The 72,089-nt window shown below is 35.1% G+C and overlaps 3 protein-coding genes across 4 annotated transcripts; 1 reads left to right on the top strand and 2 right to left on the bottom strand.

Annotated features, from left to right (window-relative positions):
- Nucleotides 1-10,830: 10,830 nt before the first annotated feature.
- On the bottom strand, nt 10,831-15,383 carry LOC145043739 (ALG6, ALG8 glycosyltransferase family). 2 transcript variants are annotated; one of them, XM_078992481.1, is made up of 7 exons: nt 15,237-15,383; nt 14,063-14,554; nt 13,455-13,635; nt 12,982-13,089; nt 12,665-12,826; nt 11,464-11,716; nt 10,831-11,361 (listed from the first exon to the last, which is right to left on the bottom strand). In XM_078992481.1, the coding sequence occupies exons 2-7, from the start codon at nt 14,458-14,460 to the stop codon at nt 10,916-10,918; spliced, it is 1,548 nt and encodes a 515-aa protein (XP_078848607.1). In that variant the 5' UTR covers nt 14,461-14,554; nt 15,237-15,383; the 3' UTR covers nt 10,831-10,915. The 2 variants fall into 2 exon arrangements, with proteins under 2 accessions (XP_078848607.1, XP_078848606.1); XM_078992480.1 differs by having other exon boundaries at nt 14,063-14,500; nt 15,237-15,382.
- A 10,133-nt stretch (nt 15,384-25,516) lies between these two features.
- LOC145040735 (uncharacterized) lies at nt 25,517-33,921 on the top strand. The gene is made up of 5 exons (XM_078988639.1): nt 25,517-25,817; nt 25,983-27,056; nt 32,765-32,941; nt 33,025-33,426; nt 33,545-33,921. Exons 1-5 carry the CDS (start codon nt 25,517-25,519, stop codon nt 33,919-33,921), a joined length of 2,331 nt encoding a protein of 776 aa, XP_078844765.1.
- Nucleotides 33,922-35,044: 1,123 nt separating this feature from the next.
- On the bottom strand, nt 35,045-55,899 carry SWEETIE (HEAT repeat-containing protein). The gene is made up of 48 exons (XM_078992479.1): nt 55,619-55,899; nt 54,504-54,711; nt 53,826-53,932; nt 53,481-53,717; nt 53,049-53,138; nt 52,860-52,941; nt 52,710-52,774; nt 52,496-52,600; nt 52,301-52,390; nt 52,119-52,199; nt 51,975-52,043; nt 51,105-51,230; nt 50,901-51,004; nt 50,681-50,813; nt 50,494-50,600; nt 47,770-47,880; nt 47,498-47,662; nt 47,331-47,417; nt 46,531-46,624; nt 46,382-46,450; nt 46,157-46,282; nt 46,007-46,075; nt 45,815-45,919; nt 45,609-45,694; nt 45,339-45,495; nt 45,063-45,212; nt 44,921-44,970; nt 44,746-44,845; nt 44,614-44,670; nt 44,385-44,452; nt 43,489-43,582; nt 42,484-42,674; nt 42,081-42,225; nt 41,901-41,969; nt 41,713-41,769; nt 41,463-41,549; nt 41,237-41,365; nt 40,182-40,382; nt 39,375-39,839; nt 38,679-38,744; nt 38,454-38,551; nt 38,259-38,355; nt 37,790-37,925; nt 36,821-37,134; nt 36,570-36,704; nt 36,311-36,475; nt 36,103-36,228; nt 35,045-36,028 (listed from the first exon to the last, which is right to left on the bottom strand). The coding sequence occupies exons 1-48, from the start codon at nt 55,781-55,783 to the stop codon at nt 35,219-35,221; spliced, it is 6,648 nt and encodes a 2,215-aa protein (XP_078848605.1). The 5' UTR covers nt 55,784-55,899; the 3' UTR covers nt 35,045-35,218.
- Between the last annotated feature and the right edge of the window lie 16,190 nt (nt 55,900-72,089).

Genomic DNA, 72,089 nt, shown 5'->3' with positions numbered 1-72,089 from the left:
TCATAACTATCTAAGCTCAAAATCTAATCTTCAAGTCCATGCGATAGAGATCCATCTCTTGTGATTAGATTCATCTTGCTCTCTTATCAAACTTCCTTTCTTTTCACCGATCCTGCAAAACATTCAAATGCAATCTTATCACATCATGTATTAAGAATCAATGAATAGGAATTTAACGGAGTTAGATAGTGGATTTTACCCGAAGCATAGTCATACTTTTGACTCTCCCATCTCTTAGATCTCTTAAGTAAATAGGGCAACTTCGTCTCCAATGCTCCTTCTCTTGGAAATAAAAGCAAATTGACTCTTTAGGAACAACACATGGAACTACTTCAGACATCGCCTCTCTCTTATGATCAAACTTTTCGATCATTTCATGTCTTTCATTGCCATTGTCTATATCCATAGAGGTCTTGAAGGCAGATTCACCAATCAACTTTGTTTTTCTATTGCGCCAAACCATTGCTGATTCAGTAGCAATAAGCATATAGGTGAGATCAATAAGGGTCACGTCGTGGTTCATCATATAGTACTCTCTTACGAACTCACTATACGAGTTAGGAAGTGACTGAAGAACCCAATCAATAGCCATCTCTCCACCGATAACGGATCCCATCATTCTTAACCTATCAATATGTGACTTCATCCCTAAGACGTGTGCACACACCGACTTTCCTTTATGTTTACTTGCCAAAAGGGCTTGAGTGATATTGAACCTTTCAATTTTACAATCTTGTGGGTTAGGGAGAATAATTAGAGGGGGAGGAAGTGAAGCATGATTTCTTGTTCCTCGATCGAATCGTGGAATATCATCTTCATGTGGAATGCTTGTTCCACGGGATTTGGGAAGACCATAGTTGTCGAACTTTGACATCTACAAAACGGGAGAAACAAATTCAAGTTAGTTGATTGATTGATTGAGTCCTTAGTAAATCACCCAAATGAGATACTAAGGCTAGGACCCAACACAATACGCTACAACCTAGAAAAGGGATGTCGTAATCTAGTTGCAGAATATTTGAAGGTAAGTGAATGACGATTCACTAATTTCCACCATGATAAATGGAAAAATAAATTTAAGTTTTAAATCTATGAAAACTCCTAGATCCTTTGAGATTCATTGAACATTTCAATGGCATGTTTAAATCTCGATACGCCCCTCTTGTTTGTGACTGGGATGCCGAGGATCACAAAGCGGGTGTGAATAACCATGCAAAGTTACATGGTGCCCTCACATGTTACAGTCACCTATTCGATGTGCCGGTAAACCACACACGCTCCACCGAACTATGACAAACATTGAGTCACCCTTTTCTACCTTTGCTTAGAACCATTTAGTGTGCCGGTAAACCACGCACGCTCCACTAACATCTTCGCAAGGGTATAAAGTGTAATTTCATGGAATTGCATCAATTCACTTTGCCTAAGTAACTAAGATTGGGAATTTGTAAAAACATTTAGTTACTTTTGTATTTGATTATACTTATAATGGAAGGTTTCGTCCTATCCTACCCGTTCGGCTAACGACCCTCCACTAGTCAAAAGTGCGGTGGGTAAGAGTGGATACCCATTCAATCGCCATTTTATAGGGAATTTCCTTAAACACCCCTTATAGACCAGCTTCGTGAATGAGGCCTACTAACGGTAAGACTGACTTTTACTCATACATATATATATAATGTTAGACTTTTAATGTTATATATAGTATAGGGTGCATTTTTACACTTTTAAAATATTAGGTGGTTAACTTTAACAATTACACTTTTAATTCAATTAAATGGTTAACCTTGACTTTTATGGATTTATTAAGTCTCTTTTAATTATACTCCTTAATTAATTAATAAAACCATAAGGGTCTATTTGAACTTTTCAAAACATTACTAGGGTTTTAGAATTTAACATTCCTAATTAACTTTTAATCAACTTTTAAATTCCAAAACTTGAGGACAAGTTTTGAAACATTTCAAAAACATTAGGGTTTCAATTATTTAAATTTCAAAACAACAAAACTTTGGGTTCAAATTTAAACTATAAAACCTAAAGGGCAAAATATGAAACTTTTCATAACAACAAGGATCAAATAACAAATAATTTTAAATTAACATTTAATCACATAATTATCCATATTTGATTTATTTAATGATTTCTTGCAAAACAATTTATCAATTTACTCAAAATAATTAATCAATTATCTTATAAGGAAACAATTATCTTATTAATTCATAAATATCTTCAATTAGATCAAAAATAGTCAAATATATCATATAATCGGATTAATATTGATCTAACATGATAAGGTAACTATCCATATCCAAAAACGGCAAGAAATCCCGAGATAAGCACTATCTGACGAGTTGACTCGTCGAGTTAAGCCTGGACTCGGCGAGTTCAATTATGGACTCGGCGAGTCCAGCCTCTAGAACACCAAAAAAATGAATTTTTTAGATATACAATGCATCAATACAATTGAAACCAAGCTAGACTCTGATACCACTGATGGGTTTTGGTCATAAGACATCCTATGGGCTCATACAAACCCTAATGCTTGGATCTAGGTTTCTCTATTGTACATGCTTTGAATCCAAGACTATAAACCCTAATTCTAGCATATGGAAATCGATATTAACATATAATTAGGTTTAAGATGTTACCTTGATTGTTATGTAGCAATAACAATCCCAATTCCTCCTTGAATTGACTTTGGAATGCTTAGAGTCACAAGTGTCACTCCTCTAATGGCTTACAAGCACCAAGAGCAAATGGAGAAGGTGTAAAGAGAGAGGAGAGAGGGTTTTAGGGGGTTTATATAGGTGTAAAGATTACGGTTTTAGTCCTTATCCTTATCTAGTTGCTTGCCCACCAAGTAACCATAAGATAAGTCTTAGAAACCCTTATCCTAGTCGAATTCTAAGGCATTATCTCCTTAAATTCGTTCACCCTATATTTAAGATAATCCTTACCTTATTTTGTAACTATCACATAATTACAAATCAGCCCCTCTAGTTTAATTAATTACACTTGATCACAAAATTAATTCCTAATTAATTATTGACCAATATTAATTAAACAAATATGATTTCTCCTTTAATATATTATTCTTATAACATATTAATAAATCATAATAACCTCTCTCTCTTTATTTATTTCTCCAATCAAGTTGCTTTGGTGAACCCAAAAGGACCATGCACCATCGGGTCAAGTACATACCAAAATATTTATGGACTTAGACACTAATCCAACATAAACCATGCAAGGAAAGAGCTCAAAATTGTGCATGAGTCTAAATACTCTAAGGAATCCTAGATTTCGATCACATGTCACCAAAATAACCTCAAGGATCCATAAAGTTTCCAACTTTATGGAATTTATCCATTCCAACTTCCTTAACATGAAGAATAAGGGACAAAAGCCAAGATCTATAAGAATGCAACCTAAAGTTTTGATCTTGAACACTTACAAATTTCCATAAGATATATTGTAGCACCTGGTTTCCGGTATGTAAATTTTATTTGAGCATTGCCCTATTTTAGCCTTGGACTCGGCGAGTCATAAGGTCCGACTAGCCGAGTAGGGACGAGACTCAGGACACGTTTAAGTGGGCGACTCGGCGAGTCACCGCTGCTAGATGAAACCCTAAGTTTCAAGGGTTTGCACCCTATTTAAACCCTCATTCCGCCCCAACTCATCCCCATTCACCCCCCCCCCCCCCCCAGAACTCCCCAACATCGTTTTTCCCTTATTTCCTTGAGAGATTGAAGTGCTCTTGGTGTGTTCTTGAAGGTTTTGAGGAGAAAGAGGTGTAGATCAAGAAGAGGAGAAGGAGATCAGGCATCTTTGTGTCATTTCAACATATTCCTTGAGGTATAGCTCGTTTCCCCTCTGTTTTCAAGCTTGTAATCCCTTTTTGCTTCATTGGAGTCCTTCTTGGGCTCTTCCCCAAGCTTGTTTGTGCTTTGTGGGTGATAATAAGTTGTTAGCCTTTAGATCTAGGCATGATTTAGTCCCTGGAGCTTGGATCTATTGCCTTTATGGGGTCGTATTGCATGAAAGCCCTAGATCTACCTCTTTTGGTGCACTTTGAGCCTTAAAATCCATATTGGTGAATATCTACACGTAAAGTTGGAAACTTTACGTGTGAATTGTGTCCTAGAAGCCCAGATCTGTGAATGGCATGGACTGGAATCGAGCAAATCGGTGTATTTGATGGATGCATGGCTGCGACTCGGCGAGTCATATATGTGACTCGACGAGTCTGGTCGCGAGTCACTGAACTGGTCCCTTTAAGATGTATCGAGTTGAGCCGTGAGTCACAGGGGGTGACTCGGTGAGTTGGAAGCTGAACTCACTCATGATAGGACTCGGCGAGTCAATGCCCTGACTCGGCGAGTCCAAGGCAATCTTCATAGATCAATAACAAACTCGGCGAGTTGTTCATACAACTCGGTGAGTCTTAGCATATGTGTTCTTCGGATGAAGATGAACTCGACGAGTTGTTCATACAACTCGGCGAGTAGGATGAAGGAGTTGAATGACAGTTTAGAAGATGAACTCGTCGAGTCATAGCCCAACTCGACGAGTATAATCAGGGACCCAGGACAATAGTTTGCTAGGGACTCGGCGAGTGGAGATCCACTCGGCGAGTTGGGTCAACTAAAAGTTGACTTCGATTTGACTTAGGGCTAGACCAGGGGTAAAATGGTCTTTTTACCCAAAGGATAGTTAGCAGTGTATGATTAAGTATATTGTGGGAATTACAGCCGGGGAGTTTCCGGAGCAGCAGCAGCAGTAGTAGGTGATCAATTCCCACACAGACCAGCAACTATTTCGAGGTGAGTTTCCTTCCAGTAGTAACGGGTCTAAGGCACCAAGGCCGGCCCGTATAGATGAGACGTTAGTATTATAGTGTGGGCCGAGCCCGTATCTATTAGTTGAGTTGATTGTGTTATATACCAGCATGATAGAACTGTTTACACTTGTTGTCTGTGCGATACTTGTATGATATGAGCTGGCGGTTGAGTGTGGGCGGGGCCCGTATCTCTCCGAGAATGGAGTGTGGGCTAGGCCCGTATCTCCCAGGTAGCGAAGTGTGGGCGGGGCCCGTATCTTCACGAGTGTGGGCGGGGCCCGTATCTCTCAGAAAGTGAGGTGTGGGCGGGGCCCGTATCTTCACGAGTGTGGGCGAGGCCCGTATCTCCTAATTGCATGTTATATGTTAAATGCTTGTATGGTATGGGGTATTATGGGGGAGCTCACTAAGCTTTGTGCTTACGGTTTCAGTTTTGGTTTCAGGTACCTCCTCAGCTAGGGGAAAGGAGCCGGCGCGGTAGCAGCATGTCACACACACACACACACTCTTCGGTTTCCGCATTTACGAGTTTCACTGGGATTGTACTTTGATATTTGATGGGATGTATGGGTTGACTTTTAAAACATGGTTTGCGATGTGTTATGGTGTGATCAAACAATGTTTTTATTTATTAAGGTTTTCTAAAGTAATATTTTAAAATGAAATTTTTGGACATGAAAATTGGGTCGTTACATATATTACAAGATAATGGTGATTCTTACAAGGAGAAACAACACACCAAAAGATTTTCCTTCCCATTCAAGAGGTCAAAACACCACATGTTTCTTCAAAAAAAAAATAAGACCAACGAGGCTAGATCTTATTAGGGTTTGAAAATAGATTGTTGGAGACTCAGAATGAGAAAATTCTATCTCATTTATTCCTTAAATAAAGCTTAAGACCCGGAAATCAGGGTTTTGTCTTTAGACGGTGGCCACGTTGTGGCAACCTAAATGAACCTTCGGACATTCTTTACCATGCTACGTTGTGGGGGCACCTCTCCTACGTCGTGGCCACTAAATTCCTTAGATACCTTATCTAAAAAATTTAAGATATTACAACTCTACCCGACTTGAATTAAATTTCATCCTCGAAATCTGTCCTTACCACTTACTCTTATGACACCCTCCAAATTCCTTCAAAAGTCAAGGCACCTAAAAAGAGAACTTTAGAGACCACTAGAAACCCCACCAAGTTCAGTGAATAACCAATCACTAAAAGTGCGTGCTTGCAACAACTACATCACTCTCCCCAATTGAAGACCCAAATTATAACGAAGACCACTCAACTAGGAAAGCTCTTGCAACTATAACTACAAACCAGTCCAAACAAAAAACTTCATGAGACCGAAATATCATTAGTTTAGATTCCACATACTACACCCTAAGAATGATGTAACATGTTATTTTTAGAAGTTTCCTATTTAGGGATTTTGGACCATAATTCGATCATGTGAAGGCCTTGGACTTCAAGGGAATAGAGTTTAGACTCTATTGGATTTGGATGATGTGGGATTAGTGATTTAAATCCTAAATTATTCTTTGGAAGCTAAAGGGGTCAAATGGGAAAAGTAATATTCTGGGCTTCTTAGATAAATTAAGGATTTTAGTTCGATATGTTTTTAGTCGAAGTAACTATATAGAGTTGTGGGGCTCATCAATACCTTTCATTGGATATAAAGATCGTCGAAAATGGAGTTTAAACGAAGACATCATGGTCATAGAAAAGCTACGCGGGAGTAGGGGCTAAATTCTGAACTTATAATTAATGATCTATGCATGGTGTAGCTTATGTTACGTGGTGCATAATCGCTGCAGACCAAATTCATAAATCTAAGGTTTTGAGCCCTACTTAAGGACTCTAACTCCTTGATACCATCCCTATACTCCTCCTCCACCCGCCTTAAACGTTCCCTCAAAACCCTAGCCTTAATTTCCCCTCTCCTCCTTTTTTTTGCTTCTTGTGGGTGACATTTTAGGAGTGTACATGGAAGTTCACCATGGTTGGAGCTTGTGTGAGTGTTTCTAGAAGAGATCCAGCTTCTTGTCCATCTTGTGGACTTGTGTAAGTCATCAAGCTCCCAACTTTGTGATTCAAGCTTGCTAGATCTTGCATATTATGGTCTTTAAGACCCTTTTTTGGTTTTGGTTGGAATTCAAGGAATAACTCGAGATAAAGCTTGTGACTTTATCATTACTAAATGTCTTTGGAGTATTCTTTCTTATGGATTTGGACTTGGGAGTTAGAAAGTTGTGCTTTGTTGTTTGTTCTTTAAGCCATGCAAGTTGTGTTAGCATTTTTTGTCATTTTAATGTAGATCTGAATATGGAGACTTGGACTTAACTATGACAACTGAGAAAAAATTCGTCACATACCACCAATAGGAAAGAGTAGGAAAAGATAAATGTAATAGCTTAGATTTGTAATATTTGATTTTTATAAATTAATGTAATCAAATATGTTGTTACATTTAGAGTTAAAATTAACTGATAGACTCAAAAATTAACGTTCAAAAAGTCGTGTCGTCTTTTAAAACGATTGACATGGTTATAAAGTGCTCGTCGATGTGATGTTAAGGATATAAAATTCATAAAAATCCAACTCCGATTGAAGGAGTTGTGAATTTTACAAAAAGTAACAATCAAGCGCCTAGTTAAAGTTAATTACGTCAAAACTAGATTGAAAGATTGGTTGAGTTTTAGTTGGTGTTCACAAGAGGAGATATGTAGTACTCTTTGAGTTATAAACTTTACAAAAAAATGTTGAAAATGGGATCTGAATGAGAAAGATATGATTTTAGTAAAATCATTTATTTTTTACCCCGTTAGACATAAAACTAGAAATCAAAATTAACTAAACCAGCCTAAAGGGAAGTTATACTCTTTGAGATCGTCACAGAGATCTATAGAGGGCTTAAATCGGAGCTCGCATGAAAGATATAAGATTTTTACAAAATCATTTCGTGTGTGCCTACAGCCGTCACACAACTAACACCGGATTCAAGTAGATTGTGAGTAACATGGGCAAGAGGGGATGTGACATGTGGAGACTTCTGTATGGAGTCACAATGATCATTCACGACTAGCACAAATCCTCCACCGCGAGCACCCCAAAACATTGCCTATAAATAGTAGGGACTCCAACCCATTCTCCATCCCTGAAATCATCATTATCTCTCTCACACAATCTCAAAGTATCTTCCACCCTAGGCATTTCCCAGAGTCATAAGCCCGATTTAACCATATATTAGCGATTTCACGCATCAATGGTGAGTTCATGGCCCCATTTTATTGTTTTAAGGGGGAGGGGTGGAATACTATTCAATCGGCCATTATATTACGTGTTTTTTATGTAGATTAATGATTTTAAATTTTGTTTTTAATGTATATTAGTTTAATTTGTCTAACCATATAATATAATATAATATACGGGTTTAAACCTAATAATATATATTTATTAGTATTTTAATTATTGAACTTTGTACAACACGATCATACATCGCCACATTTTATAAACAAAATAAACATAAATGAGCTTGTATTATAAAAAAATGTATCTAAATCTTGCTCAAATTTAAATAAATAAAAAGGAAAGGTGGGGTTTATAAGAAAACTTAAAATAAAAATTTATCTTTTTAAATGTTACGAACATGTTATGTATATACAAAGAGTCCGGCTCATTTTATGCATTAGATCCTAAACCCAAACACCATTTACAAATGATCCATCATCAAACAATCTCAATCTCAAAAACATAAAGTCTATGAAATTCATTCCTAAGTCGACTTTCTCCTGTCCACACATCCTTCCATAGTCTAGTAGAAGATCCATTGTCCACTTTTTCATAAATAAAGAATGCAACATGATATTTTTTTTTTCGTGAAGTTATTTAATCAGTCTGATAATTTTAGAACGAACACCATGTGTTTTGTACCCGTTTTCAATTCCGCAAAAACCTCCACCGTCACCATGAATAGTTGACACAATATTAACCCACAATGAAGATCAAATACTAAGAAACTTTCACCGCCATTATTTGCAAAAATATCTGATTAAGTGCATGTTTGGAATTCTTGTCAAACTTTTTATTGAATTTTTGGAAAAGCCATGAATTCCTGGTTTTTGGAAATATTATTTATTTTTTTTTTGCCTAAAAAGATAGTGTTTGCCAAACATTTTTTAAATTTATTGTCTTTTTGTAAACCAATAAGTTAATAAGTCATTTTAAAAAATACTCCCAAACACCCACTAAAAACAAACAAGCTTCCAAGACAAATATAACATTTATCTTTAGTAGCTAATACTTTTTCCCATCTTTTCCATAACTTTTTACATCTTCATCTCCCTAAAAGAATTTACACCAAGTTTTCCATCATACTAAGAAGTTCAAGATGGACTTTGAAAATAATCATATAAAAAAACCCTAGGCTTCCCGGAAAATAATCATATAAAAAAACCCTAGACTTTGAAAATAATCATATAAAAAAACCCTAGGCTTCCCGGAACCTACTTCAAGAGGGTGGTATTACCAAAGGGTTTTAACCTTCTATTGACTTCAAGAGAGTAGTATGATCAAAGGGTTTTAATCTTCTATTTATAAATTTTACTTTTGAATATGTCAGTTATATCATTCTAACTTTCCACGCGAGGTATTTTAGATCTGACTGGCAGCCCAAAATAAATAAAAGGAAGCTTCATTGGGAAACAACTTGTAATGATAGCCAAACGTTCGACTTCAACCTATTTAACCCCCAACCGTATACAAATTCCAGTCGTTCACTGTCGATCAATCTGTCGACCAAATTTAAAAGTACAAAACCGTATTATTCACTTGAACCAGATTCATAATTCGTTCACTGTTGACCAAGAGACCTCGAATAAACAACTAACAACATTTTTTATTAATCATCTCGGTATAAACTTTGAATTTTCCACCACTTCTATATCACATTGTATTCTTTTTTTTTTTTTTTTTTTTGGGGGGGGGGGGGGGGGGGTATGCCAAATCTCACGCTTCCAAGTGTTCCATATACGCTAAAGGTTTGGTAAAACAATATAATCATTAATCTCCTCTTCTATTAGCAATAGACGTGTGAATTTTACTAGTGATTTCACTAATCGATGTCACCTTTCAAATCTTGTTTTTTACTTCTCAAATCTGAATTCCAAACTTTAATGTTGGATTTAAGGATGGAAATGGGACGGGGATGGGCAGGGGTTGACCATCCATGTCCCGATCCCCATCACCAATGGATGTGAAGAATGTGAAGAATTGAATGCCTACTATTTAGATTTTGGGTTTTTCCTTAGCTAATCCCCAATCTATCAACGTAATAAACTTAATTTGCACAAAAAAAAATACATATATTTTAAGCTTAATAAGCAATCAAACCCAAAAGCCATAATCAGATTGTTTTTATATCAATCATAATGTTTAACAAACAACAAAATGAAAAGTGACGATTTTATATACAGACCGTTGAACGAAGTAACAATTAATGAACTCTTGGAATTGGGAACATAATTTGATATACCTAATACTTGATTTTATAGGGAATACTCATCCCTGATTGGGGTGAGTCGAACAGATTCCCCACCGAATCAGATGAAATTTTCATGTCTAGTTGGATTTTAAAGCTTTAATTTTATCTTTGAAGACATTTATTTTGTTTTCCAACTTCTCTATTTTCAATTGGAGAATCAATAACAATCTCTTCAAAACTCTTTCATCCTATTCCAAGAATGTTACATCTTAATTAAAAGGAATAAGCTCGTAATCCACCATCTTAATTTTTATGTTCAGCCACTTTCTATTTTGGAGATGATTATAGCCCTTCATGTCAAAATGATAACATGGTGACAGATGACACCTCTACAATTGATTTAATTAATCCTCCAACACTTCCTCCTACTAGATCATTACAATTTACAAACTCATACTCGTTTCTCTTATCTTAAAAACAAAACGATCATTGTACCATGGTGTGAATTCAAACAAGAAAATCATAATCATATGTGAATCATTACAATAAATAAATGTGGTGTTAGTAAAAGTTTAAGAGAGTATATATCAAATCCTCTTCTTTTCGACTTCAACTAGCAACTCTCTTGACAAAATCCATTGCTTTCGAATGGAATAAACAGCAATGAAAACAAACTGTGAGAAGCAAAGAAGCATGATGATGGCTTCAAAGAGAAAAGGGTATTTCTTGGGTGGGTTTACTTTCAAATAAATTACATGAAGAACAAGCGACAACAGAAGAAAACAAACAATCACAAATGATACAAAAAAATCAGGTTTTTGTGTGTTGGGTTTGGGTTTGGGTTTGGGTTTTCCATAGTGAATGAAGATGAAGATGGCATAAAGGGCAATATATGGGAGAAGTAATTTATCACGAAGTAAAAGAGGAAAGATGGAGAATAAGGCGAATTGTGTAAGCCATTGAAAAAGGAAAGGTTCTTCTACTGCTAAGAGACTTGCTGGCAAGAGTGGCAAAAGAATAGACTTCTCGTGAACTGAAATAAAAAAAAAAATATTATCCTCCGTATTTGATAAATGTAAATATGCAATTTGTATTTGGCTTAAAAAAACAAGATATGGAATGATGAGATGGATACCTTGAAATGAGAAGAAATAGAAGGAGAAAGCAGAATTAAGAAGTCCATAGAGGAAGCCTCGTTTACTTGGTGTCTTTATTTGAAGAAACATGGAAGGAAGACATGAGGAAAGAGTGATTGTAAGACTTAATAGCTTCAGTGATTGTGTTGTGAATAATTTTTTCCACTTAATGAGGACTGAAGTTGTGCACCAAAAATTCGCCACGTAGTCCTCGTATATTCCCCTCTCAAAAGGCGCCAAACGTGACACAACCTATATATAAATATAAAATATATATATTTCAATGTCACAATTTTAAAAATTCATCAATCTATGCAAAATATTAGGTTAAATGTTCAGACTTTTAGAGTTGATATAAATGAGAAATTCCCATATAATCTATATAAGGTATTGTGTTTTTGTATTAACAGATTTCATTTTGGTCAATATATAGTGTTGTTTCTTTTTGACTTAATAGAGAAAAACTCCCTTCAATTAGTTTTTTTTTTCTATGTTTAGAAGTGTGTTGCCATTTTCTTTGATATTTTTCAAAGGGTTAATTTACATGAAAGACCCTATGTATTGGGTTTTCTTCCAGATTAAACCTCGAGTTTATTTTATTTTTTTATTTTTTTCTAAAATAGCCCTTACATTTTTCCAATTTCATCTTTTTAGCAGATTTTCCGGTTTTGCACAAAGATGAAAGGGCTTTTTTAGAAGAAAAAATAATATATATATATATATATATATATATATATATATATATATATATATAGTTGAGATTTAATCCGAAAAAACAGAAAAACGTAAGGGCCAGATCGGAAAAAATGGAAAAATGCAAGGGCCAAATAAAAAAAAATGGAAAATTTAGGAAATAAAAAAGTTGATTTTTAAGTCGGAAAAAAAAAACAACATATAGGGTCTTTTATGTAATTAATCATTTTTAAACATTACTAGTTATTTGGACAACATTTGATGAGAAAAAATGTAGCAATGTAGTTGCATTTATTTATGTATTAAAGCATCCTACTTTCATTTCTTTTTAACACATCATCGTACTTTAAACTTTTTTCTTATTAAAGTGAATTATAGCACACTTAAGTACAATTTTTGTAATAAAATGCTTACATCAAATAAATCAATGGAAGCACATTAACATTAACATTACTATTTCTTGCATTTAACTCAACAAAGAAAAAAGAAAAAAGAAAATAGATGTACCTCAAAAATTGCAACTTTGGAGTGAATATATGGCCACCAAATAAGAGCAAATGTTCCTATAACAATCATCCCCAATTTCACAACCTCCAAAACTGGATTTTTACACCTTAAACTTTTTCCCAATAAATAGCTGAAAAATGCAGGAGCAAAATAAGCACTCATCTGCACAAACATCCAAAACATAAGTCAGTATATGTAATAAACCTAAATAGGAAAAGGTTGGGGCAAAAATCTAATAAAAGAAACTAGATGGGCTGTTTTGTAAATTGGGAAAAGTTGGGTGTTAGAAGAAGAAGAAGAAGAAGAAGAAGAAGAACCTGTTTGTGGTTGAGAGCAAGAGTGAAGAAGAATGAAGCAACAAGATCTTTGTCACAAAGTAAAGCTGCAACAGCTCCAATTGTAAGTCCTAAGCTTATGCAGTTATACTGAAATCAGAAAAAAATATATATATATATATTTTACAAGTTTTAGAATGTAAATAGAAAGTTTTAGGGTTAAATGCAAGAATTATTACAACATCCTACTTCCATTCTTTTCCAATTACAGCATTGTTTTGAAAATTGAAATAATCTATCTACCCAATTATAGCAATGTCATCAAAATACAAAAAGATTTTTCACATCTATAATAAGAAAAATCAAAACCCAAAGTACAACGCCAAAATCAGGTAGATTTTTCAAAGTGCAATAATGCATCCTTAATAAGGAAAAAAAATTTGGAAGTTCAATGTTGTAATAGAAAGAAATATATGTTGATATTTATAGCATTTAGACCAATATGTAATACATGCCTGAAAATGACCATGATCAATAAGGATGAGGCATGGGTTAAGCAGAATCATTGCAACATGCCATGGTAAGTTACTTTTATACCCTTTTGATTGGCTTGCATAGACTATAATAAACCATAGAACTGCAGGAAAGAATATGAGGACATCAGAGGTTAAAACTGTCCACCTCATTAGCAGTTTTCTGCAGAAAGAACATACAAAAGAAAAGAAGTTGGAAATTTGTTGGTAATGTTTTTTTTTTTCAGTTAGGGTGTGTTTGGTTCGTAGATACCAATGGAATCCAACGGAATTGGAATCAGAGATTCCATTCCATTCCATAGCTTGTTTTGTTGCCACATGAATGGAATTCAATTCCATCTAAATCCTTTAAATCCCCTTGTTTGATGGATTTCATCATTCCAAAAGAAGGGTTGAAGAAATTTAAAAGACCAAAAAGCCCTTGTTACATACATACGATGGAATATGATTCCAATTCCTGTGACAGATTCCATTCCTTCAATCCTTCCAAAAACATTCCACAAACCAAACAACCCCTAATATGTATACTTGAAATATTGGTAAACTCAAACAGTGTAAAAGAACAACACAAAAGATGAAAAACAACTAACCCAATATAAGATTCATGGCCTCGTGAAGTGTAAAGTGAAACAGAATCTGGATGGAAGAATCTTAGAAAAATCCCATGAACATAACTTTGATAAGCAGTAAGTGGAGGATAATCAAGTCCCCAATAAGCAAGATCATTTGAAGTGCTGTTGTGATACCATTGATTAACAGGTAAATTGGTTGTGATCTCCATCCAATGTCTTTGAGCTTCAAAATCTCCATATTTTGGTGAATCACCAGCTCCAGAATATGGATGCATAGATACAGAAACTCGAACAAGAATTGAAAATAGACTAATGCAAATGAATGGACCAGATATACCCTTGTCCATTAACCACCTCCAATCACTATTGTTGTCAGCCTCTTCTTTTATTCCCTTTTTTACCCTTGACTTTTCCATTTCTTTGAGTATTACACAATAGCAAACTTCTTAGAATAGCCTGTTTGTTTCAAGAACAAATCCCATTAGATATAGTGCTTTACACATGAATGACCTGAAAAAAAAATATATGAAAGAAGACTTGTTGTAGTATTAAGTTCACACCTTGGCAATTGTAGCACCTTTTAAAGCTGTAACTTTGTTTAAAAATGGTAAATAAACGTTGCATAAACTAAAAAAGTTGTGTTCAATTTGACTCATTTTTGAACTAAGTCAACAAGGTTTATATCAATATTCAAAGGTTTTTGATGCTATTAGAATTACTTGTCTTGTTGGATTTACATTTTTGAGGTGATATATCTAAAGAGTAAGGGTTACTTATTTAGAATTACTTGTCTTGTTGAAAGTTATGGTTTTATTTAAGGCACATCTACGTCTCTTTTGGCATCTCTATCTCTTTCGTATCTATTTTGTGTTAAACTCTGTTTATATAAATATAGCATCCGAACAGCAGAATAATTCTGAGAAATCACGGATGGGAGAATAAGAGTGAATGAAACAAAGGGAAAAGGTTCGTCAACGGATTTAAAACAATAGTAATCACAAAGTCATACACATGTAACCTTGTCAACTGATTTCAGATTTAAAAAAAAAAAAAAAATCGAATTTCATTCACATGGTCTGATTTCATAATCACGAATTCGGATTTCATACACAATCATTTGATTTCATACATAGCACCTACAAATCCGTCTCAAGCGTCAACTGATTTCAGAGAAAAAAAGAAGAAAGCGTACCTGCGCAGCTGTGGAGGTCGCCGCCGGCAGTTGCAGATGAGGTGTCACCGGTCGAAGGAAGCGCAGGTGCAGTAAATTGTAGAAGAAAAGAAACTACTATTTTTCCTCCCGACTTCTTTTCGATTTGAAAGGATTCGGAGAGAATAATAAAATGTTTAATTTTTCTTTTTTATTTCTTTTTAATTTTGAGAACACAAAATACAAATTTTTTTTTTTTGTCTCATTGCTTTCTTTTTTCTTTGCTTTTCTCATCTACAACTTGAAAACTAGATGTAAGGGTAATAGGGTATATTGTTAAATTCGTAAAGATAGATAGTGAAATAAGCAACTTTTTAGTTGTAACCAACTTATGAAAAATGTTACCTATAAGCTATTTTTTAAAAATTTATCATTGAAACACTACTTTTGTTGGTTTATACCACTAAGTCAAAAACCTCCTTAAATAAGTTTAGCTAAACATTCAATTAGTATATAGAGAAAATTACGAAAATTATCTATATGGTATGCTATAATAGACAACTATAATCTAACTTCAATAAAATGAACAAACCCGGTCCTTATGCTATTTCAAAATCACATAAACGGTACCATTCCCTTAAACCTCTGTGCTTACATTAAGATAATTGGTTTTTAATGCTTCATTTTTACATGAATGTGCAACAACTATTAATATCTTCAAGAAATCTTGAGTTTTTAGTCTAAAGGTTGTTTGTCACTTTAATCTTCACCCTTTGATTCATGTTTTATCTAATTCCTTTTCAGTTGTACTTCAAATATAGACCATTAACTGCTATTTCATTTATGTTTCATCTTACATTAATTAACCTTTTAGATGTTATCATTGATAATGCTTAAAGCAAACAAGTTCATGTGTCTATTGCTTAATGTGTTGTACTTATGGATCGAAGGCCCCGAGGCTGACCCATTGGATTGATATCCTGGTTTACCATATGTTGTTATGTTGTAGTGATATGTTAGATCTGTATCCTGGTATATAGGATGTTGTTGTGTTGTAGTGATCTGTTAGATTTTTATCTTTGTATACAGGATATTGATATGTTGTAATGGTCTGTTAGATTTGTATGACTACATGTATATGCTAGCTATTGACTATTATGGTGTATGCTGATATGTTATGGTTTGTTGGGTTGAGGCGATCTTGTTTTGTGTTGAAGGCCAAGATAACTAGGGCGGTTTGGATAGGCTGTAGGCCTTGCGAGGCGGTGCAGTCAGGCCAAAGGCCTGGAGAGCGATTCAGATAGGTTGTAGACCCTGCGAGGCAGTCCATTCATGTTGAAGTCTCGAAGAGCGGTCCAGATAGGTTATAGGCCCTACGATACCGTCCAGTCAGGTTGTAAGCTCATGTTGCATGTTGTTGTTTGTTATGTTTATGTGGTTGTACTTTGGGGGAACTCACTAAGCGTTGGCTAACAATTTTAGTTTTGTTTCAAGTACTTCGGAGGATTGTGGCAAGACGAAGGCGTTATCATACACATCTTGGGTTTTTTTATGTTGTTAATCTTGGGAGACTCTGTTTTTTAATAATGTTTTGAAAACAATGGTTATGTAAACACTTTTTTTTGTAAATGGGTTGTTTTGAAAAGTTAAGATTTGTTGTGATTTTTGAGATGTTACATGGTGTTTCCGAGAGTATTGACATTTTGTTGATGTGTTGCTAAGTAGGGATGTGTCACTATTGATCATGATGTGCCATTTGTGCATCATGATGCGCCATTAGGTGGCTTGATGTGTCTCACATGTTCCTGGTGTGCCATATATGTTCTTGATGAGCCATGATATCCCTTTATGATCCATTTATGTGATGATGTTCTCTATGATGCTCAAGATTATCCAAGGATGCTCAGAAGTTACAGATGCTCACGAATCATTTTATGATGTGCCACCATGATGGTTGATGAGCCATGGTGGTCTTGATGTGCCACTCTTGCATCATGATGAGCCACTATGGATCATGATGATCTAACAAGTTTATGGTTGATGCTCATGAAATACATATCAAGGATGAATGTTCTAAAAGTTGCTCCATGGTGGAATGTGATTGGTTAACACCTTTCATGGGCCTATGGATTAATGGGCTTGACCCATTAGGGTTTTAGGTCTGATTCCTTCACAATAAATAGGGGATGTTTGCTAGTTATTTGAAAGTGTCTTTTGTATCCTTAATGAATAGGTCAAATCTATGATGGTTGTACTTTTAACCTTTGTTTGAGAACTCATAAATAAGTAATACTCCCATCCTGCCTGTGAACATAGGTGACCTCACTAAGATCTTTCCTAGACATCACTCTCGTAATGTAACGCCCGCGTTTTCAGGCTAGGCATTTTCATTGATGTAATAGTCTAGGTTAACCCTCGTAACTCTTTTTGAAGTATTAATGATGAAATATTTTAGTATTATGTGAATTATGTGAATTATGTGTTTATTTTATTAATTATTATAATTTAATGAATTAAGAATAAAATAAGCGTCAAAATTAAAGTATGAGATAAGCCCGATATCTTTGCATAAAGAGGTAGTGGTTGAAACAAGGATTCCGAAGATATAAAGAATGTCGAAATCCGAGTTATAACGAAGAAGTTATGACCTGTCAAAGTTTCGCGACAGAACCGGCAACGTTGAATGACGTAAAAAGTGAAATTTACGTTAGAGCGATATTTAGCCTTAGTGATCTAAATGAAAGTCGTAGAGTTCGTTAAACCGAGAGCGTACATAAAAAGAACGCCAAAATCTGACTTTGTATGAGGAAGTTATGATTTTCTGAAGTTTCGACTTAAGCGGTATGCAGCCTGAATACTCGATTTGAGATCGAGCGGTTTTTAGCCGAAGCAATCTAAAAGATAATCGAAGATCTCGTCGTTAGTAACGAAACGATGAAAAGTTAGGCGAGAATGGACGTCGGACAAAGAAATTATGAATTTATAACGGAGTTTTCCTGTCCGGGCCTACTAAAAATAAATAATAAAAAAGAAAGTCAAAATTAGCCGACGGAGTCTAAACGAAAGTTGTAGATCGTAGTCTCACCTACGCGTGGATATAAAGAACGTCGAAAACGGAGCTCGTATGTGAAAGTTACGCAATTTAGAAGTTTGACAAGTCAAATTACGCCGAGCGTAATTTGAGTACGCCCAGCGTACTCAGAAGGGTGCAAGTTGCCTGACCAATACTCGAGTACCACCAATTGATGCATGCAGTGACGTCAAAGTACGCCCAGCGTAACCAAGTTATGCCCAACGTAAATTGAGATTACGCCCAGCGTAATCCCAGACCCCCAGCCTATAAATAGAAACCGAGATCAGCCATTTTCTCTTGTTCAAGCTCTTTCTTCTCTCTAGGTATTGCCTTGATTTGCATGCCAATCATATCCCGAAGTCCCGGTATCATTCCTAAGCCCCGAAGCAAGATCCGAAGTCCCGAGGATCCCAAAGAGCGTTATTCCCGAGCCGAAGCCCTACTTACGAGGAGCCCGGTTTTTGTGAAAATCTTCAAGATCTACGGAGAAACACTACTTCTGCAAGCCGTAGTGCTGTCCGATCATCTTTTGATTAGGTGAGTGTGTGGTTACTTTCTTCCAACACAATATTATGAAGTATTTTATATAAAATACGTGTTATGTGTATATATTTTGTTGTTATATGTGTGAATGTATATTCACTCTCTTCTATCTCATAGATCTGATTTATTCTCTGTGAAATACGTGTTATGTGTGTGTGTCTCATCTGTTATGCGGAATATGTATTGATTAAAGCATGTTATGCAGGTTTTTAAACTATGTATAAAAATGTATATTTTTATCTACTAATATGTTGGGTAGAACATGGGTAGATAGTCTGTGTGTAATAAACAGATGAAAACAGATGAGAGGCCTCGTTGTTGTTTCGATTTAGTCATCTAGCGGAGTTTAGATGACGACCACAGACTTTTCTAGACAGTCTCGTGGAACACTAGCAGGCTCACCACCTGTAGGTGTGATGGACTTGGGTGTTCATTCGTTGTACTTCATCCCCCCCCCCCCCATGGCTGCCTTATTTGACATATATTGCTGGGAAACCCCCGAAAGCATGTGTTGTCGCCCCGATGAAATATTCTTAGACTAGGTCCCTTGTGTTAGTTATTTTAGGGACATAAAGTGAGAATAACGGGAATGGGTAATTGGGTTATTGTTGGTTGATGAATATTAATTTAATTATTTATTGTGGGTTAAAAACCCTATATGCTCACTAGGCTCCCAAGCTTGACCCACTCAGTTTCTTTGTATTACAGGTAGTGGCGCGAGGGCATAAGATGGATAATCATCAAGTTGTTTTGTTTACAAGTCTGTATATGTATATATTTGTTGAATGACTTGTAATGTTATCGTTTATGCTTTATGGTCTGTATCGGAACATGACATCCCGAGTTTTGATTATATAATGAAAATTACATTTCTTTATGAAATGCTTTGGTAAATATTATTTTATCATGTTTTTTTTTTGGGAACAAATTCCGCATCTCTTTTAAAATCAAAAGGATTTACTCTGAAAATGTTTAAAAAGCATAAATGAAACCGGTCTTTTCTGGCCGAGATTTTGGGGATGTCACACGTAAGTAGATCAATCAGTATAACAACTAGAATTACTGATAAATCTTATTTATAGGTTCATAATAACACTATGAACTTAAATATATGTTACACTTAAAGAATAGTAAGTGCAACTCAACTTACAGGTTTTCTATCGGAAACTCATAAACTTTACGATCAGAATTTCGACGCCAAATTATTTTTGTTGGGCATTCTGACGTCGTAGTGCCTCGCTAAAATGATCAAGACTAGGAATGTTGGGTCCCGAGGGTTTGGGAAGAGGTTCTAGAGAGATTTTGATTGAAAAAGTGCAACAAATGAAGAAGTTTCCGGCCCCTATTTATATCCATTTTGGACAGGCGTGCCGCACTGTGGAAAAGAGCGCATCGTGTTGTGGTTCTTTCCCAACGGTGACACCTATCGCTTTTTCATTGGTTCCATATGCCGCTTTCTCGTTAATCCTAAGATATTAAGATAGTTAATTATCTCAGTAGAACTTCTCTCTCTCTCTCTCTCTTTATATATATATATATATATATATATATATATATATATATATATATATATATATATATATAGGTTTAAACATGTAGAAACCAAGTTGTTTGATAATGTAAAAATATATATTTTTTAAAAATAGAAACATATTATTTGTCCAGTGAAATAGATTTCATCACTTTCGAAAAAATCATGAATAGTGAAAATGTGTTTTTTTCTAATTTGATTAACGTTTTCATTTGTAAGTATTTAATGAGTACGAACAAAAACAACTTATATTTAACTGTTAAAGTTCTTGTAATTTTGTTTTCCACTTATGGATATGTAGAAAACACAGATTGATAAGGAAAAACAGTATTAATAGTTTGAAATATTAATGACTAATCATGTATTTCGAAAAAAAATATTAATTTGCAAATATAATAATGTTGTTAGTAAGTTGATAAATTTGGTTTAAAATAAATATATAAACTGTTATTAAAATACATTTTAAGTTTTGTAAGTTTAGCTATCGGATAAAATCATGAATTTGTATGATGCTATATAAATTTGAGTATACTGGAAAATAACACAAAAAATCATGAAAATGACATCGATATATGACAAGTTAAATATGATGGCATTGTAATAAACCTACATATAGGCAGCATAATAAATTATAAATTAATATGATGAATGAAGTTTGATTTACTAAAAATAAATAATAGATGTTATAAAAAAATTAAAACTTGTTTCTAAATTTCTAAAACTTCTTTATAAACAACATTTGAAGTTTTATTTGTGAGTTTATCATTCTTATCTAAAATTAACGATTTTATATCTTCTCTACTTTGAACTCTACATAACACAACATACAATTGGCATGCGGAAAAATAGGATCTTTGAGGAAAAAAAAAACCAACCTTGGATAATGACTTTTGTTAATAGTCATTGCAAAACATACGACCAATGGAAGTTGTCTACTTTGGAATTTGAATGGAGTTTTTTGTTGAAGAACTTAAATACATTCTTGGAATAAAATCTCGATTTCCAATATTACCTGTAGATATGATAACTCCCTCAATAACACGTTTTCTCAATCACATCACCTACAGCCTTATGTCATTACACAAGCCATAGTTTTCTGACCAATGTTTTTCGACGACATAAGTTGAACTCTAATTTTTAAAACCAACTTATGATTTGGCAATCTAATGACTATCATGTCATTTAAAACATCAGGTGAGTATATATTTGGATCAAATTAATCATGAACAAACTCGAATTGGCAAAGACTATTTGAACTTAAATATTCAACTTTTTCTCTCGAAAACAATGATAGCAAACAATCATTTATTTCCTGAACAACTTCATTTTTTGGAGCAAGTATTGCTCTTCTCTTGAAAATAAAATGTAACGTTGTACTTTTCCAAAATCGAAGGATATACAAACTCTATTAATGAACTTGTATGATCATGTGATTCATTAATGAGAATATCCTTCGAAACATCAATAATCGTTTTGTCATCATTCGGACCACCAAGTTTACCTTCTACTATGTCCAATAGCCGATTTGCAAAATCACTTATTTTCTCAATAACATATGGATCCCTTCCAACAGTGAGCCTCATGTTTTTTTTGTTAATTTATGGATTTTGAATTGTTGTCATAAATATGAAAAACTCAAAGAATTAACAATCTTTTGTCTACTGCCACCCGGAGCAACCAGTAGAGTATGCCTAAAATCTCCTCAAAAAACAATCACTTTCCCTTCAAATGGAATGTTTGAGTTGCTACAATTCTCACACCTTAATATATCTTTCAAACTTTGATCTACAACTTCAAATACATGGTTGTGGATCATAGATGCTTCATCCCAAATGCTCAATCAGGTTTTTCTTAATAAGCTTGCAAGTTTACTATCTGGATTTATTTTACAAACATGATCCTCATTAAGATTCAACGGTATTATAAACCAAGAGTGTTATCCTGCCTCTGGAAAATAATAATGAAGCAATCTCAGTTGAAGCAACATTTAAAACAATCTGACATTCACATCTAATTGTTGTAGATATTGTCTTCCATATAAATATTTTACCCGTTCCACCATAACCACAAAACTTTAATTTTGGACAAAACCTTGTAGAGAGGCATTGAGTTCGGAGCAACACCAGAAGATAAGATTTAGACAAAACTACAAAATTAGTCCTTGTGGTATTCAAAAAACTTTGGATAGGATCCAAAAAGTTTTTCGTTTGCATAGACGGTCCAAAATCAAAGTTTTTCTATGTTTTTGGTCCAAAAAAACTTGAAATGACGGTTATACCCTTTTACATTCATTTTCATATATATTTTTTTAATTTTTCAAATACTGTTTTAATTTAAAAATAAAAAGAAAAGAAAATAATTACTCTCTCTCTCTCTCTCTCTCATTCTTTGCTTTCACCCTTTTAAATCACGAGATCCCCATCTCTTTCATCCCTTTTCCATCCTCTTCTTCTTCTTCTATGTTATTTTCCGACGGATTTCGCCGATGGTTGTATTTTAATCTCAACAATAACAGCAACCATTGCCGACGACATTAGTTTTTGTCTTTGGAGCTAAACCCTGAAGATTTATTTATATATCTCCTGTTAATTTTATTGCCAGAGAATAAAATATTAGGTCTGGAATAGCATATTCTGGTAAGCCCATTTTGAGTTTGGGATTTGATACACTGTCCGATCGCCTCCGAAAGTCACTGACCTGCGACACTCATGATCCCGCCGATAATACCAATAAACCTGACTTCAGAGAACTCGATTTGGGTTCTCCGATTTCGCCTTTGAGGGCTGGACCTGGACCCCTCTCTCTCTCTCTCTCTCTCTCTCTCTCTCTTTCTCTTTCTCTTTGTGTGTGTATGTGTGTGAAGATGCAGATCTGATGAGGAGAATAAAGGAGAAGTACACACATATCAGGGTTAAGGATATTTAAAACAGGAGACGTTGTCATAGATCTATTTCTTAAACATCTTAACAAAAAAATCGACCCCATCGAATGTGGATGGAACGTGGCAGAGGGCCGTCGATCTAATATTTAGAGCAACGCCGACTATGGCGATGTTGGTTTCACTGGACGGTAAAGGCGGCAACGTCGGTTTGGAGGAAAGAGAGGATTGGTGGAGTAGAAGGTCTGGATCGTTTTTCAGCATCAACAGGGGAGCACGTAAACACAACTCATTAAAAATCAGTGATGATGGATGATGAAGATCGATCATAAGTGTAGTACCGTAAATACACGAGTATTGAATTCCAGTAAAGACGAAGGTGTGGTGGTAATTTTGCTTGAATGAGATGATGAAAGGGGAAAGATAATGGTGATTATTTTGTTAAGAAGATGGTGGGTGATTATGAATATACACCCATAAATCAATTTGCAGAAACAAAACGTACACACAAATCGATTTTAGGAACCATCATCAAGAAAAAAAAATGGAGTATGTATGTATATGTTATTGACTTTGTTTTGGGTGGAGAGAGAGAGAGAGAGAGAGAGAGAGAGAGAGAGAGAGAGAGAGAGAGAGAGAGAGATTTATATATTTTTTAATTATTTAAATACCAAAATAAATAAAGAAAATAGAAAAAATAAATGAAAAAGGGTAAAATCGACTTTTCAAATTTTTTGGACCAAAAACAATGAAAAACTTTGATTTTGGACCTTTAGTGCAAGCTGAAAACTTTTTGGACCCCATCCAAAGGTTTTTACAAACCACAAGGACCAAATTTGCAGTTTTATCTAAGATTTAAATTGTCTACATCAGGTCAAACCCATATCAAGGGTAAATCATTATGTGCAAATATATCTCCCAACATAAGGGGTATAATGGTCCAAAATGATCGAATGAAGTAATTTGTTAGTTGATTTTAAGGTTTTACTATATTGAACTAACATTTCATTGAATTTCTTGAATCAAGCTTATAGAAATAACGCTCATATTTTTATATCTTATTAACAAACCATCCAAATTACATAAATGTTGCGTAGACTTTTTTTTCTTTTTCTTTTTTTGACAACCATGCTACATCCATTTCCTTTAAATTTTTGGTGTTTTGTGCCCTATTTATATACAAGATAATAATCTTGTATCGGTTACATATTTATATATGAGATGATTTATTCTACGTCAAGTTTTAGGGTGTAACAACTATTGCTAGTAGGTTTTTTAACCTAAAAAAAAAAAAAAAAAAAAAAAAAAAAAAAAAAAAACTTGATGGGCTATCGGTAAAGTGTGTATTTCTTTAAGTTGAATATTAGGGGTTTGAAACTCACTCACTCCAAATTTGCATCTTTTTTTTATTTGGTGTTACACCACCCGCTCAAAGCCTACCTCATCTATATTTGAACAGATTTTTGGTTTTTTTACAACTTTACCGAAATATGATTTTTTTTTTTTTTCTATTTTTTATCGATAGACTCACTTTTCTTTTTACAATTTTTACCCAAATTAATAAATAAATAAATAAATAAAACTTCTATGATATTTTTCCAATATTTTAACCAAAAAAATCTCAAGCATGCCCTAGATCCAAATCCGAAAAAACTTTTGGTTTTTATATAGCTTTACCAATATATAATATATTTCTGTTTTTTTATCTAATCACTTGCCTATTTTATTTTATAATTTTTAAAAACTAATACGCTTTTTTCCAAAAATTTTAAAAAAAAAATTAAAACTTATTTTTTCAAAATATATTTATAGCTCATCGTTTTACAGCCAAAGTCTCCCCGGTCGGACCAAATTTTTGTTTCTTAATTTTTTACACAATTTTCAACAAAATATGATGTTGTCCTTGTTTTTGTCCAAACACTCACTGTTTTTGCAATTTTAATCCACATTTAAAAAAATATACGGTTTTGGTCCAAGCTTTTATTAGAGGGTTAGAAATGTAATAGTGATTACTAGAAGGTTTAATATGTAATTATATGTAAAAGTTAGTTAGTCGTTATGTTCTTCTTCTGTATATATAATCAGATAGATGACTGAATGAGTGTTTAAGAAGTTTTCTTCCTCATTTCTGTTGTCTAATATGGTATCAGAGCAGATAGCTCGTTTTCGCTTAATTCTTGATTAATCTTGATCTATTCTTCATTTTTTTTTATCTCTGTTTTCTACTATTGATTCATCATGTCTAGGTCTCAACCTGAAAGTTCACAAAATCAGAACATTGCACCAATGATGATAGAATGTCGCCTTATTACATTCATCATTCAAATAATCCTGGCTTCGTTCTTGTTTCTCAACCACTTACTGGTGAGAATTATCAGTCATGGAGTAGATCAATGATGATCGCTCTTTCTGTCAAAAATAAGGTCGGATTCATCGATGGATCCTTACCTGAACCTCCAATTTCTCAAGTTGTTAATCATAATTCTTGGATGCGAAATAATCAACTTGTTATCTTATGGATTCTGAATTCTATTTCTAAGGAAATATCAACGAGCATCATGTTTAATGATTCTGCTAAGAAAATTTGGGAGGATCTCAAGGATTGATATCAACAGAGCAATGGGCCTCGGGTCTTTCAAATTCACAGAGAAATTGTGAATCTCAATCAAAATCAAGATTCAGTAGGCGTTTATTTCACGAAATTGAAGTCACTATCTGAAGAACTTGAGAATTTTAGGCCAAAATGTTCCTGTGGAAAGTGAGAGTGCGATGGTGTGAACAAAATTGAAAAAAAATTTCAATCTGAACAAATCATGAATTTCTTGATGGGTTTAAATGAATCGTTTTCTGCAACTCGTGGTCAAATCCTTCTTATGGATCCATTACCTGCTATCAATCGTGTTTTTTCTCTGGTTGCTCGTGAAAAGAAACAAAAAGCTATATCGATTGATCAACATACATCATCAGTTGCATTTGCAACCAAATCTACAAACAACAGACCTATTAACAACAATAACAGTCAAAATAAGAAGTTCAATAACAGAGACATGCATTTCTGCACACATTGCAATTTTCAGGGACATACTATTAAGAAGTGTTATAAGATCCATGGATATCCACCAGGATACAAATCTAAGTCCATAAATAATCAAATCAATGCAGTTACAAATGACAATATCACTATTGATCCTTCCATGAATGATGATTTGAGTAACATGTTCAGAGGATTCTCTCAAGCACAATGTCAACAAGTAATGTTTGCATTGTCAAATCATATGATTTATGTGAATACAAGTGAGACTACTTCAACAGGTAAATGTTATTCTCTCACTATTAAAAATGGATTACAATCTTGCATGTGGATTATTGATTCCGATGCATCTCAACATGTATTTCATGATATTAACATGTTTGTCAACACAAGAAAAGTTCATCATCACACAGTTACTCTTCCAAATAAGGTTGTCTTACCTGTTCATCTAATTTGGGACATTAAAATTGATTATCTCTTTACTTTGAGAAATATCCTTTATGTCCCTGATTTTGATCTCAACCTCATATATGTTAATGCACTCACTAAAAATCAGAAGTTTATGGTTACATTTACATGTCATCATGCTTACATCCTGGATGTCCTTCAAAAGAGAATGATTGGCAAAGCTAACAACATTCAAGATCTTTATGTGCTAAATAATCACAAGGAAGAGATTGTTGTTGTTGACAATAGAGTGAATTTGGTTTCTATGGAGTTATGGCATAAGAGATTAGGGCACCCTTCCAACAATGTTCTTCTTCCAATAAAGAATATTTTAGGTGTTTCTATTTCTCAAAATAATTGTATTAATCATTGTTTTGTATGCCCTTAGGCAAAACAGAAACAGTTGCCATTTGAAACTTTGAACAATATGTGTGCTGATATTTTTTTCTTTGGTTCATTGTGTCACACCCCAAAACCGGAACGGCGGAAACGTTCTGGGGTGGATGACGTCATGTCAAGTATCACAACACATGCATTATAGTAATCAAAGTACAACAACCATTGCATTAATAGTAATAGTTTTACATGGTTTACATTACAATACATCAAAATAATACAAGTAATAATATAGGTGCAGCTTGGTACTAAACTGTCTTCGTTAAAAGCTCCGGCGATGTACCTGTCTAATGCTGACCTGAGAATACAAGTTATTTGAAAAGCAAGTATCAGCATTTTTACAAATGCTGGTGAGTTCATAAGTATTTATTGTCATTTTATACAAAAAAAACTTTATATAAGTAGTAGTTTTCAAGTATACATTGAAATAGAGTCCTTTCCAGAAAATCCTATATTTTCTGATTAAAAAGCAGTCTTCTACCAAGACTGGTCAGAGTTATGTGGTAAAAAGTAGTTTTCCTTTAAACACTTTCATTATCAAAATACGGGATTTGCTTTTTAAGAAAGTCTGAGAATATCAGGGAAAATAACATATGCCTCAGCAGTGAGGACTGCTGACTAAGGCAAAAGAATCATAAACTCCAGGAGGGTATCGAATGAACGGTATTCCTGGCTCAGTCTAACAAAAGGAGACACAAACCCCAGACAGTATCAAATGAAAGATACAACTAGTAAGGTCTAAAATAGAGACAGACCCTAGACAGTATCAAATGAAAGATACAGCTAGTGAGGTCCAGTACACTGAACACAGTGTATACAGTGAAATACTATGTATAAAACCCGTTACCTTAAATCCATGAATTATAAGGTAACCCCGAGATACTTGTAACCATACTGATCGACACTAAAGAATCTTGACGCCCTGCAAGCGTCGGTATAATTATGACATTTGTCACCCGTTGGCTTGGTAGGCCGTGGACTGCAGCTAGCAGTCAGGGTGTGGGGGTGTCAATCCTGTATAGATTTATACACACAATGTTTGCTCTCCCTACAAGAGACTCTGGTTACCAACTCGACAACGGAGAAGGCCGTGTACTGAGGATGTATCTCGTATAGTGAGATTTAGTGTAAAATACTGGACAAGCGATAGAGACTCTCAACTGGACTGACTAGTGTAAACCTATATGTCTATGACTGTATACATAATATATAACTAATGATCAAACGACCTCCGGACGGACATCCGATCCCACCAGACCACATCCCAACGAAGAAAAGGAAATAGGGCGGACAAGCCTTCCTAAGTCCTTCAAACATTATTTATATGCATCTATACAAGCATGGGCATACATCTAACTCTGTGGAAGTGTCATCAGGTATAAGTGTATCACAGAGTGGAAGCGTTCTTAAGTATAAGTGTATCACGAAGTAGAGTGTCTTACAAGGTATAAGCGTATCACGAAGTAGAGTGTATCACAAGGTATAAGCGTATCACGAAGTAGAGTGTCTTACAAGGTATAAGCGTATCACGAAGTAGAGTGTCTTACAAGGTATAAGCGTATCACGAAGTAGAGTGTCTTACAAGTGAAATAGGAGCGTCAAACAAGTGTAAGCGTATCACGATATAGAAGCGACAACAAGTGGAGTAAGAGCGTCTAACAGGTATAAGCGACTACATGTATGAGCGAAATAGAGGTGATAACAAGTATAAACGCATCACGAAGTGAAATCGTTATCAAGTAGGAGTTTAAACTAAGTAGAAGAGAAACAGTGGTATCTAACAAGTAAGAGTATACAACATGAAAGAAAACCTTGATGAAAACTTGGAAAAAAAACGTTTATACTTAAGAAAATCGCAACTTGGTATTCTTTGGTAAAATAAGTTTGAAAACCTTTAGAAATCCTTTGGGAAACCTTTATAATCAAGTTTTAATGAAACTTTGATAAAAAAATATAAGTAAGAGATTTGAACAAGTGAAAACATTTTAGAAAACCATTTATAGTCTCATACTTGGTAAAACAGTTTACAGTGTAGTAAATCCTTGTGCATGCGGGTTATCAATCACATGTGATTGATATGATAACTGGCATGTTTAACATGTATTCCCCCCCTATAAAACATATAAAAACATTTAAAAGGTCCATTCAGGGGTATGAACTCACCTGATGTAAGTGGATCCGACGAAGGCGTCGGTTGGGTGCTCGGTGTCAAGTAAAGACTTGAACACACTTAGTGACCTATTTAACATATGATAACATATGTTCACATACAATTAGTACATTTAATACTAATTAAACAAGTATACACACTCTAAGGAGCGGAAAACACTTTGGTTAAGTGTTTGGGGTGTCCCGGGTAACATTTAAGGGTGTGAATGGCTTAGAAATGGAGTTTACTCTCCAAGAGTAAACTCTATACACATAGTTCACGGCCCTGGGACAACTCCCCATGAGTTTACGGCCGTAAACTCATGGTGAGGGTGTTCTAGGATGCCTAAATGCCTTATATCAATCGTGGAATTTTGCTAGGTCCAAATATAAAATGTATGAATGGATTTAAGGCACTTAAATGGACCAAATGGGAGTTTACGGCCCCAACCAAGGGGGTTTACGGCTGTAAGCTCCCATGGACCTATACCTTGGGTGTTTTAAGGGCTTAAGTGATAGAGAATAAATCCTATGCATTTTTCTAAGTCAAATGAAGGAGTTTGGGCACCATTTGGGCACTTATTGGGAGTTTACCGCCCATCAACCACCTCTATGGGAGTTCACGGCTATGAAATCCTATCCCTTTGGCTTTATTGAAGTTTAAGGCCCTTATAACAATGGTATTGCCTTCAAGCTATTTTTCCAAGGCCATAGGGGGTGTTTAGGGCATTTCTAACACATGGAATTAAGTTTACTCCCCATGAAGGGGAGTTTACAGCCCAAGCAAGTTCTTGGGCAGTAAACTCAAGTTTACTCTCCAAAAACTCGTTTCATGGTGTCCTAAGTCTGATTCCATAAGCCTACAAGCCATATCTAAGCCTTAGGGACAATTTGGAGGGGTTTTGGGGCTTAAAAACCCCATTACATGGTGTTTACGGTCCAAGAGTGTTCTTGGGCTGTAAACACATCATTTTGTCCCTATTTTATGTTTTAAACTCGAATTTGCAGGCTAGATAAGCTATTTAACAAGTTAGGATAGGTGGCTTACTCGTTTGGGGCTCGAAACGGATGATTTTTGGCTCGAAATTAAGTTGTAGAGAGAGAGAGAGAGAGAGAGTGGGGAGAGTGTAAAAAGTCTCTAATGGACTCCACTCACCCTTATATAGGGGTTGGAGTTGGGGCTCAGTGGAAATCTACCCGATACTGCTATTAAACGGGACTTTTTGGTCGCACCCGATTTAGTGGTTGTATTTTGACTTGGTTGAAACTAAAATTTTTCAAAGGAAAATTTTGGGGTTTTCTAACTTGTTTCAACCCGTACCAAGTCATTATAATAGTCCCCATATAATTAACCTCTTCCAAAAGGTTAACGGACAGTTAAATAAAACGAAGTTTTTTAACGGAAAAAGGTTAAAACTGACGGAATAGATTTCGGGTTGTCACACATTATGATATTTGGGGACCATATCAAGAATCAACTCATGCAGGACCAGGGGCGGAACACAAACACAATAATTGAGGGGGCCGATATCAAAATTTCAAAACATAATAGTAAGACAAGAAAAATTTGTTCAAAATTATACACTCTAAAAATTAAAACTTATAAAAATATCATTGTATTGTTGATTAAAGTGGAACTCGTCTATTTTACGTCTTTTAAAGTTATTTTTAAACTAATCTTTTCGATAGATTGTATTTCAAATAACAAAACCAAAAATATAAAAAAAAACCAATGAAACACTCTATCTTAAATTTTATTCTTTAAAAACCAATGAAACACTCTATCTTAAATTTTATTCTTTAACTTTGTTTAAATTATAAGACTCACACTTTAAATAAATAACATATACATAACCCATGCTACATGGATATATATATTTTGTTGTTTGTGAACTTTTTATTTCATTTTTACAATACCAAACAATATATGTAATTTATCAGTAAACAATAAATAATTAATAAATAATTTTAATTTATAAATAATAGTTGTCCTTAGGTCAAAGCCTACTACCTACTACCTACAACACATTTTACAAAACCTGCAATGTAAGGTCAAGATATTTCATATCACACTTTATAGATAATAACTTTGGTGGGAGAATAGAAAGAGAAAAGAGAGTACCCTTTTTAGTCTTCATATGGAGAGAAGAATGGAGAAGGAAACGGAAAGCACAACACGATGGAAATCAGATGTTTTTAATCTCAGGTTTTTGTTAAACGCCGGCAGAGAGCACTAATCAATGGAAATCGGATGAAGAGCGGTAATCGGCGGGGATTAGTAAAATTTAAGGTTTGGTTATACTCAAAGTTTTGAGTTTCGATTATATGGTTTTAGTTTCTTAATTTTTTTCCCTAATGAAAGAAGATATCTCTTAAATTTAGCAGTGATTTTCGGATCTCTTTGGTTGTATCATGGTTATTTTGTTTACATTTTTTGTTATTTCTTTAGTTGAAAAACATGAGCAAAATTAGTAAATTTTTTGATTGTTGGGATAACTTTATGAATATATTATACATATTTGGTTGTGGGGGGGGGGGGGGGGGGGGGGCATGGCCTCCCCCAGCCCCTCTTACGGTCCGCCACTGTGCAGGACATAGATTTTTTGCTATAATTGTTGATGACAAAAGTAGATATACATGGATTCATTTGTTGAAACACAAGTCTGATATTCAAGATATTATTCCCAAGTTTTACATATATATTCAAAATCAGTTCAACAAGTCCATTAAAGCTTTTCGAATTGATAATGCAAAGGAGTTGGAATTCACAAATTTTTTTTTTTTGCTAATAAAGGAATAATTCATCAAAAATATTGTGTTGCTAAACCTCAACAAAACTTTGTAGTTGAGAGAAAACATCAACATATCCTTAATGTAGCAAGATCATTATTGTTTCAATCTAAGATTTCGATTCATTTTTGGGGAGATTGTGTCTTGACAGCTACTTATCTGATAAATAGAACTCCATTTAAAGTTATATCTTATCAAACACCTTATCAACATTTATATGGTGATGTTCCTACCTATAAACATCTGAGGGATTTTGGTTGTCTTGCTTATGCTTCTACTTTGACAGCATCAAGATCAAAGTTTCATCCTAGAGCAAGGGCTTGTTTGTTCATAGGTTATCCTCCAAATATGAAAGCATACAAGTTATTTGATCTTGAAACTAAACATATTTTCACTTCCAGGGATGTTTTTAACGAAACTATTTTTCCCTTCCAAAACAATACTAATTCAATTGATCCTGATCCTTTTGATCATATTGTTTTACGAGGTCCTATGAATGATAGTGAGATGTCCACAAATACCCCTGCATCTTTTTTGTCCCCGAATCCTGATCATATTACACAACCATTACCTTCAAGGCATGTTAGAACTCTTAATCCTCCATCACATCTGAGAGATAATCATTGCAACTTGATTCATACCACAGATTCCAATATGTCTTATCCATTGGACAATTACTTGTCTTATGATTATGTTTTATTATCACATCAAATTTTTGCAATGAACATTTCAGCCAATTTTGAACCAAAAACTTATAAAGAAGCTTCTCAATATAAGGAATGGTGTGATGCTATGGATTCTGAATTGGCAGCTATGCAAGCAAATAATACTTTGACCTTAATGCCCTTACCTTCAAATAAGAATACAGTTGGCTGTAGATGGGTATACAAGATCAAATATGGAAGTAATGGTAAAATAGAAAGACGCAAGGCTAGATTAGTAGCCAAACGTTTTAACCGGAAGGGGTTGATTTTTTTGAGACATATTCTCCAGTTGCTAAGCTTGTTACAGTTAAAATGCTTTTAGCCATTTCAGCGATTCGTCAATGGGAAATGGTTCAATTGGACGTAAATAATGCATTCTTAAATGGTGAATTACACGAAGAAGTTTTTATGGATATTCCTCCAGGATTTCAGATTCAGGGGGAACAAAAAGGTTCAAAAATAGTGTGCAAGTTAAATAAGTCCATTTATGGACTTAAACAAGCTTCCAGACAATGGTTCGACAAATTTTCTCAATTTATGCTAATTTTGGGTTTCACTCAATCCAAATCCGATTATTCATTGTTTCATAAGGGCACTGGAGACAATTATGTAGCATTACTTATGTATGTTGATGATATAATCATCACTGGTCCAAATACACAAGGAATACAATTCTTGAAGCAACAACTGAGTAACTAATTTAAATTGAAAGATTTGGGTTCCTTGGGATGTTTTTTGGGATTAGAAATTGCCAAATCCAAGAAGGGTATTTTTGTCTCTCAGCGAAATTATACTCTTCAACATTGAAGATGCTAGTTTATTAGCTGCAAAGCCCAAAAATACTCCTATGGATCCCAAGATTCATCTTCAAAAAGATGTTGGTGAAGGGTATTATGATCCTTCTAAATATAGACGTCTCATTGGCAGATTGTTATGTTTGAACATCACACATCCAGATATTTCTTTTGTTGTTCAATGTTTGTCTCAATTCATGTCAAATCCGTGTGTTCCTCATTATGAAGCAGCCTGCCATCTTATTAGATACTTAAAAGGATCACCTAGACAAGGTTTATTTTTCTCAAAAGAATCATCTTTGCAATTGAAAGGGTTTTGTGATTCTGATTGGGCCACATGTGATTCTGAATGGGCCAACAGTTTCCAGGTCCTCTGCAGAAGCCGAATATAGAGCAATGGCAACAACTACTTCTTTTTGGAATTCATGCCATTGATTCTACATTGTTGTTTTGTGATAATGAAGCAACGATTCAAAGTCACTAACCCCACATTCCATGAACAGACCAAACATATAGAAGTTGATTGTCATTTTGTGCGAAACAAAGTTAAAAACAAGTCTATACGGTTGCTTACAATTCGATCAACTATGCAGTTAGCAGACATGTTTACTAAACCATTACCAAGTTCAAAAATTTTACCTTTTATAAGCAAGTTGGGTCTGAAGAACATTTATTCTCCAGCTCCAACTTGAGGGGGAAATATTAGAGGGTTAGAAATGTAATAGTGATTAGTAAAAGGTTAAATATGTGATTATATGTAAAAGTTAGTTAGTCGTTATGTTCTCTTATGTATATGTAATAAGATAGATGATTGAATGAGAGTTTGAGAAGTTTTCTTCCTTATTTCTGTTGTCTAATAGCTTTAAAAAATAAAATTAAAACAAAAAAAAATGAACTTGGTTCGTTTTTTTCCTACACTCACCTTTGTGTATTTTCCTTTATATGTATATTTTTTAGAATTATAATCCATACTTCAATTAATTCCTATTTTTATCCAATTGAAGCACGACAATACGTTACTTTCAAAGATTACACGGTTATTCTAAAATGTAAGAACAGCTCTCTTTTATATGATACTTTAACAACCACGATAAAAAAAAAAATGAATAAAATCTTCTCGAGAATGCATTATGTTTTGTTTTGATGCTTTCTTGTTTGGTTCTTCCGGATAGCAAATGAATAATGTTATATGAAGGCCAAGTTTTCCCATCATAAGTTTCTTATTTCCACAAGATTATCAAAAAGTTTAGAAAATTCTAACGACTTTTACAATGTTCTAGAAACCTTAGACAATATCAATAACAAACAATTCAAAAATTATTTAAAACTAACCACATAGTATACTACTTATGCTTATTATTGATTATGTTGAAACTATTTTATATTGACAAATTCTAACGACTTTTAGGGATGTTTGGATATGTATTTTGAAAGTAATAATGCATAAATGAGTGATCAGAGATTAAAATAAGACGTTGAACCAGAAATATATCAAAAAAACTAGTGACCAAATAATTCAAGATCTTCATGGCAAAAAAAATTACTAAAAAGTAAGTAGAACCCATAAATCAGCAAATATAACAAAATATGAAATGAAAGCATATCAATCAAAGCCACACATAACCTATTATAACCTCTATATCCCTATCAACAAATACACACCTGTTTCAAGGATCAAGTTACTCCCAATCAACTGGCGGCAGCAGGCGGCAGGGGGCTTTCATCATCTCCAGCCACCACCGCCACCTCGGCCTCCACGCCAGACAAGTCTTGATGTTGTAAATGCTCATTGTTCTCTAAAGCATCAGCATGAGTCGAGCCTTTTTCTTCTTCTTCTTCTTCATTGTTAGATCCAGAAGAAGAAGAAGATGATGATGATGATGATGATTTTGAGCTTTCTGGATCCACAGCAAATAAGTTCTCGATTCTTTGAGCCATCACCTCTGGATCCATCTCCACCTCCTCCTCTTCTTCTTCTTCTTCTTCATCATAATCATCTTCATCTTCATATTCCTCCTCATCATTATCATCTTCCTCTCCCTCATCACCTCCACCACCTTCATTCTCGTTAAGAAATTCTTCAAAATCACGGCTTTCCTCCACCACGTCTTCACCCTTAACACTCACACTTGTGTTTTCTTGCTCATCTGAATCTGCTGTAGATTTAGATGACTCCAAATGTACTATAGATCTAGGTTCCTCTGAAACTACTGTAGCTTTAGGTTCCTCTAAATTCACTGTAGATTTAGGTTCCTCTGAATGTAGTGTGGATTTAGGTTCGTTTGTGGAGGCAGGAAAAGACTGGAAATTGTCCCAATCATCATCATCTTCTTCTTCTTCTTCTTCTTCTTGGATTTTTGTGGAGGCTAATGGAGTTGGAATTTGGCGTTTTGTTTCTTCAATTTGTGATGGCATTTTGATAATCAAAGGAGGGATTGATGTAACTTTACTCGGAGTTGATGGACTCTGATCTTGTGTTACTGAAGCACGAATTATATCCTGAAAATTACAACAATCGTTAAGTTTCTGTGTGTAAAAGACGTAAATGCCCTCCTAAGTTAACAATGAATCACCTGAAGTTTCTGGCGCCGTGTAAAAGGCATTGATAATAACGCGTCTTTGAAATAGACTGCAGAAGTTTGACTTTGGGCAAGTTGAGAAACGAGTCTCATGGATGCGGTTTTTAGTTCTTTCACTTCCTGTTTTTTCAAAGTGCATGTTGAATGAAGATGAAAAATAACTAGAAATTTTTTTGGAGATTAGGATTTGTCGTTTTATTACCTGAGAGAAATCGTTCTCTGAAGCTAATAAGACCATGACAATTGCTTCAAGAAGGAGGCTCATTAGACTTCTTTGAGATTCCGGAGCTTTAGAGGAAGTATGCAAAAGCATCAACACTTTTAAACAGTCTCCAGCAACACTCATTCCTTCCCTTGTAACAGGTTTCTGTCATTAAATAACAACAGCCAACCATGTCAAAAATTTAATATGTACTTGAGAGTTGAGAAAGAAAGGTTTTGAAATGAATAATGATATGTACTTTTAAAGCTTGTTTGATAATCCAGAAAATATCATTAAGAAGCTCGCCAATGAAGAACACTAGAAACGTGTTGTTGCTTTCGGAATTGGAATCTCGTATTACACTGGTTAGTGTTTGCAAGGCAATTGCCTGAACCTGCTCATAAGGAAATGATATCAGAGATCTTATCAACAGAATCCATGGTTTGAAATCTCTTCGTTCTTTTTTTTTTAATATGTAAAAGACTAAAATACCCTTCTTATTGTTGTTACCTGTATGTACTGATCGTTGAGAACCTTGTGGAAGGAATTGGCAGATTGGCATAGAATGGCGTAGGATACAGGTTTGGTGTCTGGGTTCTCAGTAGTAAGTTGGATTTTGTGGGTTAATTTAGCAAAGGTGATAATTTGTTCAAGAGAGAAAGCGAGCTTCTTTTGTGGTAATTTAGATGAGTTGTTCATCTTCTCCTCCTGTTGATGGATGTTCTTGATACAGTTGTTGGTTACATAAATATTCATGTTCATACAAGCTCCAATTATGGTCCTCAGATAGACTACTGCATCATCATCATCCAGTGTAGATTTTTCTGACAAATAACACTCCAAATTCAGTTATACAGAAAATATAGCATCTGTTTTTTGTTTCTTTGTTTTACACAGATTTCTACTTCCAAATATTTTTTCTTATTAAGCCATTGTACTTTATTTAAGTTTTTTTTTTTCTTAATAGGACACTACTATTAAGCTTGAAACGCATAAGATAGATGTTTAAATTGTTTTTTCGGGTTGAACACCTATGAAAAAAATCTACTTTTTTAAATATCAAGGAATTATTTCATAAGAAAAAGAGTAAATTACACGAATGGTCCCTATGGTTTGGGGTAATTTGCATGTTTGGTCGCTAACTTATTTTTTTTAACTCCTACTGTTTGTTTTTGGGTGCTTGGTCCCTGTCTTACCTAAAAAGACTATTTTGCCCTTGATTTTTTAATTTATTTAAATAAACACACCCCAGCCCCACTTCTACCTCACCTTACCTTACCTATCCCACTTTATTTAAATAAATTTAAAAAATCAAGGGCAAAATAGTCTTTTTAGGTAAGACAGGGACCAAGCACCCAAAAACAAACAGTAGGAGTTAAAAAAAATAAGTTAGCGACCAAACATGCAAATTACCCCAAACCATAGGGACCATTCGTGTAATTTACTATAAAAAGGAGGAAAAGAATAGTTGAGACTCACCATTGACATGCTTTTTCAGCATAGCAACTAGAGATTGAACATAATCAACAGGTTTAGACAAGCATGTATCATTTGATGCTTCTTCAATGCACTTATATCCAATGATGAGAAATGCCAATGCTAATTGTAGTTGCTTCTGTAAACACAATTAGAAGAATACACACCTCAATTGGACACAAAGACAACATAAATATATAATAAAGGGATAAATTGATGAAATAGCAAATGTTCTTAAATTTATCTGTGCATTACAGCATCCTACTTACATTTCTTCTTATTACAACATTGTACTCAGTTTTTGCTTATCAAGACATTGAGCTTTGAAAAATCTTCCAATTATAGCAGTGGATGACATTGTCATATAATTGGGTAGAAATGAAAGCAACATGGTATAATAAACAAATTGCTCATGATAGAATTACTAATAAGAGAAGTTTCAACAATTCTACATTAAAAACATGAAGGTTACCTTGGGTTCTACACGAGTCAAAAGATTGATTGCTGAAGTAAGAGACAGAGATATTTTATCCTCCCAGCTTGAGTGACTGGATGATGTTACATCAGCACTGACACAAAGCAATTTAATCAGAAAAATGATAAATTTCAATTATAATTTAAATATGAAAATAGGTAAAGCAACAAAAGCTCATGGTTTTGAGTTTACCTTTGTATGAACTTGAAAATGAAGGACAAACAAAGTTCAGCTGCCTGATATGCAAAATCTTCCGTTTCAAAAAAATCCTTAGGGCAGTTCTGAACAATCTGTAAATAAAAACAACTTTCAATTCAGTACAAATATACAACTATGTCATAAATTGAATGTCAAGAAATATCAAGAATTATATACAAGGAAAGATAAACATGCCAATGTAATTTCCATTTAATTTACCTGTGATAGAACTGAGATTGCATGGCTATCCAATATATCCTCCATAAAGATGTAGTATGAAAAAACCTGCATCCATAAGTTTAACCTTGATCACAAGCATATAAGAAAGTATAGTATAACTATTGATTAATTAAAACCAAAGATCACTATGAATTTCAATTATATAAAGCATACAATTACTAAAGTATGTTTTCCATTGGTCAATTTTAAAATTGCAATGTTACAATATTAGTCCCTTACCTTCTCTCTTTATTCCATAACCTACCACAAATTCAATTTCTTTTATTCCTTGATTGGAATTTCCATACTAACCCCTCAACTTTAGTAACATCTCATTTGTTCACCCCCTAACTTTTTTTTTTTACAATTTTAGCCCAAATTTTTTTTTACAAACCTAATTTTTTTTCTTAAAATTTTTGCCAAAGTTTTAATTCCCAAGTTTTTTTACAACCTTGTTTTTACATGGTTTTAACTTTTAAGAACTTAGCTTTTTTAATATTACTTTAATTTCAACTTAGTTTTTTAAGAACTCATTTCCAGATAACTACTTTTTTACATATTTGTACGTATGCATGTTTTTGAAGAATTTTTCATTTTCAGAAATTAAGTTGTTTTCTCATAGTTTCCAATAGTATAAGGAAAAAAGTAGAAAACACAATGCTATAATACACAAATAGATAGAAGTATGTAAATCACCTGCAGGAGTTCCCGACATATATCGATAGTAAGAAATCCCATCCTGAAGAACTTTTCAGCAGATAGGAAGCCGAAAACTGGTAAAATAATTTCATAAAACTTCATAGCTATCAAGTATCTGGAGTCAGAGGCAATGTTGGATTTTACATAATCCAATGGGATAATGGTTTTATCAGGAGTGGCATGTTGCCCCTGAAAGAGAACAAGTAAAGAGAAGCTCCATAGAAACTGATAGTCTTGCTGTTTCAATTCCACCATGTTGTATCCTGAGAAAAACACACTTTTGGATGTTTTTTCAGTTTTGGATGTGTTTTCTGATGTTCCGGAAGATTCATTTGTGTCCCCATCCACTGGAACTGCATCAAGAGACACTGCTTGCAAGATGAACGGCCAGGATTCTTCTAAACATTGCTTCAGCTTTTTGGCAACCAGAGAGGATTGAATTCCATCAAGGAATGGTTTCCACTGCAGGAAAAATAACACAGAGAAATGTCATATACTTAATACTTCCAAACATGATGTGGGCTTTCTATTACAGCATTATTGTTTCATTTTTTATCATTAACACATCCAATTATAGCATTGTACTTATATTTGTTTTCTTATAAAGACATTGTACTTTGAAAACTCTATTTAATTATAGCAATGAAAAACGTTTTGTATTGGATGACATTGCTATAACGAAGTAGTTTTTGTAACGTAAAAGATTGCAATAGGAAGAAAGGAAAGCAGGATGCTATGATAAACAAATATATGAAAATGTGTTGCATTTAACCCAAAAGTATACAGGGAATGGATTTAGCTTACATGAATATTGGGGCGTGTGCGGAAGCAGACATAACTGTAATCCTTCAAGAGTGAGAGCCAGTAGTTGCCCAATGTATTTGAATTTTTTGAGAATAATGGTAATAATGCAAGATACTCCTCAGGGATGCTGTTTTGTCTCCTCAAGAATGCATATGTATAACATTTGAGAGAGGCATGGGCTGTTAATAATCTTATCTTGATCTAGGAAAAAAAAAAAGTAGAGGGAGAATCAGTAGAAATTCCATCTGAGAATTCTATATCAAGAAAGAAGATCAAGCTAGTGTTTAATATGATGGAATCATTCATCCCATTAGAACGAAACAAAGAAACTTATTTTGTCTGATGGAATGGAAAGAAAAATTGCAATATAACCCATTTTTCTCTATGTTACAAAAAGGATTTGTTTTTTTTTACCATATTATTTCTGAATATCTAAAAAATCTACTTTACATATAATCTTATTTGGGTTTCCATGAGCTTCTATATTATGCTTAATTTTTCTATTTATGTAAATAAAAAACGGGCTAATGACTAAATAACCAAAATAGGGAAGGGGATCTCATAGAATGACCAACTTTTGGACATGTATCACAAAATGACCACTTACTTCATGAAATACCTTTTTCCCATGATATTTATTTATCTGTGGTCCCCACTAAAAATTTGAGATTTATTTTCACGAGAAAAAAAAATCAACGCAATAAAAAAATTAGTGTGGGACGACTGAAAAGGCAAGTTTGCGAAATAAGTGGTCTTTTTGAGATGTATTTTTATAAAGGTGGTCAAATGGTTACAAGAGTCAAGATCACCTCATTTTTTTGTGATTAGCCCATAAAGAATACATTAATTATATAGTTAAATGATGTATGTAGTAGAGTTACAAATATGAAAATTCATTTCATTACTACATGCCAACCAAACATGATGATGGAATGTATATTCCATCCCACCAAGTAGAACCCAAAAGAAGTAGAGTCTCAGGAAAGCATATTGGCATATTGCAGAAACAAAGCCCCTCTAATAAGATAAATATGATTGGAGGAAAAGATCTGTACCTTACATGAAACCCATTCAGCAAATGATGGATAATAAAGATCTTTAAAGTCCTCAAGGGGTTGTGAAATTAATGCAAATATCCGTTTGACAGCCAACTGATCGCCACTAATCATACCACTTGTCAATATCTGCAAAAAGTATCTATCATGAACACCACGCCTTTTAACATTATCTCAGAAAAAAAAAAAAAAAAAAAAAAATTAAACAATGTTTCGTGTGTTGAACCTTAGAAGCCAGCTGTAGACCTGCTTCCAAAAGAATCGGTCCAGATGATGTGTCCAGTGCTGTACGAACAGCAGAAACAAGCTGAGCCTGCAATTATAAATGACATATGGAAATGGAACCATGGCATAATATTAGAAGCAAATCTAGTTTAGTGCAAATGCACCATCAGTTATTAGTTTATTACAGCATCCTACTTACATTTCTTCCTATTACAACATTGTAACAGTGAAAAATCTACCCAAACACATACCTGGTTCTGTTCCAATAATAGATGTCCAGGAAGCTCAGGGTCAGGTACCTTTCCAAACTGCAATCATATACAATACAACTTTTGAGAAATTATGGAAATAGGAATGTAAATATATTGTTAATGAATGAAACACAAAGGTGTGCACTGCAGTGACAGTACCACAATGTTATGTTTAGATATTTATTTACCTTGTCCAGAATAGTACTTAGAAGTCCCACACCAATGGGGCGCATGTTTTCAAATTGAATTGTGCTTATCTATGAGTTAAATTTAAAATAAAAGAAATGTTAGGTGGTATAAACATAAATGGAGAAAAATGCATCTGTGTAATGTTAGAATTTAAAGTGATTATTAGATTGATCGCCTACCTGATAAGCAAGAGATATGAGCTCTTGCACCTGGAGGACTAACCAATCACCAGATTTCAGGTCTTTGGCTGACTGGCTTCTCGCCAATGAAAGGTCAAAGTGAGCAGGATTCTGTCCAACAGCATCTGGGACATGACTCAAGCACCTGATTCCAAAATAGCAATATATTTATTATATGGATATGGATTCAGTTCAATACTTCAATCCTATATATCTAATGCTACTTTTGTTTTTTCTTTTTATAAAAACTAGGATAATCGCACATAGAATTGGTTTCACTGTGTGGTTATCCCCATTAAGTCAAAAAGATACAGCACCTTAATGTTGCATAGACATACAGAAGAAAAGATGGAAGCATAAATATAAATTAGTCATAGATAAGAGGAGGATGAGGTTCACATACTCTGCAGCAAAGACTCTTGTTCGATATCTGAGGTGTTTATCTCTGGCAATATTGGCTCCAGGTGAAGTTTGAGAGCTTGAAACCATGTTCTCATCATCATTCCCATAGGATTTGTCTCCCTCATGGCCACTGGTAGGATCATCATCCAATTCTTTGTTGTTTCTGGTATTTCCACTAGATGTAGCAAGAACCTGGATCCACATTTCAACATTTAGGAAACAAGTAACCCAAGCCATGAAACTTTGCCATTTATTCTTTCTACTTTCTCAAAAACTAGGCGATTAAACCAAAGCCAAAGCATCAAACTAAGAATAAAAAACCATTATAAGAAGCATTTTATACCAAGACACATAGTGGCCATTAATTATTCTTTACAAAAAAGAAAGAAACTACATATGCAGCACGACAAGGATAAATGCAAGAAGAAGCAACGTACTTTCATTTATTCGAGTATTATAACATCTTACTTTCATTCCTTGTAGCATTTTATTTTTCTTATTAATGCATTGCAGTTTAAAAAAAAATCTGCCCATTTATAGCATTCTACTTCCAATTTGTTTCTTATTTAGACATTATTCTTTGAAAAATCTACCCTACTGCAGTGAAAATTGCTTTGTATTTGGATGCCATTGCTATAATTGGGTAGATATTTCACAATACAATGTATTATAAATGAAAGTAAGATGCTATAATAAACAAATAAATGAAAGTATGTTGCTATATGGAAACTAAATCCTTACTCCTTCAAGATGTATATATGATCCTTGAGTTTGACAAGTGCATCATAAGGAGTTATGCTCCAAACAAAGAATAGCAAGTCTATTATGAAGGGCACAAAATTATGAACGTATGATGTCTAACTTTGTAAGTTACAACAGGAATACACATAAGAGTTTAAGAGGAGACAAACAACAGCAACCCTATAAGTTACAAAATCTACAACAGCAAATATGAAGAGAGAGAGAGAGAGAGAGAGAGAGAGAGAGAGAGAAAGAGAGAATATACCAAGTTACGGCATATTGATAGCCACCTAGATGGAAATGATGGGCATGATGTATAGAGCAATCGCATAATTGTGGCTTTCACCAAATTCCCAATCCTACAGTAGCAACAAGAGAGCTTTTATGTTGGGCAATAAAAATAAATGTATCATATATCTGCATAAGGATTTAAAAGCTACCAGAGTGGTGGGTAATATAATATCATAATAGATGAAAAAGGAAAAACATAAATAAGGCAATAACCAAATAGAGGTAAGTAGCTTCAAAATTAAGCATATATTAATAAGGTAAACCAATAGTTAAGAGTAAAAATGATAGTCTAGTTAATGAAGGCAAAAAAATGGGGATCTCTTTCTACAGTTTTATGCTCAAAAACCCCTAAATATTGAACAAACTAAATGCAACATTGCTAACGACTCTTGCCATTTATGGGAAAAATCCTACTAAAACTATCTCAATATTGTAATGTGTGCACTAAAGATGGCCTTCTTGGGGAGCATAATGGTTGATTTTGCTTTTTGGAGTACTATGGTACTAGCTCTAAAAATTTAGGGAAATGTGAAATCTAAGCTATTCTTATTCTTATTTGCTTTTTTTGCTTCTATTATTCTTGTCATTCAGGGTTATGCCATAGTAACTTGACTTGGGCTTTCATTAATCCACTTATTAGTATTCAGTAATAATAAGAGTATCCTACTGTCCTATAGTGATCCACATTATTATTGCATTGTCCTCCTCAAAGATAAAAATAAAAAAAACAAAGGTGGTGATGCAAATCAAGATAGACAAAACATCTGAAGCTAACCAGAGTTTTATAATGCAACAAACAGGTCACATTTTATTATACAAAAGAAAAACCCTAATGAAGTAAGAGAAATACATCAATAACAAGATACATACTCGGTATCAGTTTCTTCATCTAGCATGTGGAACAAGTTCTCTTCTATTTGTTCATGAATAACAGGATCCTGCAAACAGTCCCATCAGTAAATGGACATAATCAGTATTCAGTAGATAAGAAACTAAGGTAGAAATTGCTTCTTTCATCAAGAATTAGGATATTTTCATTCCAAAACTTAGTAAGATATTTTTATTATTATATAGTATACTGTATGAATGTGTTACTTACTGGGTCCTTTTCAATGAGATGTCGCAGAGTGGACACAGCAAGATGTCTCAAAGTTGGCTGTTGCAAAGGAGAAACTGTTTCAGAATCAAAAAAATTTATATAAATACTTCAACAGTCAGCAGGAGGAATTACCTGTCTTGATGAAAGAGTTGAAAGGAGAACTTTGACATGAGTATGAACTGTAACAGCTTGGGGAGCAAAGAGTACAAGTTGTTGGGTAAAACGAACACTCCTGCAAAAATTTTAAAACTAATGCATTAATAAAAGGTCAAATATTGTCTACAATCACAGTAGTAAGGTTGCTTACTCAAGAAGTGTTGCTGTTTCTTGCTGTGTGCTTATCTCTGCAATGACAGACTGTAGAAAACAAACAGGAAATCAAGTAAGTGTACATAACAACAACAGGAAATTAAATATATTTTATGAATTATGTAATTGAATTAACAAACCTTGCAGCGTGAAAAGAAGATACTTCCAGGGTGAAGTTCAGGACCAAGAACAGCAACAATTGCATTGATGAGGCGACCTACTCCTTGCTGAAGCACAACCCATCCATTCTCTTCAGACAAAAGGATATCCATAGCAAGGCCAAGTGTTGCCTACAAGAGAATGATGGATTATATAATAAATATTAATTACAGACAGTTAGTTCCTGTTTATTTTTATTTTTACATTAGAGAAAAAAGGTGAGAGAAGGTATAAATACAAAAGGATATGTAATGTACCTGAACTTGTGAAACATAGGACAAGCCTGCAGCTTCTATTGTTAGAAGAAGTCCATGCAAAGCCCATACTTGTAGGTTAGCTATTGAACTCTTAGCTAGTGAAGAGATAGAATGCACAGTGGATGGAACTAAACTTGATAATGCCATTCCTCCTGCGCTGCATACAACATGAGAATGATAAATCTTTTGCTTTCAGGAAATAAAAAAGATAAATTATGAGAAAACAACTAAGTTCACTAAAAAAGACACACAGCATAAAAAGACAAATACCTGCGATGGATGCAACCAAGAGCTAGAGCAATTGATCCAGCATAATGCTCTGGTGCCCCAGTTACATCATTAAGCAATGATCTAGTCTGATCATAACAAAATAATAAATGGATTAGAAAGCAATACTGAGATTTTTAACATGCTAAAATGAAATAAACTACAATTTATTTTACAATAAAGAACTAAAAGAGTAGTGAAAAATCTACCAATCTGGCAGTAAACATATCATTTCCAAGGCGAGCTAGAAGCCCTAGCCCTTCTGATGATGCTCTTCGTTGTGATTCACAGGTGCCAGCCTCAGCAAGAATATTCTATCAAAAATTTATAAAAAAATTAAAGTATGATGTAAATGTAAGGAAGTAAAATGTAAAATTACATTTACACCATAAAAAAAAAACCTGAAAGATCCCCTGGGCTGCAGTTAATATCTCTGTTTCTAGTGGTTGGGAGTGATATGTAAGCATGGCCTACAAAATATGGAAGGATGAGTATTTAAATTGATTTAGGTATGTTGTATGATTTTAATGAAACCAAGAGTAAATGAGCACCTTTAATCCAGAAAGTAATCCCACGCATACGTTTGTGACACTGGTTGAATGTAGAACATGTTGTCTCCTTCCAGTTTTAAGAGACTGCTCAAGTATGCCAAGAAGTGATAACATCCCACTACTATCCTGGGGTGATTCTCAGATCAAGTTAAATTGGAATCCAGGAATCAATGATATAATAAGGAGGAAAAATTAACGCACACAATGACATAAAGAAAACACTACCTGAGTAGCAAACATGACTCCAAAGCAAAGGAGCATTTGGTTCACCAACATCTTGCTAATAGTCTCTGGCTGCATAGTTATTCATTCACCCAATAAGTGTATAGAAAAGATTATGATTTTTTTTCTCCCTTTGGATCAACAAAATATACCTGAGGGAAACTAGGGAGCTCATTCTCCCATACACATGGCAAAACGCCATCTTTTCCACCTTGAAATGCCCGAAGTTCATCTTCGAACCAATCCCTATGTGCCAACAAGGATAATATAGACAACATTTTTAAATAAAAAAAAATACATGGAGAAAGAGTCTGCACATGTGTTGCAGAATCATTTGGGAATCATGGATTTAGTGGTAGAGATTGGATAGAAAACCACTTTGAAGGGTGTTTGGTTTGCAGATTGTTTAGGAAAGATTTGGAATCTGTCAAAGGAAAAGGATTTTGAAGGATTTGGAAAGTGAAGGAATTCAATTCTACCATGTGTTTGGTTGGCAATAAGTGGAATGGAAGTCAATTCCTTTATTGATTTTTCATGCAAAAAACTTTTTTTAATACTTCAAAAAATATTTTAATTAATTTTTTTTAAATAATTAATTCTTTTTACTACTTTTAGGTAAAAGATAAGAATTTTGATTCCACGAGAGATGGATAAGTAATTATAGTTCACAAATCAAGGGCTGATAGTTTATTGTGTAATTTAATGAATAGGTTAATGGGGATATATGTAATTTTAAAGAGTCATAGAAGAAACGAATTAAATTCATGGGTTTTAGAAAGGATTTTCGAATTCCTATGGCTGGGGTATTTTGTAGATTTCAACAGAATCCAAATCCTTACTTATTTACAAACAAACACAGAATTTATTCGGAATTGAATTCCAATTCTTGATAAATCCAACAAAATCCCACTATCCAAATGCCCCCTCAAGTTGATATGTAATGAGTTTATACCTTCCAGGAATCCAAGGACCTAACCAAGCATCTCTGCTGTCCAAAAGTATCCTCAAGTAGGAGCTTTCTTCATATTTGGAAGCCTCTCTGTGTCCCCAAATCCAGCATGTAAGGCAAAAAACAAATATATACTCTTCATAAATATTGACATAAATGAACATTTTTACCTGAAGGGACTTGTGCATATTTGAAGAAGTTGTGGGTGATCACTCTTGTATGCCTTTGGATCGGAAAGTGACTGATAAGCTATCAATATTCTGCTGATGAATATGTCCATAGAAGCTTTCACATCAGGCGTCTTGGTTGTTAAGGAGGAAATAAAGTTTAATGCCCTGTTTTTTCATCATACATTGTGTTTGAAAAAATCAGCACATAAATATATACTTATGAGTTGAAAATAAAAATAAAAAGCATCAACACTTTTAGATTCCACTCATACCGAGAAAGGTATAATAGCACTGGTTGAAGCAAGATCCCTTTGTTCACAGCATCATTAGATACAAAGCATCTTATAAAGGCATTTAGTGCTTCAAGTGCAGCAGACCACACACTAGAAAAGAAAAATGTGAATGTAAACATCATAACTTCACTGAAAAGGTCATCCTTATAAAATGGTAAATAATGAATTTCAAGAATGAACTATAAGATGTTTCATAAGTACAAGGTTTAGATAACAGTAACAAAAGAAGTCGTATGACTTCAATATACAATGGCAAAGATTATAGGGAAATGAGTACAAGTAACAAAACATGACTTACATTGGTTCCTAGCAAAAAAGTTGAAAACTATATCTTTCAGCAACTCATGACAGTAAATTTCAGGGGTAATACTAATGCTAAGGAAAGGTAACAAACTATGTCTTTTTCTTTACTTTAGATCACTAAAGTTTTATACATTCTAGCCCATTGAACAACTGAATTTTGTTTCAAATTAAGACAGTCAACAGGGCATAACATTTTCAACCAGTTACCCTCTGATATGGCATCCTGGTGTCTACATGGCATCCACATTGAACTTTATTCAATTGTAATGATATGAAAACTTAATATCATTTTAGTATACTAAACTTTAGAACTTATAACTTTATTGACGAACAGAATTAAGTTCTCCTGTTTTCCCCAATACCCACAGAATTCTTGATAAAGCCTTTGATTTCTCCTCTTCTTCTTCACAAAGCTTTGATTTTGTATCTACTTGTAAAATCCAGAAATATTTGTCTCTTTTTATCAAAGAAATAAGGATTAAAAATGGCAGACAGCAGAGGAACCGATGGGGAAAGGTGGCAGTCCCTCCGACCTGTGATGGAGGGGTAGGCCCAGTGTGAAACCCACTTCCTTTAAACCCATCATTCAATGAATGAGCATGTGCCCGATGTACCCCTAAGAAATTTCTTCCCAATCTAGAAGAAGAAACTGCTCTCCTTTTTAGAGGTCTGATGTACCCCTAAGAAGGGTTAGGAAAAGGAAGGAACCATTGACGGATGCCTATGAAGTTGGCATATTCTTGTTTACCTGTAAAAAGGGTAGAACAATAATGAAAGAGGAATGGGACAGCGATCTTAAGGTTTCACCCATTGAACATTTGAATGTGATGGTGATTTCAATTTTCAATCTTAGCTATTCTATGGGTGAAACCCTAAGATTGCTATCCCATTCCTCTTTCATTATTGGTCTACCCCTTTTACGGGTAAACCAGAATATGCCAACTTCATAGGCATCCTTCAATGGTTCCTTTCTTTTTCTACCCCTTCTTAGGGGTACATCAGACCTCTAAAATGAAGAGCAGATTCTTCTTCTAGCTTAGAAAGCAATTTCTAAGGGAAACAACAGGGACATGCTCATTCTTTGGCAAATGGGTTCAAAGAAAGTGAGTTTCACACTGGGCGTTCCCCTCTAGCACAGGTCAGAGGGACTGCCACCTTGCCCCATCGGTCCTTTTGCAGTCTGCCATCATTAATGTATTTTTCTTTGATAAAAGAGACGGTACTTTTGGGATTTGACAAGGATCGTATACAAAATCAATTATTTATGAAGAAAAACAGGTGAACTCAAAGACATTCGGTCAAGAATTATGTAGAGATATTCGAGAAATCAAAGGGTATTTGTCAATAAAATCCAAAGTTTCAAGTTTAATAAACAAAAATAATTTTAATTTTTGATAAAATTAAAATTAAATAAAAAGTTCACGTGGACGGTATGCTACATAGACACCAAGTGGATGTATTTAAGGGTAACTGGTTGAAAAGGCTATACCCTGTTGGACTGTCATAATTTGAAACAAAAGTACGCGTGCAAGGGATAGAATGTATAATTAAAAACTTTAGTGAAATAAAGTAAAAAAAATGACAATATTACCCCTCTTAGATGATTTTAGGGTTTTCGGTTGTGCCGCCGGAGTCCACCCTCCGTGGCTAGAAATGAAAAAGACTGCAAGATTTCGTGATCCATAGATCACCAACTAAGAATAAAAACAGCAGAAGAAAATGAAAATGAAAATGAAAAAGCCTCGAGAGAAAAACAACAACATAGTAGATCTTAGGTGATATAGGTGATGATGGATGTGGGAAACTGGGAATCTAGTGCCTATTAGGGATTTATGGAGTCAAATGGAAGCAAGTGCAGATATGGATAGTATTGAAGGCAATCAATATCATTTACCAACAATAGAAATCCTTTATGCTTCCATTATCAAAACCATAGCACTGCTTTTTCGAGGAAAATTATAAGAATGAAAAAAAAAAATATATGGATGGGAGAGATCAAGGAGTGGAGAAAAAGGAATGGTGGATCTAGATAGGAACCCTATCTCACCTAATGGAAAATTTGTTCAAACAGATCCACCATTGGGGAGAGAAGGAAATGGTGAATGTGTTTCTTGGGATGAATGATACAAGGGAGAGCCTTAATTTATACTAGAGCCTACCTCACTAAACAAGGAAAATACGTAACAAGAAAAGATACGCATTAACTTTACAGCTAATTGACAGCCTAATATTAGCTAATTTACAGCCAATATACAATAAGAATTTAATGAAAAATTAAATTTCACGGTTGAGAATCACGTGACTGAGGCAAGCGGTGGACGCGTGTTCCAAGCTGATCCAAAAGGGCAGATGGGTAATTTTACCAACAAAAAGAGCATAACTGACGAAAAGTGGGCTAACCTTATTTTAGAAGACAGATCCTCAGATGAATCCGCTTGATCTTGGCCTCGACCACTAAAGACATCAGCCCATAACGAAAGAATATCAAACACCTGGTCTTCCATCTCCTGTACAACTCATGCAGCAGTTTTCAGTTTTCAGAATCAAGAATTACAATAATGCCATTGAAGAAGAATAACAGTTATACCTCCTTTGGCATGGAAGACAACAAGGATGAGAGAAGTAACCATCCAGCTTCTTTTTCAACTGTAGCAACCACAGTGTTCCGGCTAGCTTCTGTTAGCATTTTTCTAGCTACATCAAGCATTGTTCTGGGCAATCTTTACACAAAAATAAATAAAAAGTTAAAAACCACTGTCTATTTACCACTTCAGCATCATAAATATGAAGAAAGTTCAAACTGTTACCTGGCTGGATAACCAAGAGGCAGCTTTGGGGAGACAGATGCAAGTGCAGCCAAAACTGTAGCTTGTCCACTTAAGGAATCAAGCTCAACCTTCAGATTGTTTCCCTGTATACCATTTTCAGAAAACAATATATATAAACAAGTGAAGTAACTGAATCCCAATTTTCCCTTAAAAGAAAACTATGTCTATGATGTAATATAATACCTTCCCAAATGACACATTTTCTCTTAGTGCCTTCAGTGTAGTGATCCCATAATTGACCAAACCACCAACACATGTCGGATCAATCTCCGCCAGTGCACGCAAAGTCAAAGCTGACTCAGAACGTACCTACCAATCATTTTGGCAAGTGGATTAACAGATAATAAGTTGTCACTAGTGCTTAGATCAAGATATTGATTATTGTGCCAAAGACAACTTAGATTAGCATTTTGCATCTGCTAAAGGGCATATTGTGAATTACATATTGCTATTATTGGCATAAAATGTAGGTACGTTGCTATTATGGGTAATAAACCTTAAGTATATTGCTATTACGGATGATTAATAAAGTACATTGCCTATATTGGTAAAAGGGGTATAATATGTTGCTATTTGTATTTCCTGCAATTTACCCTTTGCTAAATAACATCACTGTAATTTCCTTCCATTTTCATTTTCATCAATATCATACCTTCCAAAACAAGCATAAGGCCCAAAGCATCTCATCAACTATAATAAATGAAGATTCATTTTCCCATGTGTCAATCTCTCATGAGTTTTGACACTTGTCATTTTATTATATTTTTGAAATAGATAATATCCACATGTCAATTTCTAAGTTTTTTCAAATTTTAAATTAAAAAGGCACATAATACTTATATATTTATATATGTAAAGTATTGAATGTAATAAATGTGATATTAATTATAATTAATAGTTTCTGCATTCCGTATTTTTAAATTCTATTTAAAAAAAATACTTAATCTTTACATTTTAATATCCAATCTTTTGTTTAATCAACCCGTGTAATACACGGGCATCACACCTAGTATTCAACTAAAAAAAGATAACGAAAACATCATAATATCTTACAAGAGGTGAAGAGTTAGACAATGCTGCTACTGCTGTGTCATCAAGAACCTCCTTGAATTCAACAGGAACCTGAAAATGAACAGAGAAATTGAAAGTGATGTCATAACAAATTATTAAAAACAACATAAGAATACAACACCTTACCTCTCCTAAAGTTTTCAGGGTATATGACAAAGTGCGTAAAGCAGCAATTTTCATTGATGGACTTGCATCAGGGGACTGAAGCTGTAACAGAGAAATCATGCCAAGTCATTGGAACTAATGGAATCAAGAAAGATCATAACTTGAGTGAGATGAGATATGAGAAGTCAGAATTTCTAGCAAACCTGCTTTCCTAGATTAACTAAGAAGACCCTTTGTGTAGGTTCAGTCATTTGATCAATCACACCAACCCGTAGAATATAGAAAACACATGCCTTTAAAAACAAAAATAATACATTAGTAAATTGATTGATTCTTTAAAAACACAAAATCATACATTAAGAAAACAAAGGTAAATCTACAAACTGATAAGGAAATACCAATGATTGTGCATCTACAACAGATTCTGCACGAAGCATATCCATAATCTGCACAAGATAATTTTGTAGCTCGCTATCTGGATGCATATACTTAAGCCGTATGCCCTGAAAAACTCAAAAAAAAAAAAAAAAGCATATGATTCAAAATGTAAGGCATAAAGGATAAATATTGCAGATAATGTCCTAAAAACTAGCAACAGAGACAAAACTTTACCTGTAAGAAGAACACCCATGACAAAGTTATACCAATTCGCAAATCCTTTGAACGGGGTCCACTTGCTGCAAAGATTAATACATCTATCAAAATATTCTATATGACAAAAAAAACCGATGCAATGGAGTTCAAATTATAACAAAAAGACACCTTTGGTGAAGGGCAATATAAGATGCTTTTGCAAACTCCCCTCAGGATTTTTTGAATTAGCCTGGCCTTTTTTTGGTTGCACCTAGAGGAATGATAAAATGTAAGATGACTATTACAAAAACAAAAAGAAAGAAAAAAAAAATGTAAGAGTATACAGATAGACATAAATTTGAGAACAAGATGGTATACCTGTGCTTGAGGGTTCATTACAAGAGCAAGCACAGCTCCCAAAGCTTCTGCAAAGGCATCCCGAACCGATGATACAGGATCTTCAAGAGCCTTATAAGATGCAGAATATCATATATGGGATTTTGATGCTATATACTAATAGACAACAACAACAGCAACAACAAAACCCAAATCCCATATGAATGAGGTAAGGGTGGAAAGACTGTTTTCAAAGATAACCTCTGGGTAATATATGAAAACGTGAGTCCACAATGGGTAAAGGGATAAAGCAGAAGGTCAACACTAGCAATATAAGCTATATAAGTAACAAGGAACAAGAGTAAGAAGGTAAATATTGTACAATCTAGAGTCATCTCCTTGGAAAGAGTTGACTTCTTCAAGTCTAACTAACCTCATGCAACAAGATACACAGAGTAACTAAGAAAGTGGTACCTTGACACAGTAAGAGGCAGAATTGTCAAGCTCTCCAGCTCCTAGGCCTGGGCCTCCAATACTAGCAAAAGCTGTTAAACATCTTGCAGCAGCTTTCCTGACAATGAATGATTTGTCTCCAACACCCATTCGCATGATTATGCGAAATGCTTCTGCATATGCAGGTAAAGAGCCATTCCCACCTGAACCCTCGAGAGCATTTCTAAGCATCTGCAAAGCCTCTCGCCTCACAAAATCCTAAGCATAAAGCAGTGAAAAATGGTGTAAGAGGAAAACAATCACACAAAGAAGGTTTGAAAATATGACATGGTAGACACAGAAAAAGTATGAGGTCTCTAAGGTTACCTCAGAAAACTTCATCAATTTTGCTACACTACTTGTAGTTTCAAGCAAACCAGAAGTGATTTTCTTCCCGAATAACCGATATAGCTCCCCCAAGCATTGGGCAGCACCTATATTCGTTGCAAACAAATATGAACTCCTAACATGCATGGCAGAAACTCACACAGATAACAAGAAAATGGACAACAAAATTTATATCAGATCATGGGATTAACTAAACAAGATGAATAATTAAACACTTGAGTAAGTAACTTCATGAGTTGATTATTAAGACACAAGGTTTTATGGAGCTTTGAGACAAACAATCAATCAATCAATCTTACCAACATACACAACCAAGCATCTACAAGGTTACAATGACACCACCAACAGCAAACATGTTAAAAGTTCTACTTGTTATAAATAAACTGACATGTTGAATGCATGTACGCAACAAAAAAATTGGTAAATTATTTATATTTATTAATATATGTTCTACCCTCTATGCAGAATGCAGCTAAAGTTCACTAATAGTAATAACTCTGATGCCATCATAATTGTCAATATATAACAGAAATGAGAACAATGTAATCCGAATCATATATTGAAAGATATTTTAGGAGTAATCATTAGAAATTAACTAATATTCGTATCAAAAACAGGCATGCATATTGAATTCAAACATAAAATAAATAGACAGACCAGCTATTCGCAAGGCTTCATTCTTCTTTCCATCAGAAAGAAACCCCTGAAGACTGCTGACTCTTGAGTAGATTGAGATGTTATCCCCTTTATAAATGATTTTACCCATTGCAGCAGATGCCAGGTGGCGCACAGGGCGCCTTGCACCAAGAACCAGTAGAGAAAAGAGTGCATCCTCGCATTTCCTTTGCCACAGAAGTACTGACTCCTGATAATTTCAAATTAATTATTCAGATGTGGAAACTTCCATCATAAACTCCTAATCCCTCGATTCTTAATTAAGGAGTCCACATTCGATTTATGAGATTCAAACCCTACTTCCGAGATTCAAGTTTTAGACAACATAAAGTTTTGGTTTTGAGAATTAGTCCAAAGAAGTTCAAATTTTATTGAAGTTGCAGAATATATTCATGTTTCCATTGTCGTGCCAGATTCAAGATTAATTGACCTTTAAATTATTCTAAAACAAAACCTTTCCGTATTTCTATATACAAATTTTATGTATTGTTTCTTTAAAACATGCAAATCCATGTCAACATTAAAGTTGGAAAGTAGTTAGGTTGTCTCTCTAACATCAAATGTAGCCTATTTTGTTCAAACAGGATGAATTTTACTAAAATCAATGGCAAAAATGGATAATTTTTTTCTTTGGCTCAACACAGTGATTAAATCCAACTGTGAAAATCAATAAAACCTCATATAATTAAGTTTGCTTCAAGAACTGCCATGGACTGTTACTGTCAGACAGAAGAGAGTTTATTTCCAGAGTAAGAGCATTTCATATTGTCTTCTTCCTAATTTTAGACTATAGATTAATATGGATATTCCGGTTCACTAATAACTATACTAAGATCATACACTTGACATTATAAATTTTGATTTCAGTCTAGTAAACATGAGCAGCTAAACTTGAAGATCCAATATCCTACAGGTCATGACGTACAATGCCTATTCCTAGAGAAGAAAACAGAAGCAATGGCATATAACTGGGTGTAGTTTGTCATCAATTTCACAATCAATATGTTTTAGTGACGTAAACCGAACAAAATAATCATACTAAAAGTGAACTGAACACAAATCATGCGTATCACAAGGAAATGTAGACAGGCGCATACCTTGGGCTCGTCGTGAATGGAGGAAATGAGATCGGAAAGAAGATCGAAGCAGAGGAGAGGATCAGGAAGCTTGTGAGATGCGGAAGCGACTATAGATTCCAATTGTGCGACTAACACTCCAAATCTTGATAGAGGGACGTTTTCTCGAACGTAGGTCCTCACCATCGAAGAGACTGGAGTGCTGCTGCTTCAGTATTATTGTTCAACAGATACACAATGGAACCATGAGAGAGCCAGAGATAGTTGTTTAGGGTACAAGTATGAAATATTCGTGTTTAGTCTGGTGAATAAAAGAGACAGGAAATTCGGGGTCGTAGATAAGTGTAAGTAATAATTAATAAATGAAATACGTGTCTCTAATGAGGCTTTAAAAGGGTTACTCTTGTAGCCAAACAAACTTTAATACATTGAAAGTGGTCTCTCAAGATTATTTTGATATTTGAGAGGCACGTACTTATATTTGTATGTGTTAAAATGTCATTTTTTTTTAAATTTTGAAAGGATCATTCGGTGACACTTATCCTATCTTGCACTTTACCAATTCCATGTCATTATCATCAAGATTACAGAAATTCAGATCATTATCATGTGGGTGTGATAATGTTTACCCTAGTTTTTCATTTAGGTAATTGTCAGATGGGTCTTATAATGTTTACCCTAGTTTTCCATTTGGGTCATCCTACCTTGGAGCAAATTGGTACTCCCATTCCCTTCTCCACATCTCGCGCTCCAGATTTCACTATCTCCCTCCACCCAATTTGTGATCGTGGTGACTGCGACTGGGTTAATCACCGACGTTATCGGCCCATGGAGAGAACCAGACACAACAATAGTAGCGGAAGTGTGGCGGTTTTCAGTGGAGGTTCGTGAATTTCAAGCTAAGTCGAGGGGCATCGGCTATGAGAAGACGAGGAAACGCCATGTTGGGGTTCGCTTTTGGCGTTGGTGCTTGCAATGATACAAATCTGAGCTTAAGCTTTGGTGCTTGTGATGATACGAGGTTAGTAAATTGTTATGAGAGGGGAGTTTTTATATATCTCAAGAAATTCAACCTATAACACTTTAAATCAATAGTGTTTGTAACGCCCCAAATTTCAATTAAAACATTAAGTGTTTATTCAAATCACAACCACAATATCTTAAAACATTTATCAAAGTATCATTTAAAAGTTATCATGTGCACAAGTCCCTCCATTGATGTGATGCAATCGAGTCATTCCCCTCCTTTGATATAAGAAAACCCAAAACATGTAAACCACAAATTGTAATCACAAAGCTTAGTGAGTTTTCCAATATACCACATATAGCACAACATAAACAAACAGTTATGGGGTATCAGCAACTCGGGGGACTATCAGTAGTCCTAGTGGGCAACAACACGTCATGTGGGTTATCAGCAACTCTGGGGATTATCAGCAGTCTCAGTGGGCAAACAGCACGTCATGTGGGTTATCAGCAACCCTATAGACTATTTGCAGTCTCAGTCACACATAAACAGCAGATCATATTAACAAGCGAGAACCAGTTGGTCAGCACACACACACACACGCATACATATATATATATATATGTGTGTGTGTGTGCTTAGGTTCTTGTGTTTTTACTAACTATTATGAGCCATAATGCACATATATTGACCACCGGATATAATAGAATCAAAGATCATGACCTGAGAGTCTATAATATTACAATATGGTAACATGCATCATATAATCACATAAATTTCAACATAATGGTAATTTTGTCAAAGTACCTATTAGAACAAAGTTCTTTTAGGATCGTATGATTCTAAGCAGGATATTAAATAAGAACGTAATAAAGAACACAAGTATGGCACTGAATATGTCGTATGATTAATGCAATAACACCTCAGAAGAGCTCGATAAAGAACTTCAATCTGTAGAGGTGTTTAGGGTTACAAGAATCAACGTAATTAACAACTTCTAATATACTCATACATGCATGCATATATATACTATAACCCTAACAGTTAATCTAGATAACAATGAAACTAATCTAGATAGACACGGATGGACAGGCCTAATCTGGATACAAAATATATGGCCCAAGACGCAACACAAATGGACTCAACAACCTCCCCCTTTGCGTCTTTGGAGCCGAAACCTCATTCCTTTTTAACAGCTGGAGGCTTCTTCATCGTTTTGAACACCTTCGGTATAATGGCTATCATATGATGGCGAAAAGTAATATACCACCGAAGCATGTCAGTAAAGTTCTTCTTATCAGTCGTTGAGTTCTGCTTGCATCGGTGTATGATACTGATGATATGCTCCAAACAGTCTATTGAAAACAGATGCTTATCAACCAAAGCAAACAGAAACTTATGTCCTCCACCTTTCGTGAACATGACAGTTAGATTTGTTGAATCTATCTGTCCCAATTTCATCTTGTTTACATCACTAGGTTTAGGCGTTGTCTTCACAGTCGGCTTTTTATTCATTACCTTTGCTATCTCCTGATCCATAGTTGTAAGCTCATGGATATAGGAGGCCAACATTCTCTTAAGATGTTCTAAAATCGGCTCATACTCCTTAAGATTAGAGAGCAGAATGTTGTATAGCAGAATCCAGTCATGAGGATTGAGGTTAGGAAGATCTGCTAGAGAGATTATAGACACCGTGTTTGCTGAACCACGGGTGATTTTGAAATTGACATTTACGAATCTCCCAGCATGTGAAGGTTTCAGTACCTTGATTTTCATAATCTTCTGTGCACTCCAAGTCAAGTACTGTGGTTGACCATTCTTTAAGTAAATATCGATCAATTCCCTGTCAACCTTCGGGTGTGGATGCGGAACCTCAACAGTCGCCTCAAAGCAGTGAAATGTAAAAGCTTTTCTGGTAATAGGCATATCAAACTGCGAGTCTTTAGAGTTATCACAATCAAACGAAGCAACTGGTTCCAACCAATAAACAGAAGGAAACTCAATCGCCTGATTGATAAGTGTGTCTCTGTTCCACTCATGAAACAAAACCTTCTTGAATTGCAAGGCATCCTCTTTTTCCTTATTTTTCTTTTCCCGCTTCTCTGCTTCCCTAGCCACTTTCATCGTTTCATCAAGCTCTCTGTCTCTTTTCTTTCGTTTTAGAGCATCGACTATAGTTTCTTCAACATCACTCTCACTGTCATCATTAAGCTCTTTTTGCTTTGATTGAGAACCAGAACCCGAAGCTAAATCAACCTTCGGTTCTGTTGTGACTTTCGGGTGTGCACCTTCTGTCTTCACAATCGGTCTCGTTTGAACAAAATGACGAGCACTACTCTCTCCCCCTTGTTTTGGAGGTACAAATCCCTCCGAAACACCTTTCATTTCACTTAAAATGGCAATAGCAGGGAGGAGTTTGGATTGAATATGATTCCGAATAGTCAGAGTTAAGATCGGATCATGCGCTTCAAGCAAATTTGTCAGCAAGTCTTTCACATCTCCTGCACAACTTTTATAAACAGCCCTCTGAGTTTTCAACAAGGAAATTTCTTTCTCTGCTTGGGCCAGCTGCACTTTTTGAACATCAATTGTTGCTTGCTGTTTAGCCAAACCATCCTTCAAGGACTCTTTGTTGCAAGATTAGCAGCAAGAGCATCAAAACGAGAATCCACTGATTTTAAGAAAGAAGTGGTTTCTGTTTTGAGCTCAGAGCGTACAGCCTCAAACTTAGTTGTTTCACCGTGAAGGGACTTAGAAAAGGAGTCCACAAAGGATTGATACTTTGCTGCATGGGTGTCAGCATGAGACTTCAACAACTCAAGAAAAATCTTATTTGTATGAACAACCTCAGAAACTTCTTTGATAGCCTGCTTACAGGTGGAGGTAGACTTATTAATTGCCGTCGTAGATTCGTCAATTGCCTAAGTATATTGTTCAATGGCTGTCTCCAAAAATGCTTTAAGAACAACACCACCATAGGCTTTGCTGTCGTCAAGTAGTCGATCCAACTTCTCATGAATGCCCTGTATTTGTTGACCTATGACAGGAGTATCAGCCTCATCATCGATTGGAAGTCTGTAAGGACTGTAGTAGATCGAGTCAAATTCCTCATCGTCTCCTCCAAGAGTAGCACCAGAATCAGATGATGGGGTTGATGAAGGTGGTTTGGTAATGATTGGAGTTTCAGTCACAGTAGTAGCCCCTGTATCAGATACATTGACTTCCACTGTGGATCTGGGAATGGTAGTGGTTGTTGATTCGGTTATAAGTGGAGAAGATAAGGGAATAGTAGAAATAGGAACTGAAGTAATTGGTGGTGGGGTTGGCAAAGTTGTTGCTTGAGTGGTAAGGGGTGTAGTAACAGTGGGAACAAAAAGTGGAACAGTCTGTTTCGACGATTGGGATGGAGTTGGAACTCTGTTGTGATTTGGAGATTCTGGTGGAGTAGGAGAACGTGGAGGAGTGGGCTCTCGGGGTGAGACATGACGAACCTCTTCTTCATCACTTTTCTCATCTGCATGATCTGTGCTTGGAGGAGTGTTCTCTCTAGGTCTGCGAGCCATCTTCTTTATTTTCTTCTGTTTCGGTTGAGAAGTATATCCTTCACCAGACTTGCGTTTAAAGGACTTGGACTTACGTTCCTCAGGATCCTCTTTCTTTGAAAACCTCTTTCCTCTGTTGGTAGGCTTATCCAGTGCATCCAAAGTTGCTTGCTACTCAGGAGACATAACTCTCGGTCCTATAGGAGGAAGTTTCCTATAGTCAGCCAAGACATTGCTCTTTTCCGTAACACCACGATACATGGTTTTAGGAATCGTTCCATAATGAGGAAACTTGAGCGGATTAGAGAGAATTATCTTCTTTGTATGGAATGTGGCAATAGAAGCAGGTAGAGCATCCTGCATGACCGGAATCTCTAAAGAATTAATTGCCTACCTTGTAATCAGGGTCCAAAAACGTCCACATGAAACTTCAGAAAGTCGTGTCGATGTATTGAGACTCTGCACCACCTGATACCAGATTATAGAGCCATAATCAAGATTGATCCCGTTGTAAAGGCCGTAAAGAATAACGAGAAAACCCTTGCTAGTAGTATCGGAACCACCACTTCGTTTTGCTAAACCCTTAATCAGTAGAGTGAGCAAGCCATTCCACTGAGAGGGTAAACAAGATTTCTTCACTTTGGTAATAGTTGTTAGCATATCGGTATACCCCATCTCGTACATCATTGATAATAACTGAGATGTGGTGATAAAGTCTGGCGAGATGATAGAAGAATCTACTGCAAGATTCAAAATCAAACAGAACTTCACCTTTGAAATCGAAGTCTTCTTGTCGTGGATGGTAAAATAGATACGATCTTTGTTTTTGTCATAAGTTGTCGTGGAATAAACCTGTGATAACAGCGACATTGGGACTGCTTCAACCTGGGTTAGGGCTAAAACCAGGGTGAATATTTTAAACATTCCACAACCTGTATCATATATGATTCATAAAAGAACGGATTAAGTTCGATGATCATATTTTGGTTAGGTTTAATGGTGAGCAAGGATGATGATGTCGTCTGATCATGTACTGAAGAGGAATTCGTAATTGATGAATGAAGAAGAAGATGAACAGTGTTTACTTGTCGTTTAAGTTTGAGAAAATTGAGTGCTGGTAAAAGTCAAATAAAACATTCAACCCTTTATATATCATTGCCTGGAGAGAGAAAACCGTGATGATAATGATGAGATCACTAAAACATCGCCTGAAAAAGCGCGATGTGACAGTGTGGTTACTCCCAGGTATACGTCAACACGCATGGGTTTAGAAACTGATCAAATTCACGCGCCTAAATCTTATCTTCAATCGGCGTTTGAAATTCCACAATAGCCCCTTGTTTGGTTGCAATAGATAACCCAAAACTCAAACCAAACAGTAACTAGAATGTTGGAAAGTAAAAATTTTTGTGCATAAGTGTGACAAAGATAAAGAAACAAATCAAATGTGTATGGGATGTGAGTAATATCTTATTATTAGACAGAAAGCAGAGGATTCCGGGCAAGAATCACTTCCTTCAAAGTCAAGAGAGACTTAAAGTGCGTGTGTGGTTTCCCGAAAAATACGATCAACTGTTTTTGTTAATAAACATTGAAAGACTTCTTTTAATCATAGGCTTAGGGTAGCTTGTCTTCAACCGAACTTCGAGTTTTAACATAAAACCGAACGTTGGAAGAAGAACCTATGAGGCCGATGTGGTCTGTAGAACAGGTAGGTGGGATATATTATTTTAGTGACTATAGAGAAATCAGAAATCTCAAAAAAAAAAAAAAAAGGATCTCTTTGGGAAGAAATGCCTTGGCAGTAGACAATTTCATAAAAGATCACACAAAAATAAAAAGAGAGATTTCCTTAGGTAACCAGTAAGTTCTTGAATATATAACTCACCGTAAATTCATTTTTGGTGTTGGATATTGGGTTTCACTCAGCACGTGGTAAACGTATCTAAGATCACAAACACAGATGTTGTGTAACCATAAACCTCAGTGGTAAAGACCAAGAGTCTTAAGGGTTACATTGGTGAACCGAAAGTAGATGGAGAATATAAGGAGGTGGCTAAAGAACCAAATGTATCTTCTGCTAGATAATCCTGATAGAGTAGAGAAACTCTTAACTCATATGAGAAGAGTAAGGTAGCTCTAGACCGAGTAGTATAAATTAGCCTGATTTGGAAGAAACGATAGGTGTAGATCAAATCATTAAGGCCTACTCAAGATCGTAGAGGCTTAAGACAACATGCAACAACATGCTTCTAGGGACCCTTAACTAGTTCATTTTGAAATTGAATCATACCTTCCTTAGATCCACAGTCGGTTATACGGGTATTCATATCACCTAAGAAGTATAATGAAACACACCAAACAGACAAACAAACGAGACAAATAAAAATTAGTGAAAGTTTTGACATAAAATGTTTTTGGAGTTTTGAAATTTTCTGAAAAAGAATAAAAACAGATACATAAAATATTTTTGGATTTTTGAAATTTTTTGAAAAAGAATAAAAACAGAAAGATAGAATAATTAAGTTCAAATCAAAAGAAAGATATGCACAAAATATATAACCAAAACCTTATCTTTAAATGAGTGAAGCGAAATAGACCGAGCATTTGGTTCATTTCGATTCCAGAAAATTACGGAGCCGAGATAGACCGAGCGGTTTGTGATTTCGGTTCCCTAAAAGTCTAGAGCTGAAATAGACCGAGCGGTCTGTCCATTTCGGTTGTCTAATTTTTAATGAGAGATTTAAGGATTCGGTACCGACTCTCCTTCCATCATGCCTAAGCCTTGTAAGATTTTGTTAAAGGTTGCTTCTGGTAAGGCTTTAGTAAAGATGTCTGCCAGTTGATCAGCAGATCGAACAAAGTGTACTTCCACGTTCCCATCTTCTACATGATCCTTGATGAAATGATACCTAAGTGCAATGTGCTTGGTTTTTGAGTGTTGCACTGGGTTATGACAAATCCTAATTGCACTTTCAGAGTCACAATAGAGAGGAATCTTCTTCATACTTAGCCCATAATCTCTTATTTGACTTTGAATCCAAACCACTTGAGAGGTGCAAGATGCTACAACAATATATTCAGCTTCGGCTGTGGATAACGAAACACAGGTTTGTTTCTTGGACTGCCAACTAACAAGTTTCCCGTCAAGAAATTGGCATCCAACTATAGTACTCTTTCTGTCCAGTCCACATCCTCCTAGATCAGCATCTAAAAAGGCTTGGATGAAGAATCCAGATCTTGCAGGATACCAGAGACCGAGAGATGAAGTTCTCTTCAGATATCAAAAAATGTTCTTCACAGCAAGCATGTGAGGTTCTCTTGGATTGGCTTGAAACCTGGCACAGTAACAAACAGAAAACATAATATCTGTTCTACTAGTTGTTAGATACATAAGGGACCCTATCATTTGATGATAAAGTGTTATATCCACAACAGGTTTCTCCAGAGATGGGGTTAGCTTAGTGCCAAATGCCATAGGAACCTTCACTTTTGAATCACCCTTCATTCCAAATTTTGTTAGGAAGTTCTTGGTGTATGCCTCCTGGTTTATAAAGATACCTTCTGATCCATGTCTAATATTCAAACAAAAGAAAAAATTAATTGGACCCATTGTGCTCATTTCAAATTTAGTCTCCATCAACTTCCTGAATTCAGCTGTTAAGCTAGGATTCATGGAGCCAAAGATGATATCATCAACATCAATTTGAACAATCATCAAATGTTCATCTTCCTTCTTACGAAAGAAGGTTGGGTCAACCGAACCTTGTTTAAATTTTGACATTTTCAAGAAGCAAGTTAGCGTTTCATACCAGGCTCTCGGTGATTGTTTTAGCCCATAGACAGCTTTATCCAGCACATAGCAATGATCAGGGTATTTTTCATTCACAAAACCAGGTGGTTGCTCAACATAGACGGTTTCTTCTAATTCTCCATTCAAGAAAGCCCATTTGACATCCATTTGGAAAACTTCGAAGTTTGTGAGTAGCATATGCAAGGAAGATTCTGACAGATTCCAACCTTGCTACTGGAGCAAAGGTTTCTTCATAATCTATCCCTTCTTCTTGACAATAACCTTTTACTACCAACCGAGCCTTGTTACGAATGACATTCCCCTCTTTGTCCAGCTTATTTCTAAACACCCATTTCAGGCCGACAACAGAAGCATCTTTCGGTGTAGGAATCAACCTCCAAACTCTGTTGCGTTCGAACTCATGGAGCTCATCCTGCATTGCTTGAACCCAATCTGAATGATCAAGTGCAGCATTTACAGTTTTCGGCTCAATTTTGGAAATAAACAATTTAAACATACAAAATTCCACTTTAGAGAATAATTCAGTTTGTTTCGCCTTCAGTTGAGATCGAGTAAGAACACTTTCTGAAGTTTCACCAATAATTTGCTCTTTGGGATGGTCCTTTGTCCATTTCACTAATGGAGGATAATTTGGATCATATTCTGGATTCAATTCAGCTTCTACTTCTATTTCAACATCTGACAGATCAACCTCACCTTCGTCAGTAGTACTATCACTTTCTTTCTCCTTATCCCCCTCGACCGGCGAAGTGAAATCTTTGTCAGCATTAGAGTCTGCATTTCTTGTAGAGGTTGGTTTCTCCCCCTCGATTTGACTATCACTTATTTGTTTTGGATCAGTGTTTTCCCTATCATCTGAACCTTTAGATGTTGGGGATGAATTCGGATTCTCCCCCTCAACAGAAACTTCAGTTTTCTTTGAAGTTGTAGAGCTCTCCCCCTGGAACGTTGAATCTTTGTTTGGAGAGCCTGTTGATGATTTAGTACTTGGTGGTTCTCTTTCAATCTCTTTAGTATCTTCGTCTATGACCTTCTTGAGATTATCGATTTTGTTATCTACTGCTGTTGCCTCTGAATGAATTGCTTTTTCTGGTTCATCGAATAGCCGAATGTATTCCTCAAACAGGTTGGATATTGGAACCGAGACCTGTCCAGATTCTGGGAATATGTCTCTTAAGGCACTTTCAGTCCTTTGAACCTTCTTCATATAATTGTCATCAAAGGTGACATAATAGGTCTCTTCAATTTTTTTGGAATGCTTATTCAACATCCTGTATGCTTTTGATGACATAGAGTAACCCGGAAATATGCCCTCATCGGCTTTAACATCAAACTTATTTCGGTTCTCTTTAGAATTAAAAATAAAGCACCTTGAACCGAAGATATGGAAAAATTTGACATTCGGTTTCCTATTGTTTAAGATCTCATACGGAGTTATGGAGAATCTGTTGTTGAGCAAGGATCGATTCTGAGTACAGCATGCAACGGCAATTGCATTAGCCCAGAAGTATAAAGGTAGGGAAGCGAAACTGAGCATGGTTCTGGCTGCTTCACATAACGAGCGGTTTCGTCTTTCAACAATCCCATTCTACTGTGGTGTATAAGGGGTCGGAAAATTGTGAGTTATCCCCTTATCAGCCAGAAAGTCCTCAAAATCCTTGTTCTTGAATTCCAGACCATTATCACTTCTGATGTTTCTGACCGTCTTTTTTAGTTGTACTTCCACTTGCTTGATGAATGCCTTCAGCTTGGGAGTAGCATCTGATTTCTGCTTAAGAAAGAAAACCCAAGTGAAGCGTGAAAAATCATCTACAATGACAAGAATGTACTTAGTTCCACCGATACTCTCTATAGCAGAAGGTCCACACAAATCAATGTGTAACAGTTCAAGTGCTTCCACTATCTTAATATTGATGCGTGTAGGGTGGCTTCTTCTGCTCTGTTTACCCATCTCACATGCTGCACATAAATGCTCCTTATCGAACTTGAGAAGAGGAAGGCCTCGAATGTGATCACCAATCACTAATTTGTTGATGTCTTTGAAATTTAGGTGTGATAAACGTCGATGCCATAACCAGCTTTCATCGGTGTTTGCCTTTGACAGCAGACAAATAGCTGGTGTCCCTCGAATTAGGTTAAGATTCAGAGGGTACATCTCTCCCTTTCATGCAGATTTCAGCAGAACCTTCTTGGATTGTTTTTCCATTATCTCAGACCCTTCATCATCGAATGATACCTTCAAACCTGTGCCCACAACTAATTGCGACACGTTGATGAGATTGTGTTGCAAGCCCTCTACATAAGCCACCTTTCTGATCGAGAAGTCTCCATTAGTTATCATGCCGTATCCTTTAAATTGTTCCATAGGAATTGTTTCCAAACTTCACATACCCACCATCTTTCAGGGACTGAAACTCCCTTAGCTCCTCCTTCCTCCCTGTCATGTGATGCGAGTAACCACTGTCTATATACCATTCGTCGTCAAACTGTTCGTCACTGATTACCTGCAAATTCAAGTAGATTTAGGAACCCAAAGTTTCTTGGGTCATGGTGAGTTTTTCACAGAGAAAGGAATAACTACAGAAACATCAACTAAATAAGTTCATTTAATAAGAGTGGTTTGATCTTTTCTTTTAATGGCATACACCTTGATTTTTGTTTTATCTTCTTTAAATTTTGGTGTATCACTTGGGGTTGTTTTTGATGGTTTAGGATTTTTCGTTTGATTCCTAGGTTTAGTGGAGGATTTCTTATTTTCCTTCTCAGAGTCTGATACCGGCTTTCCTTTTCCTTTGATGTCCTTTAAAGAATTTTTTTCAACTTGGGACTTGGAGGATCCATAACTAGGATTGGGACCGAAACTAGGTCTAGGACCGAAAGTGGGTTCAGGACCGAGACATGACTTTCGGTTCTGGGATTTGGAATAATAGGAATTTGGACTGAAATTTTCCTTCAACTTTTCCTTTCTCTTGTCCATGGATCCTTTCCTTGGAGTCTCATAGTTGGGATTTTGAGAATTCCAATACCTTTTCCATTAATTCAGATTCGTGGCATATCTCTGATTTCCCAAGCGTTTCTGTTCAGCTAGCTCCTTCTAAGATTTGTGGACATTGAAGTTGGCCTTTGGTTTCTCCTTCTGAGTTACAGTTGTCTTACATTCCATTTTAGATTCTGTACTCTTCTTAGTTTGAACTTTCGGTGCTTCCTCTCTCTTGAGAGATTATAGACACCGTGTTTGTTGAACCACGGGTGATTTTGAAATTGACATTTACGAATCTCCCAGCAGGTGAAGGTTTCAGTACCTTGACTTTCATAATCTTCTGTGCACTCCAAGTCAAGTACTGTGGTTGACCATTCTTCAAGTAAAAATCGATCAATTCCCTGTCAACCTTCGGGTGTGGATGCGGAACCTCAACAGTCGCCTCAAAGCAGTGATATGTAAAAGCTTTTCTGGTAATAGGCATATCAAACTGCGAGTCTTTAGAGTTATCACAATCAAACGAAGCAACTGGTTCCAACCAATAAACAAAAGGAAACTCAATCGCCTGATTGATAAGTGTGTCTCTGTTCCACTCAGGAAACAAAGCCTTCTTGCATTGCAAGGCATCCTCTTTTTCCTTATTTTTCTTTTCCCGCTCCTTTGCTTCCCTAGCCACTTTCATCGTTTCATCAAGCTCTCTGTCTCTTTTCTTTCGTTTTAGAGCATCGGCTATAGTTTCTTCAACATCACTCTCAATGTCATCATTAATCTCTTTTTGCTTTGATTGAGAACCAGAACCCGAAGCTAAATCAACCTTCGGTTCTGTTGTGACTTTCGGGTGTGCACCTTCTGTCTTCACAATCAATCTCGTTTGAACAAAATGATGAGCACTACTCTCTCCCCCTTGTTTTGGAGGTACAACTCCCTCCGAAACACCTTTCATTTCACTTAAAATGGAAATAACTTAAATGTAATTGAGCAATATTAGTATAAAGACGCTTAGCAATTAAACATAAAACATTTCTTTGTTTTAATAACTTTAAATTGTCTCTTTGCAAATAAATACTTTCATCCCTAGCTCTAACTAACTCCGCTTCCTTCAGCTCAATCCACATTCTCCTTTCCTCACTTTTTGAAGACACCCTGCCGAGTTGGTCAGTTAGGTTAGAATTCGCTAAGCGGGTTTGCATGAGGCTACTACTTAGGTTAGAAAATTTTAAGTTTAATTCATTTAATTATTCTTGACAATCAGTTTTTGAAATTTTAAGAGACTCAAGAATAAAATGTACCTTTTTGATCAATCGATCGCAGTCGTTGATCTTCTCGCTCACCGGCTTGGCCACAAAACACTTGTTTTCTGTCAGGTTCGGTTCCGTATCTGCACTTTCGGTTGATGGACCAACAGTGACGATAAAGCACTTTCCACCCGAACCTTCATTCTTTGCCACATACGCCTTTCCATGAGTGGGCCTTCTAACTTCTTCGTCTTCAGATTCGGTCGACCATACTTCTACGCCACCGAACTCATCTTCCCCAGCATTCTCCTGTACGATTAAGGCATTCATCGAGCTGTTGGATGCCTTTTTCTTCTTGACTTCTTCTAATTTGCGCATATAATACGCCTCATCATCTTCACCCTCTCTTTTCTCAGCCATCTTTCTCAACATGCAATCTTTAGCAAAATGGTTCTTGCCGTGACAATAGTTGCAGTCGTATCCAGAGTCTCCTGCAAGCTTGCTCCCCTTTTTCTCTTCATCCTTTTGAGAGGAGACCTTTGGTTCATCCTTCATCTTCTCAGAACTATAACTTCCCTGCCTGTTTCGGTTCTTGCTAACGGAAAATTTTCTCCTTGCAAATTTCTTTGGATTTGTGACCATCAAGGCATACTCCTCACTTGTAAGGTCGCACTCTGACATGTCTGACTCTTCTTCTTCTTCTGCAATACTTTTTCCTTTAGAAACAAGAGCCAACGATCCCACACCAGAGACCACTTTCGCTTCCTTGTTACAACACTTTAATGGGACTTTAGTATCCCTACTAGTTTCGCCAGCGAGTACGATTTGAACTGTTCATGTGCCTTCACAGTGGAAACCACAGCCATCCATTCTGGTCTCAACCCGTTCATGAACGTTACTTTCTGCTCGATCAACTTCCTCTCTATCCCATGCTTGATCATCTTACTTAAGAGATGATTGAACCGATCAGAGGTCTGTACAAGCTTCTCTTCAGATTTATGTTCGAAAACTCCAAATTCTGACAGTAGCAGAGTTTGAATGGAGTGTTCCAGATCTTCATCAGTTGAGTAAAGTTCCTTCAACCTATCCCAGATCTCTTTAGAAGTTGTGCATGAACCTACTAGCCGAAAGGTGTCAGATTGCAGGGCGAATCTTATCATTCGCATGGCTTTAACGTTACACAAGAGCTTGTCTTTCTCATCATGTGGCATCTTCTCAACATTTGTCACCAACTTTGTTGTAATCCGTTTGCGACTTAACAGTCGTGTTTGTCCCCGAATGTACAAACGGTCCAAGAGTGATAGCTTCCCAGATGAGATAGCCATTGTCTTCAGATCCAACCACGTAATTCAAAGTGATGAGCCCATACTTCGTAGTCTTGAGTATAGAGTATGGGTACTCTGGTTGTTGATCCTATGTTGTTTGAGATGTTAATGGGTTTGTATGCGAATCATCGTGAGACATGGTGAGCTGCTAGAATCAAACCTGTAAACTTGAGATTAGGGTTTTATCAAAAACAGAGTTGTCGTCGATATGAAGACGACGACTTCTATTTATACGATAAAAGCGGAAACCCTAAAGTATTATGAATACATAAGGAATGTGTATTGATCACACAGTCTCCTGCTCTGATACCGATTGTTAGAACAAAGTTCTTTTAGGATCGTATGATTCTAAGCAGGATATTAAATAAGAACGTAATAAAGAACACAAGTATGACATTGAATATGTCGTATGATTAATGCGATAACACATCTACAGATTGAAGTTCTTTATCGAGCTCTTCTGAGGTGTTATCGCATTAATCATATGACATATTCAGTGCCATACTTGTGTTCTTTATGACGTTCTTATTTAATATCCTGCTTAGAATCATACGATCCTAAAAGAACTTTGTTCTAATAGTACCTATATTAAAAAAAAAGGAAAATTTCGGATTTTAAAGGATAATTAGATCTCTTATTTTTAAAAATCTCATTTTTTTTAAATCAATTCAAATTTAATTCTAACTAGAAAATGGTAAGCGACATTGTCGCTTTTAGACTAGATTGCAAATCCTTCAAAATATTGTGGCCAACAATGAAATTAAAAACTTTGGTGGCCAATTTCTTATACCTAAAACTTCACTGTTCATAAGTCCCTTGGGATTTAATTATATATATAATATAGTTTTTAATTATAACCAATTTTATTCTGTCATAATGACAAAGTCAACCATAAACTAGCAAAGATATTTTCGATTTTATTCTTGCAGAATATGGTTATATTCAATAATTTTTTTTATAATTAACATGTTTAAAGAATTGTACAACATTTTATTAAGAATAACATTTTCTAAAAAATATCGATTTTATTCTTTAAGAATCACAAATTACATTAATTCATAAAGAATAAGACTATAAACAATCACTACATTCATTCTGAATATATATATATATATATATATATATATATATATATATATATATATATATATATATATATATATATATATGACTAGTAATGGTTCAATAATTACATTTATTCTAATAGATTAAAATTAAAAATGGTTAAAAAATGAAAAAAAAAATCAAAATATAACAAAAACATTAATCTATTCTAAAATAATATTATTGTGAAGAAACACTTTGTACATTGTGGTAGAATACACTCTCATTCTCTATGTTTTCTTTATTTTCCACATAATGACAACCTTTTAAAAAAAAACCTAGATCCATAAATAAAACATAATCAACATTCAAATATTAAAACTTTTATTGCATTCTAAGAGAATAAAAACTATAAATTTCAACATAATGTAATAAAAGCTGTAAATTCTGACATAATGTAGTAGAAACTATAAATTATGATAGAATATATAGTTTAATTAGTTACCCACATTAAAATTATAATCATGACACACATATTCTTTAAAATGTTAAATCACTATAATATAAAAGGATTAACATTTCAAAAATGAACAAGCAATCATTGACAAAAAATGAACAGGTAATAACAAACACATTCTATAACAATGATATTTTTGTAGAACTTATCGACAAGCAAAAATACTTTATTTAGTCGAGAAAAAAAGGATTAATTAGTTACCCACTTTTATTCAACAAAAACTAACATAAAAAAAAATCTAAATGAAGAAATTGATGCAAAATTTTCAAATTATTTTGTTACCGAACCCTGGGAAGTTTTTGAAACAATAAACAATATTTAATGTTTAAACTTTAATAAAGTGTAAAATCTTGGAAAACTTACTTTAGATGTTTCGTTGATTTCTTGAAATTGGATTCCACAACTGCTTCCTTTGTATCCATGGTTAAATCATGGAAAATTTAATCAGGCTCATGGATTTATTGAACGAAAATCATACTAGAATGTACACCCACAAAATTTGTAAATCTTAATTTAATTATTGAAGCACTATTAGAAGATGTTCATACCTTAAAAGCAAAATTTTTGAAATCTTTTTTGATCTCAAATTCGTAAGCACCATGTGAATACTCAATATTTTATTTTATATGGGTTTGAAGCTAGAGATCTCGTAAAAACACAACTACCTCGAAACCTATTACCAACACTTGTCGTCTTCATATTCTCGTGATTTTTCAGTTTCCCCAACGACGAAAGCCATGGATTCTGGACAACAATGTTGGATTTTTGGGGAGGGATCGACAGTGTAACGACCCAATTTTCACGTCCAGAAATTTCATTTTTAAAACTTTACTTAGAAAACAATAATATTTAAAACATTGTTTAATTAAACCATTTCACATCTAAAACCCAGATTTGAAATCCACAACATGTAAACAACCAAAATACCAGAGTATCAATCCCAAAATAAACTCATAACTGCGGAAACAAGAGTGTGTGTGATATGCTGCTACCGCGCCGGCTCCTTTCCTTAGCTGAAGAGGTACCTGAAACCAAAACTGAAAACCGTAAATATGAAGCTTAGTGAGT

The sequence above is a fragment of the Lactuca saligna genome, chromosome 4, assembly GCF_052625555.1.
Source record: "Lactuca saligna cultivar CGN05327 chromosome 4, ASM5262555v1, whole genome shotgun sequence".
In the NCBI taxonomy this organism is placed as follows: domain Eukaryota; kingdom Viridiplantae; phylum Streptophyta; class Magnoliopsida; order Asterales; family Asteraceae; genus Lactuca; species Lactuca saligna.
This window is presented reverse-complemented; position numbering and strand designations above follow the sequence as displayed.

Bases quoted from the DNA above. Each gene is read 5' to 3' on its own strand.
- LOC145043739 (XM_078992481.1), bottom strand. From the start codon at position 14,460: ATGGAAAAGTCAAGGGTAAAAAAGGGAATAAAAGAAGAGGCTGACAAC. The intron at 13,636-14,062 runs GTTAGTTGTTTT...TTCTTTCTGCAG, and splicing joins GGCCATGAATCTTATATTGG to AAAACTGCTAATGAGGTGGA. The intron at 13,090-13,454 runs GCATGTATTACA...TTCTGATTTCAG, and splicing joins TTGATCATGGTCATTTTCAG to TATAACTGCATAAGCTTAGG.
- LOC145040735 (XM_078988639.1), top strand. From the start codon at position 25,517: ATGTCGCCTTATTACATTCATCATTCAAATAATCCTGGCTTCGTTCTT. The intron at 25,818-25,982 runs AGGATTGATATC...GTGGAAAGTGAG, and splicing joins GAAAATTTGGGAGGATCTCA to AGTGCGATGGTGTGAACAAA. The intron at 27,057-32,764 runs GTATTAATCATT...TGAACATTTCAG, and splicing joins TTCTATTTCTCAAAATAATT to CCAATTTTGAACCAAAAACT.
- SWEETIE (XM_078992479.1), bottom strand. From the start codon at position 55,783: ATGGTGAGGACCTACGTTCGAGAAAACGTCCCTCTATCAAGATTTGGA. The intron at 44,971-45,062 runs GTTTGTTAATTC...TGTTTTCTACAG, and splicing joins TCTTCTTTTCACGCTGCAAG to TCTGTCATTGCAGAGATAAG. The intron at 37,926-38,258 runs GTAACCTTCATG...TTGTGTTTACAG, and splicing joins TGACTCGTGTAGAACCCAAG to AAGCAACTACAATTAGCATT.